The 72089-nt window shown below is 37.2% G+C and overlaps 4 protein-coding genes and 2 long non-coding RNA genes across 8 annotated transcripts; 2 read left to right on the plus strand and 4 right to left on the minus strand.

Annotated features, from left to right (window-relative positions):
• Nucleotides 1-29929: 29929 nt before the first annotated feature.
• On the minus strand, nucleotides 29930-30831 carry LOC149183745 (uncharacterized). Of its 2 annotated transcripts, none has more exons than XR_016257720.1 (3): nucleotides 30516-30831; nucleotides 30307-30388; nucleotides 29930-30224 (listed from the first exon to the last, which is right to left on the minus strand). It is a non-coding gene; the product is annotated as an uncharacterized LOC149183745 (long non-coding RNA). The 2 variants fall into 2 exon arrangements; XR_016257721.1 differs by having other exon boundaries at nucleotides 30557-30707.
• Nucleotides 30832-31461: 630 nt separating this feature from the next.
• LOC149183746 (uncharacterized) lies at nucleotides 31462-34454 on the plus strand. Its single transcript, XM_089415060.1, has 4 exons — nucleotides 31462-32845; nucleotides 33011-33470; nucleotides 33837-34304; nucleotides 34370-34454. The coding sequence occupies exons 1-4, from the start codon at nucleotides 31462-31464 to the stop codon at nucleotides 34452-34454; spliced, it is 2397 nt and encodes a 798-aa protein (XP_089271186.1).
• A 3500-nt stretch (nucleotides 34455-37954) lies between these two features.
• On the minus strand, nucleotides 37955-38615 carry LOC149183747 (uncharacterized). Of its 2 annotated transcripts, none has more exons than XR_016257723.1 (3): nucleotides 38500-38615; nucleotides 38247-38328; nucleotides 37955-38164 (listed from the first exon to the last, which is right to left on the minus strand). It is a non-coding gene; the product is annotated as an uncharacterized LOC149183747 (long non-coding RNA). The 2 variants fall into 2 exon arrangements; XR_016257722.1 differs by having other exon boundaries at nucleotides 37969-38054.
• Nucleotides 38616-39625: 1010 nt separating this feature from the next.
• On the minus strand, nucleotides 39626-40775 carry LOC149183748 (cysteine endopeptidase RepA-like). Its single transcript, XM_089415061.1, has 3 exons — nucleotides 40566-40775; nucleotides 39961-40092; nucleotides 39626-39856 (listed from the first exon to the last, which is right to left on the minus strand). Exons 1-3 carry the CDS (start codon nucleotides 40773-40775, stop codon nucleotides 39626-39628), a joined length of 573 nt encoding a protein of 190 aa, XP_089271187.1.
• A 349-nt stretch (nucleotides 40776-41124) lies between these two features.
• On the minus strand, nucleotides 41125-41532 carry LOC149183749 (thiol protease SEN102-like). Its single transcript, XM_089415062.1, has one exon. The coding sequence runs from the start codon at nucleotides 41530-41532 to the stop codon at nucleotides 41125-41127; it is 408 nt and encodes a 135-aa protein (XP_089271188.1).
• A 21897-nt stretch (nucleotides 41533-63429) lies between these two features.
• LOC149183750 (uncharacterized) lies at nucleotides 63430-64083 on the plus strand. Its single transcript, XM_089415064.1, has one exon. It carries the CDS (start codon nucleotides 63430-63432, stop codon nucleotides 64081-64083), a length of 654 nt encoding a protein of 217 aa, XP_089271190.1.
• The last annotated feature ends 8006 nt before the right edge of the window (nucleotides 64084-72089 follow it).

The raw sequence follows: 72089 nt of genomic DNA on the forward strand, positions 1-72089 counted from the left end.
ATATATCTAGATTTTATATATATATAAAATATAAAAATTTAATATTATATTAATGCAAAGTTATTAAATATAATAATAATAATAATAGGGTTAATAATGTTCTTTTGCATGGTATTATTAGTAATTTGGTCCATGGTATTTGGCCCATAGGCTTGTTATATAACAACCAACAAGAGGAATCAAATCTCTTGAGATGCAAAACCTTTTTTTGAGTGCAAAACTTGAGGAAAGGTTTTCACCTCGAGAGATTTTATCCCTCTAGATGCTTGATAGATCTGGAGTTAACATGAATCTAGGTTGGTTTCAGTCGTGTGAGGCCAAAGAAAATCTAACGAACAGATGATTGATTTTATCAATAATATGTAAAATCATCTAATATTAATATAATATTTTAAATATGCTAAATATGTCTCAGATTAATCTCGTCATTTTAATTTTAAATTTTCTTAGTTACCTTAGTTTGTTGAGATGATAAATATTGTGAATAACTTTAATGATGAAAAATGATGAAATTAAAATTTTGAATGTAAAGTGACAATGTAATAGCATTGAATGATAGAAAATGTGAATAATAAGAATATAGTAAATTACAAATAGGTGATTAATCTCAAACTATTTTCTTCTACTATTTTTATTGTCACCCTTGTTACCTTTGTCATCTTTTCATATTGATTATATGAAAAGGACAGGTTAAATCATAAACCATTTAAATCTTTAGCTCAAGATATTATAGTAAACATCATACCTTGTCTCTCTTTCTCTCGAATATTAATAGGTTGAATTACTATAACACAAAAATCAATGTACATCGTCAATAATATTTTATGCTTACACTGAAATCAATGCATCTAATGCAAGAAAATAAATAAGATTAGAAAACAACATTTACAGTGAATTCAATGCATGTAATACAAGCAATCAAATATGATTAGAAATCAACATTCACACTCAAATCAATGCATCTTGTGCAAGTCAAAAAATAGGTTTATAAACCAACATCTACACTAAAAAAATATGCATATAGTGCAAGTAACGAAATAGGATTATAAGTCAACATCTAGACTAAAATCAATGGATATAGTGAAAGCAATGAAATAGGGTTAGAAATCACCAGCTACACTAAAATCGATGGATTTAGTGCAAGCAATAAAATAGAAATAGAAATCGTCTACATTGAAATCAATGTATCTAGTGCAAGATATCAACATCTACATTGAAATCAATGCATCGAGTGTAAGCAATCAAATAGGATTAGAAATCATTTACATTGAAATCAATGCATCTAGTGCAAGCAATGAAATAGGACAAGAAATCACCATATAAATTAAAATCAATGCATGTAGTGCAATAAATATTCTTCCCTCTCTTCCTCCCCCCTCCTCTCTCTCTCTCTCTCTCTATATATATATATATATATATATATAGATATATTCCTCCATCTATCCTTCTTTGTCTCTCTATCTCAACCCCCCCAACACATGTGGTCTATCACTCGATATCTATCAATCACTTTGTCCCTCCCTCTCTCTCTCCATCTCTCTATGCTTCCCTCTCTTCACTTTCCATATATATCTCTATATCCCTTTGTCTCTCTATATCACCCCCAAAACATACATGCTCTTTCTCCAATCTATATATCTATCCCTCCCTCCTCCTCTCCCTCCCTCTCTCTCTCTTTCTCTTCCCCTTCTCTCCCTCTCCCCCACTTCTACCTCTCTTCCCTCTTGTTGTCCTCTCTCCCTTTCTATGCATTTTTCTTATCACTCCCTCTCTCTCTCTCCACCTTTATCTTTGTATTTCTTTATTCTTACCTCCCTCTCTCCCCCTCCAAATCCATCTCGCTCTCCCTCCCTCTCTCCACTCTCTCACATCCTCTCTCTCTCTCTCTATCTATCTCTTTCTCTCTCTTAACCCTTCAACTCTGTTACTATATCCTTCCCTCTCTCCTCTCTCCTCCTCTCCCCCATTCGCTCCACCTCTCCTTCTTTGTCTCTTTCTCTCACCTCCAAAGATACACACTATTTCTCCATCTCTCCCTTGTCACTCCCTCTCTCTCTCAACTTCTCACTCTCTATGTATTTCTTCTTCCCTCCCTCTCTCCTCCTCTCTCTCAAGTCCGCTCTCTCATACATCCTCTCTCTCCCTTTCTCTCCTACCTCCCTCTCTCTTCCCCCATCACTCTCTCTTTTCCCTCCAATCCTCTCTCTTCCCCCATGACTCTCCTCCTCTCTCAAGTCTTGTCTCTCATTATCTCTCTCTCTCTCTCTCTCTCTCCAATCCCCCCTCTCTCTCTTTCTTCCCTTGAATCTTATCTCTTCCCCCATCACTCTCTCTCTCTCTCTCTAACTATGTTACTATATCCATCCCTCTCTCCTTCTCTGCCCACCTTCTCTATATCTCTCTTTCTTTGTCTCTTTATCTCACCTCTAAGCATACTCTCTCTCTCTCCATCTCTCCCTTGTCACTCCCTCTCTCACCACTTCTCACTCTCTATGTATTTCTTCTTCCCTCCCTCTCTCCTCCTCTCTTGCAATTCCTCTCTCTAATCCTTCCTCTCTCTCCCTTTCTCTCCTACCTTCCTCTCTCTTCCCCCATCTCTCTCTCTCTCTCTCCACTCTTCAATCCTCTCACTATCTCCCTCCCTCTCTCCTTCTCTCTCTCCCCATCCATCTTTGTGTCTCCCTCTCTTACCCTTCTCTACATCTCCCTCTTGATTTCTCCTCTCCCATATCCTTTAGTTTATCTCCATCTCTCCCTTGTCACTCCCCCTATCTCTCCACCTCTATCACTCTATGTCTTTGTTCTTCCCTCCCATGTATATCTAGAGTTAATATATATCATGATATTTTAATATATATTATACTATAACAAATTTAATATTGCATTAATCCAAAGCTATTAAATTTAATAATATTACTATTATAATATAGTAATATGAATATTAAATTTAATAATAATATATATAATAGTAATATTAATATCAAGGTTAATAATGTTTTTTCATGAGCTCCATAGTGAAACAGGTGGTTGGGCAGTTCCTAAAACACCATGGATGAAAAGGATTGCCATCTCTTTGAGAATAGGAACATTAAGGATGAAAACCACTTCCTCTTAGAGTGCCCTGCATACAACCACATTAGATCTCAATTTCATAATCTTTGTCGCAATACTGACCTTCCTAGCCTTTTAGGATGTCAAAATTATAGTGAGCGTGGGAGGCTTCTCTCCAAGCTTTTTGAGCATAGGAATAAAATCTTAAATCAAACTAAATAATTTGTGTCTTTAGGTCCGATAGACCAAAGTTGGTCTCAATGGACGTTAACCATCATCATCATCATCATCATCAATAATAATTTGGCCCATGGTATTTGGCCATAGACGTCACCTCAATAAAACCTATTCTTTGATTGTTAGTAAGTATAAAGAGGTTTTATTTATTTACCATGCCTCTTGTTAATTTATTTTGTTATTTATTTATTATGCCTCTTTATACCATTTTTATATTTATTTATTTACCATACCTCTTTTATAAATATGGTATTTGGCCCATGGTATTAATAATTATTTGTCCCATGGTATTTGGCCCATAGGGTTCACCTAAATAAAACATATTTTTTGATTTTAGGCTTGATATATAATTAGACGTTGATTTCTAATCCTAATTGATATATTTATATTTATTTATCATACCTATTTATACCTCTTTTATATTTATTTATTTACCATACCTCTTTTATGAATATGGTATTTGGCCTATGGTATTAATAATTATTTGTTCCATGGTATTTGGCCAAAAGGCTTCACCTAAATAAAACATATTTTTTGAGTTTTTGTAAATATAAAATATAAAGGAGGTTTTATTTATTTACCATACCTCTAGTTTATTTATACTTTTATTTCTTTACCATACCTGTGGAGTAAATATATAAAAAAAAAAAAAGTTTTTTTAGAGTTCGTAAACCTCTTTATATTTTTAATTTATATTGTGTTTATACATACTAACAATTAGATTGATTTTTAAATAGGGGAGACATTAGATTACAAATGTTAAATGTTAAACATTACATTTACATCTACATTTACATTTACGTTTTTATGTGAGATCTACACCCATACTAGGCTTAGGGACAATTAGATGTTGATTTCTTATGCTATTTGATATATTTTTATGTATTTACCATACCTTTTTTTTTAGTGTTTGCAAACCTCTTCATATTTTAAATCTATATTTTGTTTGTAATAATAATAATTAGATTGATTTCTCAATAGGACCCAAATGTTAAATGTTAAACATTACATGTTGTTCAATTTACATTTACCTGAGATCTACCCTTATACTATAGAGCACCTCTAAGGGCAGTAGCAAGTTATTTGTCATAAAATTAGATATATATATATATATATACATATATACATATACATATACATATACATATACATATACATATACATATACATATATATATATATATATATATATATATATATACATACATATATATATATATATACATATATATATATATATATATATATATATATATAAAATAAAACAAAATAACAAAAAAATACATAAATGAAATATATAGCTAAATTAATTTGTTTTTGAACATAAATCTAAATTTAGAATTGACATAAATATTTTTCATCATTTTATTCTTTTCATACTTCCATTTAAAATTTACAAAAACACAACAAAATTTCTAATTAAAATTATTTTAATATATTACCAATAATGCAATACAATAATATAAGTGAAGTATTAAACTTCTACAAAATAAATTAAGAATTTATTTTACCTATGCTTAATAAAATAAAGGGTAAATTTTCACACTATTGTATAGTAATTTGCCAAACTTTTGTCAAGCCAATTGCTATCGTTATTCGATAATGTGATCAACATCTAATTCAATGTCAATGCATTAATTGTATAGGTATGTGCCCATCAAGGCAATACCACATTTTCCTCCTCGTGTGTAAATGCCTCATTTAATTCTCATGTATTCATTTTCTCCCCATGTGGTTCCCCAAGAGTTTTTTATTATCCAATATTTTTGTGAGAAACACAACTTTTTTTCCTCCCAATATTTTTGTGAGCAACACAACTTTTTTTCCTCTCAGCCTTGTAAGTGTAGTAAAATTCTTCAGTTATCCCTCGCCCTCTTTTTTTGATATAGTTGAAGGCATCGATAATGTTCCCTCCGTTGTGATCGTTTCCTTGGCCAATGCAGTCAAGCAATTGCTGCGGTGATAGGGTCAACAATTGTTTTGTAGGAGGACAAGAAGTTAGGTACATTGCAACAAAGTGCAAAGTTGATAGACAATGTATGTTTTTCTAAAAACTTCATTTGAGTAGGAAGGATGTACCTTTTAGTAATAAAATAAAAGTAAATACATTTATGAAATAATTCTAAAGCTTATTTATTTTTTTGGATTTAGAAATCAAATATAATGTATATTGATATTATATTTGAAATATGGAATATATCTTAATTTTAAAAGAAGTGGTTTTTGGTCAATAAAGTGTTTATTAATGAGATTTTAATATAAATAATGATACTTAAAAAAACCATGAATCTCACATCTAAAATGTCAAACTAATTAATTAAGGTGAATTTAATTAATTATTCAAACGAAAGCCATGAGTCACACATGATTCCTAAAATACAAATAATTTTATTAATTTAATTACATTAAAAATTAACATGAGCCACCCATGTTTGGTAAAAAACAATGTTCTCCATATCCTTGATAGTTATATGTGACTAAGGAAAAAAAATGCATTAAAGAAGGAATATAAATGCTAACATGAGTAGAGTATCCATGCAATTGTGTATATGGATGATAACATTATTACAAAACTATGAAATAACCCAATCATGCATATGCAAAATGAGTTGAGACACCTAAAACACACATTTTTGTGAATGAAAACATATTAATAAATAGAGAATAACAAATCTGATGCATGGCCAATATGAAAAACACAAATAATTTGTATTGATAATGTTGTTTTTCTCTGTCCCCATGATAGACACATATAAGTGATTCACATATAGGTGATTATTGATATATTCATATTTATGTAGGCTTACCTATATGTACGTGAAAATATAGATTTTATAGGTATTGAGTGTGTAGAAGTGAAGTAAGAATAATGGTAAGAAGGGAAACAATAGATAAAGTAGGCATAAAATAACTGTGTATGTGGGAAACATAAACGTTTTTGTGTAGGAAGACAAGAAGTTAGGCATATGACAACAAAGTGAAAAGTTGAGGAGCTACTAAGGAAGAAAACATGTAAAACCAATAAAAGAATATGATCGATTGTTATGTTAAGATCGTTGGAGGACTTAAAGTTGAACAAATTTTGAAAGTTGTGATGGTTAAAAGGGAAAAGGAGAAGGAATTTAGGTTAGCTCATGAGAGGAGAGTAAGAAATAATGGTGTTTGGTAGGCTCAAAGAAAGTAAAGATTAGCTTAAAGGAAGAGATATTTCTTTCAAAAGGGTGATTCCATAGGAAAAATATATAGAAGAAGTCCAAGAATTTGATCTTATGAAAAACAGAATGTCAGAATGATTCTATAAGAACATGATCTCAATAGCTAGGAAAGAGTTTCATGAGATTCAATGATATGTCTAAAGAGAAATCAATTTTTTTAATGAAACTAAGTTAATATGTTTATTATTAGTGCAATTTGTTGAAAATAGCAGCAAGAAATGCTAAATATAAAAGTGTTAAAAATAGCATTGCTATAAATAGCATTTCGGGATACATTCCAATTTTAGTTAGTTCGTGAACTAAAATTGTGAATTAAAATTCGAATTTGATCTTAGCAGTTGTTTGTAAAATAATTAATTAATTCATCTTGAGTTAATTAGTTGAGGAAAATCAAACACGAAGTCTATGTGAGGACATGCAACAGTTATTCCTTTGATTGAGGAATTTATCCCTTAGTTAAAGAGATAAGGATGAGTTGTAATCTTGAGTTGTAATTAGTTAGCTCAGCTAACTGATTTAAGTCCAATTAGATTAATTCCAATAGTTGGAGGAACTGATTGTGAGTTCAGTTAGTTAATGCATGCATGCATGTTAGTTCTATCAGAGACCCAGTTGAGATCAAATGGTGGGACAATGTACTATTAGTTGCAGGAATATTCCATTGTGAATATCTATTGCATGTAGAAGGAATTCATTCCTTAAGGATTGTGCAGTTATCTCTAAGTTCAGTGAGTTGTATGAGGCCAAACTTCACACGGGTGGAATCATTGAACCCCAAGAAAAAGTGTGCAAGGAAATAGGAGGCTTGGAGGATTGAGGGAATGCATATGTTGTGTCTATTCAGTCTGTAAGTTGTATTGAGGGATTGTACTGAGAGTTGGATAGCTTCGAAGCTAAGGCTTTATGTAATCCAGACTATTTTCACTTTTATGATAATGCAGAAATTGGGGTTTTTAGTCGAGGCTTTCCCAGAGTATTCTTCTGTGTTTCATGCGTATGATTTCTCATTCTCTGTTATATGTGTTCTATTTGATCTTGCTCAAATTGATTAAGCTTCCACAAAGTTTGTTGTAGAAGTAGATCTAGTGTTTTACTTTAGTATATTACATTATCAAGTGATCTACAGTGGTAATTTCTACATGGTATCGGAGCATAGGTGATCAAAGCAAAGAACAATATACAAGAAGGGAGAAGTTCTAAGTTTCAAGTTCCTGATTATAGAAATCGAGTTCTTATCACATCTCAATTTCACCAATGGTGTTCAACGGTTTGAGACTCGAGTATGCCCTTGATGGTAGCTCGAATTATATAGCCTGGAAGGATCGCATGGAAGTGGTATTAGAGGAAAACAATTTGAAGGAATTCATTGATCAAGAAGTCCCCAAGCCCACAATAGCTAATGCCCAAGAATTGGTGGAATAGAAGAAATGTGTGGCTAGAGCGAGGAGAATCCTCCTGGAGGGAGTTCGAGACCACATTGTCTCGAGCCTCCATGGGAAGGAGACACCGTATTCAATGTGGAAAACATTGAAGGATCTATATCAGAGGAACAATGATCAGAGGAAGCTGGTGCTGAAAGACAAGCCTCAGAAAATCAAGTGTGAAAAGGTAGACACGATCTCAACATACCTGACCAATATCACCACCTACAGGGATGAGCTTGGAAGTGTAGGGATCACGACAGGTGACAATGACATGGTGAGTCTTGCTCTCCTCGGTCTTCCTAAGAGCTGGCATAGTTACCAAGACTCAGTAAATGGAAGAGAGAAACTGCCAAATTGGGAACAACTTTTGTCGGATCTGATGCTGGAGGAGATAATAAGAAGCACCAGAGATGGATCTTCATCAAAACAAAATGATGAAGAAAATCTAGCTTTAGCGAGTAAAGCTAGGAAAGGGAAAGGGAAGGCATCCCATCCCAAATCGAGTTCTTCCCATGGTGGGAAGAAGTTTGACAAATAGAAAGTGCGATGCTTTCATTGTCATGAGGTGGGCCATTATGCTACAAATTGTCTAGAAAAGAAATCCAAAAAAGGATCCTCGAAGGGATCAAATGGTGAGGCACTGGCCTCATAGTTTGAGTTGGATTTCTCTCTCATCACATGCATGGTTTCATACATGGTGGGATGTGTTTGGTACCTGGACATTGGAGCTTCATTCCACATGTGAGGTGATAAGAATCTATTCAGTACCCCGGAGGAGAAGGATCTCCAGATGTCCATTGAGATTGGTGATGATGGAAAGTATTGTGTTTTAGGTGAAGGTATGGTTGTGTTTCAAAGGGAGAATGGAGCTCCTCTCACCCTCACTGGTGTAAAGTATGTATTGGATCTAAAGAAGAATCTTGTGTTCGTTGATATGCTAGAAGATAAAAGCTATGATGTAGTCTTTAAAAAGGAAAGGTATTCATGAGGCATATCGACACTGGACAGACCAAGCGAATTGGAATTCGAGTAAAGAATCTCTACAAGCTGGAGGTAAGTGACTGTGCTCCATTGAGTTCCAAAGCAGAGGTGGTGCAGAACCAATATGTTGGCGAGATATAGCATAGAAGATTGGGCCACTTGCACCACGGGGCCTTGAAGATCATGCAGAAAATTCCTACTGGACTACCCAAGGGAAAATTGGAGCGAGTGGATACATGGAAAGGTTGCACCTTGGGTAAGTATGTGAAATATTCCTTTTAGGATTGAGACAGTAGAGTTGGAGCAATCCTGGAGCGAGTTCACACAGATGTATGTGGACCATTCTCTATAGCCTCTACCACTAAAGAAAGGTATTATGTTATTTTTATTGATGATTTTTCTTGTAGATGTTGAATCTACTTTATGCAAAAGAAGGATCAGGCCTTCTTGAGGTTTTGTGAGTTCAAAGCCTTGGCAGAGAAAAAATCTGGAAAGAAATAAGAGCCTTGCGAAGCGATAAGGGTGGAGAGTATGTCTCCCAACAGTTTAAGGACTTCTGCATAACAGAAGGAATTAAATGGGAGTTGACGACACCCCATAACCCACAGCAGAATGGGGTGGCTGAAAGGAAGAACTGATCTATTGTGGGAGCAGCTCGAGCGATGTTGCATGACCAAAGCCTACCACTTCATTTATGGGTTGAGGCATGCAATAAAGCAGTATATTGCAGAATAGAAGTCTGCACCGTATACAGGGGATGAAGACACCAATGTAGGCCTTTTCTGGGAAGCGACCAGATGTGAGTCACTTCAAGATCTTTGTATCATTGGTTTATTGCCATGTGACCAAAGATGCCGGCAAGAAGCTAGATCCAACAGCTGAGTTGGGGATACTTGTGGGGTACACTGATACACCCCACAACTATCGGGTGTTCCTGCCTACCAGTCAGAAGACAGTGGTTCACAGAGATCTGAAGTTCAACGAGCAGAAATCCATGCGAGTATCACTTGAGAGGGAGCTCAAGTTGCATGCAGAGGAGGAATGTTTGGTTCCAAAGGAGGAGGAGCCTCATATTGATGCGAAGCAGTTGCATGTAGAGGATCCGGTAGTGGAGACATCCACTCATGCAGAGTCTTCCAGAGATGAGTGGAAATGCTCAAGGGAAGCTAACAGGTTGATGCTAGATGCACGAGAGAATGTGGCACAACCATCCTCTCAACACAGACAGAGGAGATCACCCGAGTGGTACACTGGTTACATGGCCCTGATTGGGGATTGTGTAGAGATTGAACCTTCTTATTTCAAGGAAGCAGTGCAGAAACCAGTTTGGATTGATGCTATGGTAGAGGAGTACGACTCTATCATTCAAAATAGTGTGTGGGATGTTGTCCCAAGACCAGCGAACAAGTCAGTGGTGAGTTCCCGATGGCTTTACAAGGTAAATCAGGCAAGTGATGGCAGTGTTGAGAAACATAAGGCAAGGTTTGTTGCCCGTGGTTTCTCACAGGTTGAGGGGATCAACTACGATGAGACATTTTCTCCTGTACCAAGGTACTCATCTATCAAATATATGTTGGCACTATCAGCTCAGATGGGTCGGAAGATCCATCAGATGGATGTGAAGACTGCATTCCTCAATGGGAAGATTGAGGAATATGTGTACATTGAGCAGCTCGAAGGATTTGAGACCTTCAATCGTGAGTCACATGTGTGCCGACTCAAGCGAGCATTGTATGGGCTTAAGAAAGCACCTCGTGCTTAGTACACTAGGATCGATAGCTATTTCATTGGGTTGGTCTTCAATAAGAGTGAAGCAGTTGCAAATCTTTACCACATCATGGTAGAAGGTAAGCCATTGATCATTGTACTTTATGTCGATGATTTGATTTTGACAGGTGATGATCAGTTGATCAAGTCTTGCAAGGAGGACCTTGCAAGAGAGTTTGACATGAAATACATGGGCCTCATGCACTACTTTCTAGGCATGGAAGTGTAGCAGAAGGATGGGGAAGTATTTGTGTCTCAAGGCAAGTATGCCAATGAGACACTCAGGTGATTCCATATGGAGAAGTGCAATCCCATGCAGACTCCTCTAACTGATAACAAGAGGAAGGAGGATGTTACTTCAGGTGAGGTAGCAGCTGCTACTCTATATAGATAGCTTGTGGGTTCACTAATGTATCTAATGAACACATGACCAGATTTGTGCTTTATGGTGAACTAGCCGAGTCAAGCTATGGTTCAACCTACCAAGTTGTTTTGGAAGGCAACAAAGCATGTGTTGAGATACCTCAAAGGCACATCTCAGTATGGATTGTGGTACAGACGAATAGAGGGAGTGAAGCTTCAGGGCTTCACGGATGTTGATTGGGCAAGGAGTACATCAGATCGGAAGAGCACTTCTAGAGGATTCTTCAACCTTGTTTCAGCTGCAGTTTCTTGGTACAGCAGGAAACAAAGATCAGTTGCACTTAGCTCAGCGGAGGCTGAATACATGGTTGCTAATCAAGCAACATGCGAGGCTATTTGGATGCAGAAGATTCTAGTGGGATTGTTTGGTCAAATGATGGATCTAACTGTGATCTATTGCGATATATGTATCAAACTCTCTGAGAATCCAGTGTTTCATGATAGGTCCAAGCGCATTGATATATGTTACTATCATCTTTGAGACTGTGTGGTGAAGAGGATCATGTTGTTGCTGTATGTTTCGACCGAGGAGCATGATGCAAATATTTTGACTAAGGCATTGCCAAAATGCAAGTTCGAGTTCCACAGAGACAGGATTGGGGTGACTGATAATCCCTTTCTTTTTGAGAAGGAGTGTTGAAAATAGAAACAAGAAATGCTAAATATAGAAGTGCTAAAAATGGCATTGCTATAAATAACATTTCAGGATACATTCCAATTTTAGTTGGTCCCTCAACTAAAATTGTGAATTAAAATTTGAATTTGATCTTAGCAACTGTTTGTAAAATAATTAATTAATTCATCTTGAGTTAATTAATTTAGGAAAATCAAACATGAAGTCTATGTGAGGACGTGCAATATTTATTCCTTTGATTAAAGAATTTATCCCTTAGCTAAAGAGATAAGGATGAGTTGTAATTTTGAGTTGTAATTAGTTAGCCCAATTAACTGAGTTAAGTCCAGTAAGATGTATTGAGGGATTTTATTGAGAGCTGGAGAGCTTCCGAGCTAAGGCTTTGTGTAATCTAGACTATTTTCACTTGTATGATAATACATATATCAAGGTTTTAGCTGAGGCTTTCCCTAGAGTATTCCCCTATGTTTCATGTGTATGATTTCTCATTCTCTATTATATGTGTTCTATTTGATCTCGCTAAAATTGATTAAGCTTCTGCAAAGTTTGTTGCAGAAGTAGATCTAGTATTTTGCTTTAGTATATTGTATTATCAGGCTATCTACAGTGGGAATTTCTACACAATTCCTTGCAACATTTATTAACGCTACTAATATATCCGTGGTAAGTAGATCACATCTGAATATTAAATAAATTTCACTATGTTTTTTTATTGAATCGAATTTAGCAAGTGGCTAAATGAATAACATCTATCCTACAAATAAAATGACAATTGAAGGTGATAGGGTTGTTTATTTTCCATATTTTGTAGTATCTATAATTTTATTAATTTCTATGTAATAAGCTTGGTGGAAATGACCTCGTCAATTAATATAATAGCAGTAAACTCCTAAAATTCACACACACAATGAGTGAGAGAGAGAGAGAGAGCGAGAGAGAGAATCATATATATGTGTGTGTGTGTGTGTGTGTGTGTGTGTGTGAGAGAAACAAAAATATACTACTCTAGTGGTCAATGCACTATTCAGAAAACATCATCTAGAGATAGATCATTTCTCTCTATAGATCTTGAATGATCCATATATATATATATATATATATAGAGAAACAAAAATATACTACTCTAGTGCTCAACGCACCATTCAGGAAACACCATCTAGAGATAGATCATTTTTCTCTATAGATCTTGAATGATCCATAACTTTCATAATATAAAGTAGTTATCAACCAAGTAGTTTAAAACAAATATTACACTTAACAATTCCATGTACTCAGAAAAACACAAGTTAGGAAAGAGCTCGTAAATTATCAAATGGAAATAGTGGTAAAGTCATAGTACTATCATCTTGTACTTATTCTATGAAACTGCAAGTCTTAGGTAGATGAAGTCCTTCCTTTGAGAGGTGATGAATTCCTCTCTCTCCCTTTCTCTCCCACCTCTCTCTCTCTCTCTCTCTCTCTCTCTTCACCTTCCAACTCCGTTACTATATGCTTATCTCTCTCTCTTCCCCCCCCCACTTCTCTCCATCTCTCCTTCTTTTCCTCTTTATCTCACCCCCAAACACGTACATTCTCTCCCCATATCTCACCCCCAAACACGTACATTCTCTCCACTTCTCACTCACTATGTATTTGTTCTACCACCCCTCTCTCCCCCTCCCACTTCATCTCTCTATCCCTCCCTCTCTCCTCCTCTCTCTGAAGTCCTCTCTCTCATCCTTCCTCTCTCTCTCTTTGTATCTTTCCTCCCTCTCTGTTCCCCCATCTCTCTCTCTCTATTTCTCTCTTTTAGTCTTTCCCCTACAATCCTCTCTCTTGCCCCATTACTCTCTCCCTCTCTCTGAAGTCCTCTATCTCGTCTTTCTCCTCTCTCCCTTTCTCTCTTGCCTCCATCAATCTGCACCCTACTCTCTCTCTCTCTCTCTCTCTCTATCCAACTATATTACTATATCCATTCCTTTCCCTTTCTCTCTTATTCTCTCCCCCCTTGTATCCATCTCTCCTTCTATTTCTCTTTATCTCAACCCTAAACATAGAAACTCTCTCTCCATCTCTCCCTTGTCACTCTTTCTCTCTCCACTTATCGCTCTTTATGTATTTCTTCTACCCTCCCTCTCTCCCCCTCGAAATCCATCTCTCTATCCCTCCCTCTCTCCTCCTCTCTCTGAAGTCCTCTCTCTCATCCTTCGTCTCTCTCCCTTTCTCTACTACCTCCCTCTCTCTTCCCCCATATCCCTCTTCCCTCTAATCCTCTCACTATCTCCCTCCCTCTCTCCTTCTCCCTCCCTCCTTCTCTCTCTCCCACCTCCATCTTTAAGTCTCCCTCTCCTTCTCTTACCCTTCTCTACCTCTCTCACTCCTCTCCCCCTTGTTGGAAATAATACTGAGAGGGGGGGGTGAATCAGTATTATCTAGCAGTTTAACAAATCTTCCTTATTTAATCTTTTGAATTATTCTTGCATATCAGTACCATAAAATAATGAGCATGAACAAAGAAAATAGACAGTCACACCAAAGAACACAAGATGTAAGGTGGAAACCCAATGTGGGAGAAAACCACCTGCTGCAATATGTCTCTATCTTCTTTCAATTTAGAAATTCTTTTTACAATGGTTTTGTACTGGTGCAGTCCTTTACCAGTACGCAGGCTGCAACCTGCAGAGAGCTACAACTCTCTCTCGTTTTCCAGTTTCTCCTGGAAGGGAGCTACAACCCCCTACTTCTTTTCATACAAGGACCACTTTTCATAAATCCATAAGCATCAATTGATCATCAAGTGTAAGAGTATCACCCAATCAACTGTAGTAACCAGAACAATGATAAACAAAGATTTTAAGAGAAGGAAGCACCCTGCTCAACTGCCAACCTGAGTCCGGACTCACCCTGCTCAACTGCTAGCCTGAGTCCCTGGACTCACCCTGCTCAACTGCTGACCTGAGTCCCTGGACGCACCCTGTTCAACTGCTAGCCTGCGTCCCGGACGCACCCTGCTCACCTGCGTCCCTCGCACTGAGTCTATTGAACTGCCTGCGTCCCGACGCACCTGAACCCTTACTGCACCTGCGTCCGACGCACCTGAAATGCTTCGCTCCTGCGTCTCGGACGCATCTGAACCCTTACTGCACCTGCGTCCTTCCGGGCAAAGAGAATTTCAAGACTTTAGAAATAACCCAGACAGTCAGATCACAGATCCGAGCAAGAGTCGAAGAGATCTCGGTCCATCAGATTCGCCTTGTTTAAATCTAGACCAGATCTTACCCTCATAAGATGTTCAACCAAAAACATACTCAATCCAAATGATCTCCTTTGCTTTATATAGGCAAGCTTCTCCTCAATTCATGGAACAATACCACGAGCCGACACCATAGAAACACAAAACCGTCGGCTAGATACCACACAAGAAACCCCCACGTGCTTTTCTCTATCTTGAAATGTGTGCACTGGGTGGACGCACCCCCTGAATGGCTAGCTTGCGTCCTTGGACGCGGGTTCTGCATGGTATACCTGCGGGGACGCACTTTCTGAACAGATTACCTGCGTCCTTCTTAAAAATAGAGAGCTGATCATCAAGAATAGTGATCTACCACCTGAATGGGTTGCCATCAAGGACAACACCTGAATCATAATGCCAACAATCTCCCCCTTTGGACTTGATGGCAACCTCATGATCTTCAGCTTCATTCTCCCCCTTTGACATCAAGGGCAAAGGGTATGCTCCCCCTACGCTCATGCTCCACCAGATCTGCAAATAACCAGAAATCCACCATGAAAGAGATAGAGACATATTGCAGCTATTTCCAAGATCTCCTTCTTCATAATGCCAACAATGCATTATGTGCTCCCCCTGAGCCTATACCACCAATAAGAAGATGTTCAGCAATAAGATGATGCATCAACAACCCCCAGCTTTTGCCTGAGGTATTCAAAAGTGTCCCTGGGCAACGGTTTGGTGAAAATATCAGCAACTTGTTCCTTAGAAGGAACATACTCCAACTTGACCTTCTGTTCAAGTACTTGTTCCCAGAGAAAATGGTACTTGATTGGTATGTGCTTGGTTTTTGAATGCATAACCGGATTCTTTGAGATGTTGATTGCACTTGTGTTGTCACATAAAATAGGGATTGGAGGTGTACAAGTGATTTGATAATCCTGCAAAGTCTGCATCATCCAAAGGAGTTGGGTGCAACAAGATGCAGCAGCAACATATTCCGCTTCAGCTGTAGACAAGGCAATTGAACTATGTTTCTTGCTGAACCAAGATACCAGTCTGGAACCCATAAAGAACGCACCACCACTTGTGCTTTTCCTGTCATCCACGCTTCCGGCCCAATCTGCATCTGTATAAGCATGAAGAGTGAGATCTGTATCTCTAGGATACCATAAGCCATAATTTTGAGTCCCTTGAAGATATTTGAAAATTCTCTTCACTGCCTGGAGATGAGTCTCCTTCGGATTTGCCTGAAATCTTCCAACTATTCCAACTGCATGCATGATGTCCGGTCGGGTACCTTTCAAATATAGTAAACTGCCAATCATAGATCTGTAGGTTGGTTGATGTACTGCTGCAGATTCATCATTTGCACTGAGACTACATCCTGTGACCATGGGTGTACATACTGGTTTTGCATCTTCCATGCCATATTTCTTCAAAATCTGCTTGAGATACTTGGTTTGAGATAAAAGGATTCCTCCTTCCTTTTGTTGGATTTGCAAACCAAGGAAGTATGTTAGTTCTCCTAGCAAGGACATTTCAAATTCTTTCTGCATGACCGAGGCAAAGCTTTGACTCATAGCTTCTTCATTGCTGCCAAAAATAATGTCATCTACATACACAACAAGTATTAGCAATTTGTCATTTTCAACTTTTATATACAGATTGCTATCTGCTGAACCTTTTGAAAAACCTTGTTGATGAAGATATTTGTCCAACCGGTAGTACCAAGCCCTTGGAGCTTGTTTGAGACCATAGATAGCCTTTTTTAATCGGCATACAAGATTTGGATCATTTCCAAGAATGAACCCATCTGGTTGTTCAATGTATACTTCTTCATCCAAGTCTCCATTTAGAAATGCTGATTTCACATCCATTTGAAATACTTTGAAGTTCTGAGAACTTGAGAGAGCAAGGAACATTCGGATGGCCTCAAGTCTTGCAACAGGGGCAAAAGTTTCTTCAAAGTCTATTCCTTCTTGCTGCGCATACCCTCTACAAACAAGTCTGGCTTTGTTTCTAATTACTTCTCCATTTTCATTCAATTTATTTTTGAAGACCCATTTTGTTCCGATAACATTCTTATCCTTTGGTCTAGGAACCAGCTCCCAAGTGTTGTTCTTTTCGATTTGCTCAAGTTCTTCATCCATTGCTTTCACCCAACATTCATCTTTGCATGCTTCTTTCACATTTTGTGGTTCAGTAGAGGAGAGTAATGCCAAATAGCTTGAAGCTTCTGCAACTGTTCTTCTAGTTTGTATACCTGCTTCTTTTTGTCCCATGATCTGAGATTCTGGATGGTTCTTCTGAACATATCTGGATGGAGTCTTTTCTTCTATTCTTGTTCGTTCTTCTGCTTCTTCGTGAGGTTCTTCTTGAGATTCTTCTTGAGGTTCTTCTTGAGGTTCTTCTTCTTCATCATTCTGTCTTTGAGGGTAGCTTTCATCTTCTTCGATGTCTTCACGATGTATTTGCCTAGGAATGTATCCCTTCTCATCAACCACTACATCAATGCTGTCAACAATTCTGCCAAGTCTTTTATTGTAGCATTTGTATGCTTTGCTATGTGGAGAATAGCCAAGAAGAATGCCTTCATCTGCTCTAGGATCAAGTTTGCCAAGCTGCTCCTCAGTATTCTTGATATAGCATTTGCTCCCAAAGATTTTGAAGTGCTTTACCGAAGGAGTTTTACCACTCCAGAGCTCATGAGGAGTTTGAGTGCTGTTCACCCGGACATTTGTCTTGTTGAGAATAATAACCGCAGCATGTGCAGCTTCACCCCAGAAAGTTGCGGGAGTTCCTGATTCATCAAGCATAGCACGAGCCATTTGTTGGATTGTTCTGTTCATTCTTTCAACAACTCCATTTTGCTGAGGAGTTCTAGCTGTAGAGAATTCTCTCCTTATCCCATGTTCATCACAGAAATCGAAAAATTCATTTGAAGTAAATTCCCCACCTCTGTCGGATCTGAGGCACTTAATTTTGTGACCTGATTCATTTTCAACCAAGGCTTTGAAGGATTTGAATTTTTCGAATGCTTCATCTTTGTGCTTCATAAGTCCTAACCAAACAAACCTAGAGAAATCGTCAATAAATAATATCAAGTATTCCTCTCCTCTAGGTGTTCTTTTCCTGAATGGTCCACATACATCTGTATGTACTAGCTCAAGAGGCATGCTAGCTGATCCTTCTTTCTCTGGAAAGTTAGTCCTGGTTTGTTTTCCAAACTGACATGATCTGCATATGGTGTTGTCAGGAATTTTGATATCTGGAAGATCGCGAACTGCCTGATATTTGCATGCTTTCCTTATTTGTGAGAAGCTTAGATGTCCCAACCTTCGATGCCATAACCAGTGCTCTTCATCCTTGCTTAGATAGCATTGTTGTTGTCCTTCTTCAAATATGTATAGATTATTTGGAGTTCTTTTCCCTTTGAGAACTGTTTTACCTGTATCAAGATCACGAACAAAACATCCATTTGATCTGAATATAACCTCGGTTCTTTGATCACACATCTGGCTGACACTTAGTAGATTATGCTTCAATCCATCAACATACAAAACATTTCCAGCCTTAACATCTTCTTTTAAAGGAGCAATACCTTTTCCTTTTATAGTTGCAGGAGTATCATTTCCAAAAGAGACTTTCTTTCCCTTTTCTAAAATAGAATAAGACTCAAATTTTTCTTTATCACCTGTCATATGCTTCGAACATCCACTGTCAATGTACCATAGATTTTCTTGTCCTTCTGCATAAAATGCTATCCCACATCTTTCTGTTTGAGGTTCCTTTATTCTCCATGTTTTGGTGCCTGAGGCTTGTTCCTTTTTCCGCTCTTGTTCCTTTCTTTCCTGAAACCTGCTTCTGCATTCAAAGTCTTCATGACCAAAATTATTGCAAATAGAACATTCAACTTCATTTTCAAGAGCCGAAAAGTTGTTATAGGTTCTTTTTGTAATCCCTGTCATACTTCTTTGTTTTTGAGCTTCCCTAGTCATGATTGTTTTATACGCAACACATTGAGCTGCTTTGTGACCAAAGTTATGGCAAGAAAAGCATTGTCCATTGAAGAAGCTTCTGCAGTTATTGAATCTACCAGCCAACTGATTGTAATTTCTATTTTCATCTATTCTTGAACCAAACTGGGAAGATTTTACCTGTGGCTGGTTGTGGCTTTTGTTCACCCTTAAGCTGGATTGCCCCTGATAGTTTCTGTTTGAAGTTTGTCCCTGCTTTACCTGATGATCTTCATTGTGCTTTTGCTCATTTCTTCTTGCTGCATCAAGATAACTTTTTGAAGTGGATGCTTGAGAAGTTTCTCCATTATAGCCCAGACCTGTCTTATTTAGTGGAGACCGCTGCACACTGATAATCTCATCCAAAGTTTCAGATCCTTTGACAAACTTGAGATTAATAGCTTTTGTTTTCTCAATTTCTTTTCTAAGACCAACAATTTCACCTTCTAATTTTTCAAGATGTTTTTCCTTTTCATCAATTTGAAATTGTAGAGTATCAATGATCATGTTCTTTTCTTCTATACATCTCTTGAGTCTAGTAATTTCATCATAAAGGTTATCCACATCTACAGCATCCTCATAATCATCATCTTCAAATGCCATTAACAACCTATATTTATTACCTTGTTCATCTTCATCACTGTTTGATAAGCCATCACTATCTTCATGGGTGTAGTAGCTTTTCTTATTTGCACTTTGTTTCTTGTTCCATCTAGCTGGTTCCTTTCCTTTATCCTTATAAGGACATTTTGCAGCATAATGACCTACTCTTCCACAAGCAAAGCATTTGAAAGGTAGCTTACCTCTGAACCTTCCAGAACTCCTTTGAAGATTTCTGACAAAATTTGATTCTTCTTCCTCTTCTTCTGGAACATGGCTTGCTTCATAGTGATCTTCTTTGCCTGATGCCTTAAAAGCAGCCTCCCTTCTGTCTGATGGACCTCCCTTTCTCATTTCATAAGCAGTTAGAATTCCATGTAGCTGAGACATAGTGAGAACACGGAGATTTTCTTTTTCTTCTATTGCAGATACTTTAGATTCAAACTTGGGGGATAATGATCTTAGAATCTTTTGAACTAGTATAGACTCTTTTATTTCTTCACCCAAATTTTTCATACAATTAACAATCTCATCTACCCGAAGAAAATAATTAGCCACACTTTCATCATTATACATCTTGAGAGTCTCATATTGAATCCTGAGAGTTTGAAGTTTAGCTTGTTTTACCTGTTCATCTCCTTCATAGCTTGTGATCATTTTGTCCCATATTTCTTTTGCTGATTTGAAGCGCATTACCTTCATGAATTCTGTTTGGGATATACTTCCTAATAGAGTACTGACTGCTTTTGCATTTGTTTCATACTTCTTTTTCTCAGCTGGATCTGTAGGAGTAGCTGAAGGAAAAGCATAGCCTGTTTCTACAATGTCCCAAACTTCTGTACCAAGAGATTGAAGATATGCAGTAACTCTTACCTTCCAATAATTGAAGTTTGTCCCATCAAAAACCGGTGGCCTGATTGATGCTTCTCTCTCGTAGTTGCTCATGATGAACGATCTACCTTCAAGCGATCAAGCTTTTCTGAAGGACCTGCTCTGATACCAATTGTTGGAAATAATACTGAGAGGGGGGGGTGAATCAGTGTTATCTAGCAGTTTAACAAATCTTCCTTATTTAATCTTTTGAATTATTCTTGCATATCAGTACCATAAAATAATGAGCATGAACAAAGAAAATAGACAGTCACACCAAAGAACACAAGATGTAAGGTGGAAACCCAATGTGGGAGAAAACCACCTGCTGCAATATGTCTCTATCTTCTTTCAATTTAGAAATTCTTTTTACAATGGTTTTGCACTGGTGCAGTCCTTTACCAGTACGCAGGCTGCAACCTGCTGAGAGCTACAACTCTCTCTCGTTTTCCAGTTTCTCCTGGAAGGGAGCTACAACCCCCTACTTCTTTTCATACAAGGACCACTTTTCATAAATCCATAAGCATCAATTTATCATCAAGTGTAAGAGTATCACCCAATCAACTGTAGTAACCAGAACAATGATAAACAAAGATTTTAAGAGAAGGAAGCACCCTGCTCAACTGCCAACCTAAGTCCGGACTCACCCTGCTCAACTGCTAGCCTGAGTCCCTGGACTCACCCTGCTCAACTGCTGACCTGAGTCCCTGGACGCACCCTGTTCAACTGCTAGCCTGCGTCCCTCGCACTGAGTCTATTGAACTGCCTGCGTCCCGGCGCACCTGAACCCTTACTGCACCTGCGTCCGACGCACCTGAAATGCTTCGCTCCTGCGTCTCGGACGCATCTGAACCCTTACTGCACCTGCGTCCTTCCGGGCAAAGAGAATTTCAAGACTTTAGAAATAACCCAGACAGTCAGATCACAGATCCGAGCAAGAGTCGAAGAGATCTCGGTCCATCAGATTCGCCTTGTTTAGATCTAGACCAGATCTTACCCTCATAAGATGTTCAACCAAAAACATGCTCAATCCAAATGATCTCCTTTGCTTTATATAGGCAAGCTTCTCCTCAATTCATGGAACAATACCACGAGCCGACACCATAGAAACACAAAACCGTCGGCTAGATACCACACAAGAAACCCCCACGTGCTTTTCTCTGTCTTGAAATGTGTGCACTGGGTGGACGCACCCCCTGAACGGCTAGCTTGCGTCCTTGGACGCGGGTTCTGCATGGTATACCTGCGGGGACGCACTTTCTGAACAGATTACCTGCGTCCTTCTTAAAAATAGAGAGCTGATCATCAAGAATAGTGATCTACCACCTGAATGGGTTGCCATCAAGGACAACACCTGAATCATAATGCCAACACCCCTCTCTCTGTTTCTTCATTCCTTTTCTCCCCTCTCCTTCAATTTATCTCCATCTCTCCCTTGTGAGTCACCATATTTCTCGACCTCTATCACAATATGTATTTGTTCTTACCTCCCATATATATATATATATATATATATATATATATATGAATATATATTATAATATAACAAATTTAATATTGTATTAATGCAAAGTTATTAAATTTAATAATAATAATAATAATATTAGGGTTAATAATGTTCTTTTGCATGGTATTAATAATAATTTGGTCCATGGTATTTGGCCCATAGGCTTGTTATATAACAAGCAATGAGAGGAATCAAATCTCTTGAGGTGCAAAACTCGTTTTTGAGTGCAAAACTTGAGGAAAGGTTTTCACCTCGAGAGATTTTATCCCTCTTGGCACTTGATAGATCTGGAGTTAACATGGATCTAAGCTGGTTTCAGTCGTGTGAGGCCAAATAAAATCTAATGAACAGATGATTGATTTTATCAATAATATGTAAAATCATCTAATATTAATATAATATTTTAAATATGACAAATATGTCTCAGATTAATCTAGTCATTTTAATTTTAAATTTTCTTAGTTACCTTAGGTTGTTGAGATAATAAATATTTTGATTAACTTTAATGATGAAATTAAAATTTTGAATGTAGTGTTGAATGATAGAAAATGTGAATAATAAGAATACAGTAAATTACAAATAGGTGATTAATCTCAAACTAATTTCTTCTACTAATTTTATTGTCACCCTTGTTACTTTTGTCGTCTTTCCATATCGATTATATGAAAAGGACAGGTTAAATCATAAACCATTTAAATATTTAGCTCGAGATATTATAGTAAACATCATACCTTGTTCCTCTTTCTCTCGAATATTAATAGGTTGAATTACTATAACACAAAAATCAATGTACATTGTCAATAATATTTTATGCTTACATTGAAATCAATGCACAATATTAATCCAATCAGCTTAAAGTTAATGTACCATCATACATCCAATTACATCAAATCAGAAATCAACATCTACACTAAAATCAATGCATCTAATGCAAGAAAGGAAATAAGATTAGAAAACAACATTTACACTGAAGTCAATGCAAGTAATACAAACAATCAAATATGATTAGAAATCAACATTTACACTCAAATCAATGCATCTTGTGCAAGTCAAAAAATAGGTTTATAAACCAACATCTACACTGAAATAAATGCATCTAGTACAAGTAACGAAATATGATTATAAGTCAACATCTAGGCTGAAATCAAAGCATATAGTGAAAGCAATGAAATAGGATTAGAAATCACCATCTCCACTAAAATCAATGAATTTAGTGCAAGCAATAAAATAGGAATAGAAATAGTCTACATTTAAATCAATGTATTTGGTGCAAGCAATCAAATATTATTAGAAATCAACATCTACATTGAAATCAATGCATCAAGTGTAAGCAATCAAATAGGATTAGAAATCACCATCTACACTGAAATCAATGCATTTAGTCAAAGCAATCAAATAGGATTATAAATCATCTACATTCAAATCAATGCATCTAGTGCAAGAAATCAAATATCATTATAAATCAACATCTACATTAAAATCAATGCATCTAGTGCAAGCAATGAAATAGCATTAGAAATCACCATATAAATTAAAATCAATGCATGTAGTGCAATAAATATTCTTTCCTCTCTTCCACCTCCATATATATATCTTCCTCCATCTCTCCTTATTTGTCTCTCTATCTCAACTCCCCCCAACACACGTGGTCTCTCACTCGATATCTATCAATCACTTTGTCCCTCCCTCTCTCTCTCTCTCTCCATCTCTCTCTGCTTCCCTCTCTTCACTTTCCATATATATCTCTATATGCCTTTGTCTCTTTATATCACCCCCAAAACATACATGCTCTTTCTCCAATCTATCTATCTATCTCTCCCTCCTCCTCTCCCTCCCTGCCTCTCTCTCTTCCCATTTTCTCCCCCTCCCCCACTTCTACCTCTCTTCCCTCTTGTTGTCCTCTCTCCCTTTCTATGCATTTTTCTTATCACTCCCTCTCTCTCTCTTTCCACCTTTCTCTTTGTATTTCTTTATTCTTACCTCCCTCTCCCCCCCTCCAAATCCATCTCTCTCTCCCTCCCTCTCTCCATTCTCTCACATCCTCTCTCTCTTTATCTCTTTCTCTCTCTTCACCCTTCAAATATGTTACTATATCCTTCCCTCTCTCCTCTCTCCTTCTCTCCCCCATTCGCTCCATCTCTCCTTATTTTCTCTTTCTCTCACCTCCAAACATACACACTATTTCTCCATCTCTCCCTTGTCACTCCCTTTCTCTCTCCACTTCTCACTCTCTATGTATTTCTTCTTCCCTCCCTTTCTCCTCCTCTCTCTCAAGTCCACTCTCTCATACATCCTCTCTCTCCCTTTCTCTCCTACCTCCCTCTCTCTTCCCCCATCACTCTATCTCTTTTCCCTCCAATCCTCTCTCTTCCCCCATGACTCTCCTCCTCTCTCTCAATTCTTTTCTCTCATTATATCTCTCTCTCTCTCTCTCTCTCTCTCTCTCTCTCTCTTTTCCCTCCAATCCTCCCTCTCTCTCTCTCTCTCCAACTATGTTACTATATCCATCCCTCTCTCCTTCTCTGCCCCCCTTCTCTATATCTCTCTTTCTTTGTCTCTTTATCTCACCCATAAGCATACTCTCTCTCTCTCTATATCTCTCCCTTGTCGCTCCCTCTCCCACCACTTCTCACTCTTTATGTATTTCTTCTTCCCTCCCTCTCTCCTCCTCTCTTGCAATTCCTCTCTCTAATCCGTCCTCTCTCTCCCTTTCTCTCCTACCTTCCTCTCTCTCTTACCCCATCTCTCTCTCTCTCTCTCTCTCTCTCTCTCTCTCCACTCTTCAATCATCTCACTATCTCCCTCACTCTCTCCTTCTCTCTCCCCCTCCATCTTTATGTCTCCCTCTCTTACCCTTATCTACATCTCTCACTCATCTCCCTCTTGATTTCTCCTCTCCCTTATCCTTAAGTTTATCTCCATCTCTCCCTTGTCACTCGCCCTATCTCTCCACCTGTATCACTCTGTGTCTTTGTTCTTCCTTCCCATATATATCTAGAGTTAATATATATCATGATATTTTAATATATATTATATTATAACAAATTTAATATTGCATTAATCCAAAGCTATTAAATTTAATAATATTAATATTATAATATATTAATATGAATATTAGATTTAATAATAATATATTTAATATTGGTATTAATATCAGGGTTAATAATTTTTTTTCTGTATGGTATTAATAATAATTTGGCCCATGGTATTTGGCCATAGAGGTCACCTCAATAAAACCTATTAGTAAGTATAAAGAGGTTTTATTTATTTACCATGCCTCTAGTTAATTTATTTTGTTATTTATTTATTATGCCTCTTTATACCTTTTTTATAAATATGGTATTTGGCCCATGGTATTAATAATTATTTGACCCATGGTATTTGGCCCATAGGGTTCACCTAAATAAAACATATTTTTTGAGTTTAGGCTTGATATATAATTAGTTGTTGATTTCTAATCCTAATTGATTTATTTTGTTATTTTTTTATTATGCCGCTTTATTCCTTTTCTATAAATATGGTATTTGGCCCATAGTATTAATAATTATTTGACCCATGGTATTTGGCCCATAGGGTTCACCTAAATAAAACATATTTTTTGAGTTTAGGCTTTATATATAATTAGCTGTTGATTTCTAATCCTAATTGATATATTTTTATTTATTTATCATACCTCTTTATACCTCTTTTATATTTATTTATTTACCATACCTCTTTTATAAATATGGTATTTGGCCCAAAGGCTTACCTAAATAAAACATATATTTTGAATTTTTGTAAATATAAAGGGATGTTTTATTTATTTACCATACCTCTAGTTTATTTATATTTTATTTATTTACCATAGATCTTTTTTGAGTGTTCGTAAACCTCTTTATATTTTTAATTTATATTGTGTTTGTACATACTAATAATTAGACTGATTTTTAAATAGAGGAGACATTAGATTACAAATGCTAAATGTTAAACATTACATCTACATCTACATCTACATTTACATTTACATTTACATTTACATTTTTATGTGAGATCTACACCCATACTAGGTTGTTGAGCCGCTCTAGGGGCAATTAGATGTTGATTTCTTATCCTATTTGATATATTTTTATGTATTTACCATATTACCTCTTTTTTGAGTGTTTGCAAACCTCTTCATATTTTAAATTTATATTTTGTTTATACATAATAATAATTAGATTGATTTCTCAATAGGACCCAAATGTTAAATGTTAAACATTACATTGTAACATTCCCCGGTAACCTCACATGTAAAAGCAGGGAGTTAGATTTTTTTTTTATACAATTTACCCTCAAGTAATTATCCAAATCACAACTCCACATTCCTCATTATCCATTAGATATAATGTTTATTAGTACATAAAGTAATTTTCAATAGAGGACAATAAGTTGCATAACCATTGTCAACCTCTGTTGTAGTACAATAACATTCTCTATTGTAGTACAATAACATAAATTAGCTGAACCTTGCATCCATTACATGATTTCCTTAACCATAATAATTAATCACATACTCGGCATTATGACTATCACATTAATAAGGAATCAACATCATCAAGAATTTAACACCATCAATCTAACAAAAAAGGCAATCACATCATTGAACACCGATATACCCTGGAAACCCCGTAGCGTGAAAACCAAGAAACGTTTAATCTTATTATTAAACACCTGTGAAGGTTTTCACCCCTCACTCAATGGATTATAAGAGATTCCATCCCTTATCCATTGTTATAAAATATTACAATGAAATATCATTAAAATGTCTCATAATTAGCTAAAGGCTATTACAATTTCCATGAAACCCTTTAACTACATATCGCGACATGCTACATCCTTATGGCATGATTGTTCCATCAATGTACAATCCCGCAACTCGTACTCATCTGCATGGACCATTAATTCTATACCCGCCACAATGTTAAATATAATCTTTTCCTGCCAACATTGATATCATGATTACAATTATAAATAATCATATTAACTAATATTTCCCTTCGCATAAGCACATATTCTTAGACGGAAAAACAGTAAGGCATTCCTTTGAAGGGATTAACTACAACATCAGTTATAATCTCCTTACATGGAAATTTACATAAACTTTATCAAAAGAGCTAGTTCTTTAGCTATTACTTTTGATGCCTACAAACATGTAAAGCAAACTAACATAACTTGTTGTCTCTTCCTACATGTGTATGTATACCCTTTCTAATGAAAGCTAACACAAATCTCGTGTACTTACACATTTTATTCAACAAGAAACTAAGATAATAGTTACGTTAGCATAAAGTAATCACATATCATTTTCCTAAAGAAATATGGCTCAATAGTTCTATCCATACAAAGAACATACCTCTATAACACAATGGCTACTCCTTAGTGCATCCCATAACTTATCATAATAGCGCTTATTTGATGTATGCTATATTCTCTTCTGTAGAATACTACCTTCATTTCATGTAACAAATTACATACTTCTTTCTTAAAGGAAATCATTATAACCTCATTTCTCTATCTTACTATATGTAAGTTTCTCATGCTTCTCTTTCAAGAAATTACTATAGATATCCATCTTTACGCTTAAAAATCAAAATCAATAACAATGTTATCTTAACCCTTTATGCACTAAAATCAGGAAATCAATCCAACTCATCTAGCAAGACACTCTTTTCAAGAGATTAATATTTCCAAGAAAGTTAACATCGTTTATTATTATTTACAAGAAAGTCAACATAATACTTCCTCTACGTACACACCAAATCATATTTCCTATGTCACAATAGCTACCCTTATGTGCATGCAACATGTGTTTTTCCTAACACAAATTAATTTTACTTCAATGCACATAATCTTTTCATGAAACAAGTATGGATTCTTGTTCTTGTATGAACACTATTCATATGTGTCTTTTAAGGAAAGAATCTCTATTTTTATTTTCAAGAGATCTCTCATAAAAGCCATCATTTTCATACATGAAGTATGCACACTTTTTCTAAAAAGAAACTATATTTATGTGTATATAAAACATACGTTTTTCTTCCATAAAGTTAGAAATGAATATCTATGTGCCTAGAAGCACATCATTATTTCACAAGAAACTTAGAAATTAACTAGTTTCACAATGCAATTAAGCACATATCCATTTTCAAGAAAATGACAAGTGACTTGACATTTAACACACAAGATTTACATGTAATCATTCTAAGAGAAAAACTACATATTTTCTTTACAAGAAAAACTACATATTTACGTCCACACATTTTCCACATTCTTCTTTGCATACTATTATGCATATATTATTTACCCCTATATAGAGCACCTCTAAAGGCAATAGCAAGTCATTTGTCATAAAATTATAAATATATTTTTAAATGAATTGAAAATAAAACAAAATAACAAAAAAATACATAAATGAAATATTGTAACACCCCTTGTGAAAAGTAAATGCTGGTAACTAGTGAAGTAATTATGATACAAAGACTTTATTTAAAATGTGTAATTGTGTTGTTAATGTTTTTGATTAATAAAAAGACATTTGTGTTGATATCATGTGGAATTGAGTTATGATTAACCCTAGTTAGTAACTGGGAAGTCAGTTACCCTAACTACCTGGAGGTAGTTGAAACCCTAAGGAAAAGGGGAAAGATGCCAAGTCTGGTGGGGATCAGATGGCAGGAAAGGAAAAAGAGAGCTATGCTGGTAAGGATCAGATAGCAGAAATGGAAAAACAAATATTTTCCTGTGCACGCTACGTCTGGTGAGGACCAGATAGCGTTGACTGGCAAAGTCCAGTGACATTGCGGTCGAGTAGGACCTGCAAGTGCTTGGGGGTGGAAGCAGAGAAGACTTCCTACGGACGGGAGGATTGACAAGCATTATAAGAGGTTTGGCACAGAAGCAGGTAAGGCTTCATGCTTATGTAACTATGAAAAGTTGAACTGTTTACTGTTAATGCTGTACAGAAAAGCAGTGTAAATATGCTGAACGATAACTGTATTTTATTATGGAATATTGTCAGAAAATAATTTAGATGTTTTATGACATTACGGGTATCAACTCTAGCCTTAGAGAGTAGACCCGGATTACTGTGTAAGTGAGATAGGTAGAGGCTGCGAGTACAATACTCTCTTGAAACCCTTATCAGTATTCCTTTAAAGATTGTATTTACTGTGTAAGATTTCTCTGGATCAGTACTCTGTTTAGACGAATATGAATGATATTCCAAGAAACTGGAACCGTCAACATATACAGACATGAGTATGTATGGTATTATAATTAAATCCCTGTGTATATGAAACAGAATGGAGGAAAATGCGAGTAAACCTATTCAAGATGGGAGTAGTGTTACATGCAGTCAGAGAAACTTTAACTAAATAATGAAAACAGTGAAGCATACAAGTCATGATAGTTTTAACAGGGTAAAACCCTGGAATATAGTTCTACAAATTATAGTCGGTCGAAAGACTCAGACATTCTGTAAGAAATTACACGGAAACAAACCCCGAGGACTCATGTATGCCCAGCATCATTACAAGAGAGGTCGTGGCCGAATATGAGACAAAGATAATAACTGGCTGTATAACAAAAGCTAATACGGAAATTACATTATTTCTTGGAGATAGTATAATCATCTGAAAAATGACATTATTATGTTCGCTAGAATATCTGAAAGGAAACGAATTCAAGAAATGCTAATATATTCATACATTGCCAATGCTCATTCTTCTTGTTTACAAATATTAAATATATCGATGAAAGGAAAAAAAAATGAAGCTGAGGCCGGCCATGGAAATCATGAACAACATGTAAACCTTAAGCCGGTGAACCATAGATACCGCGGCGATGAGACCCCTCATGCCGAGCCATGGCTCACGCTTGACTGGCTGAGGCATCGAGCCGGGTATCATAAAACTCATATCATTTAACAAGCAAAGACAATAAACCGTAGCAAGGAAACCCGTATAAAATACGCAAATGCGTTCAACTTGAAATACCCATCAAATTAAATATGTGGAAGAGCGAAGGCTCTCAGTAGTGCAAAATACAGTATAGCTCAGAAAGACTGAAATCATTTATCAGTACATTTATACAAAGTGAAACCATCGAGTCAAACCCTCACGGGTTAAGAGCCATAAAATAGCATCAGACCAGAGCTGCGTTCTGTAGAACCAGCAAATACCTCATTAAAGTTAACGGAAAAAGTCTATAGGTTAATGAAATAAATCCTATAGCTAGCAGGCCTCAGGCAGAGTTGAGCAAACCCGCCGTCCCTGTCAAAGAGAATGATCTCTTAGCACAGATCCGAGGTGCAAGAAGTAATCGGTAGCCAGAGCTAAGCCTCAAGGTTCTTACCGTAATCGTCGTTTAGCGGCAGAGGTAGCTTCGACTCCGTGAGGAGTATCCTCACCGGTCCAGTCGAAGGGGTAGATTCCACCTGTGCAACAACACACAAACCCTGTTAACATATACAGAGAAGCATGGAGTAGTGGAACCGAGATTGAAATACAGCTGTAAAAATCTCAGAGAACCGTAATGGGGCCAAAACGAACATTCATCAATACCTGAGCATACAAATAGAGTAGATGCAGATCAGAACTCATACCTTCACGTCTGAGGGAGGCCGAAGACCTGTGAAACCATGGAAGAACATTCAAGAGCCGCGCTCTGTCCATACACTGAAAATTATGGAAATGAAGTTTAACAAACGCCAAAGACGGAAATCTTTATATATATCAAGCCTGTGGTTACCGTCTCGTGGCGCCCTGGAAGCCGTTGATCTGGAAGAGGACGTCTTCACCGTCAGATAGCCGGTGACCTTCCATGTGGCTCTGGGGTTGAGCGGTCTAGCCAGGCAACATACTGTAAAGTACCGTGTGTCACATGGGCTGGTGACATCTGATCGTTGATCAAAACACATGGCCAAAGATGCATCAACCTCGCCAGAATCCGGACAGGAAACAGCAAGTTCGAGGTCTCTCGGGAGTGGAGACTTTAAGCGAGTAATGAATGCCGAGTGAGCTGACCCTTATACTTAGAGCGTGACGTGGTTAACAATCAGTGGGTTTCATTAACTTGTAGCGTGCCGTGTGTGTAACTTGTGAACATGAATATATTCAATACCATTATCCTTGTGGGTTGCGCAACCAGATGAAGATATGTATGGATATGTGGTACAGACAACCGTAAACACATTATGTAGGTGTTCAGTATAATATTTAAAGGATGCATAATCAAATGTATTATTGCGTAAGATACTTTGTGATCATTTGTATTATTGCTTAATATATTCTGTGATGTAGGTAAAAGTAAAAGGACATGGTTAATAGTTGTTTAACAATAATAATAAAAAAAAAAATTCTTTATGACAAGTTGGAGTGTGACAAATTGGTATCAGAGCTCAAGGTTCACAACTCTGTGACCTTTGGGAATTTTTTGTTAGAAATATAATCAGTTTATGGTAAACTAAAATTGTATAATGAGTTGTGCAGAAGCAGAAGCAAAAGCAAAATGAGGAGAGCAAGCAGTGCTCCTTATGGGAATCCGGAACCTCCGGATAATGTGGAACAACCTCAAGGCAATTCTGAGTTTTGGGTGCAGCTGGGAGCAGCAGGACGCACCACCGATTCCACACTACTGAGAACATTGCAGGAACTAAAAGAGGAAATGGCCCAGCTGCGTGAAGATAACGCCAGATTGAACGTGGAACAGGAGAGGATCCTGAAAAGCTTGTCTGACAAACAACATCCGCAACAATCACATCCAAGGCCGGAACAAGCACCCATAGCAGATGAACAAAGTTATCATACTGAACAGGAGGAAGCAGAAGACAGAGGAGAAAAGTCTGTTAACGCCTCTGAATACCAGACCCCAAAAAGACCCCGGAAGGAATTACATGGGGAATTCCGGAAGATTAAACCACCTCATTTTGACGGAGAGTCTGAGGAAGCTGCTGAAGCCTGGCTGATTAACATGAATAAGTACTTCCAAGTGTACGAATACGACCATCATCTTAAGGCAAGATTGGCTATATTCCAGTTGCAATCCAAAGCCACGCTGTGGTGGGAAGAAGTCAAAATGGTGCGGGGAATAAGTGAACAGGATGTGACATGGGAAAGGTTTCAGGGGTATTTTAAAGAAAAATACCTGACAGAGCGATTTTATGATGAAAAAGCGCGAGAATTTCACGATTTACGACTGGGACAGCAAACTATTGATGAGTTTGTAACCAAGTTTACCTCCCTGCTCCGCTATGTGCCCTATATTCGTGAAGAAAAGGCTAAAGTGCAAAGATTTGTTAGTAGTCTACCCTTTACAATGCGGGAAAGGATAGAATTCGACAATCCAAAAACTATGGATGAAGCTATTCGAAAGGCAAGACTGTGTTATCAGCAAAATAAATCCAAAGGAGAAAATCCCGGAAGGCGTTGGACAGACAAACGAAGCAGCAGAATACCTACGGGCAGTAAAGGAGCACGCAGTAATTTTCAGAAAGGATTTTCAAAAAATGCCGGTGCTAAAAATTCAACCAGAACTCAAAGCAGACTCAAACCTCCTGCAGATTCTAAATTCAGTGAGCAGCAAGTTAGATTGGATCCTGAAGGTGCTGCCCGACCACCTGTTCAGTGTTGGGGCTGTGGAGGACCCCATTATATCAGAAACTGCCCTCATCGAAAGGACAGCGATCAGCTATCTCAAATTTACGAAGCTTCCACGGTGGGAGATGTGGCCCGATCCATGCCCAGAATAAATGCAGCACTGGAAGATCGGCAAGCTGACTACCAACCAACTATGATTGAGTTTGAAGGTAAGATCTTTGACCGAGCTGTTTCTGTTTTAGTAGACCCAGGAGCTACTTTAAGCTATATAAGTCCTAAAGTGGTAGAGAGCTGTGGTTTGCAAACCACTAAATTTAAAAGTCCTTGGCTAGTACAACTGGCCACTGGTACCAAAAGAAGAGTTTTAACCAAAGTCAGCAATTGTCCATTAAAGTTAGCTGGCCAAATCATAACAACTGAGTTAAATGTACTCCCTCTTGGTTCCTATGACGTGCTGATAGGAATGGACTGGTTGGAAAGACGATGGTCTATCATTAATTGCAAAACAAAAACCGTTTCGTATAGAGATGAGCTGGGTATGGGAAAGGAAATCCAAGGCATTCAGAAACCAGTTCAGATTCGTCCTATTACAGCCTCTCAGCTGGTGAAATGTATCCGGAGCAAGTGCCAGATTTATGCAGTGCAAGTGGGGTTTGCAGATTCAATGGATAAGGCTGCAACTGTTAAGGATATACCTGTAGTGCAGGAATTTGCAGATGTATTTCCTGAGGAAATTCCGGGGCTGCCACCCAGAAGGGATTTGGATTTCACTATTGAGCTGATACCCGGAGCAGCCCCAATATCCCGAGCACCCTACCGGATGAGTGTGCCAGAATTGACTGAGTTGAAAATGCAGCTGCAAGAGCTGCTAGAGAAGAAATATATCCGTCCCAGTGTCTCTCCTTGGGGAGCACCTGTGCTGTTTGTGAGGAAGAAGGATGGGACTCTACGAATGTGCATAGATTACAGACAGCTGAATAAACTAACAGTTAAAAACAAATATCCCTTACCCCGCATTGATGAGCTGTTTGACCAAGTGAATGGGGCGACCATTTTCTCAAAAATCGATTTGAGGTCGGGATACCACCAAATCAGGATAAAGGACGAGGACATAGCCAAAACTGCTTTTCGTACTCGTTACGGACATTACGAGTTTGTGGTACTACCTTTTGGGTTGACTAATGCGCCTGCAACATTTATGTGTTTAATGAACAGTGTATTCCATCAATACTTGGATAAATTCGTATTAATCTTTATTGATGACATACTTATTTATTCCCGGAATAGGAAAGAGCATGAGGAACATTTGAGGATAGTGTTACAGACATTACGGGAGCACCAGCTGTATGGAAAATTCAGCAAATGTGATTTCTATAAAGAGCAGATCCAGTATTTGGGTCACATTATTACAAAAGAAGGTATAGTGGTGGACCCCGAAAAGATTAAAACTATAATGGAGTGGCCTACACCCAAGGATGTAGCAGACATTCGATCTTTTATGGGTTTGGCTGGGTACTACCGGCGGTTTGTAGAGGGTTTTTCGAGAGTTGCCTACCCTATTACCTCCTTGCAAAAGAAGGGAAAAGCATTTAGGTGGACAGCAGACTGTCAACGGAGCTTTGAACAGCTCAAGCATCTACTTACTACAGCTCCTGTATTGTGTGTGGCGGATCCCGAAAAGGAATATGTCGTTTGTACGGATGCCAGCAAAGAGGGCGTGGGTGGAGTACTAATGCAGGAAGGCAAGGTGATTGCGTATGAATCCAGAAAATTGAAAGAACATGAGCAGAAATATTCTGCCTATGATCTGGAATTAACAGCTGTGATCCATGCCTTGAAGATGTGGCGGCATTACTTAATAGGGAGGAAATTCTTGCTGATGACAGATCACCACAGTTTGACTAATTACTTTAGTCAACCCACCTTAAACGCAAGACAGGCAAGATGGGTGGACTTTCTAGGAAATTTCGATTTCGAAATTAAGCACCTAAAGGGTAAAGAGAACAGAGTTGCTGATGCACTTAGTCGAAAAGTGCATTGCATTTATGAGATTGGCATTAGCCAAGGATGGTCCACTCTTAACCAAGAAATTGAGGAGGCTGCGACACAAGATCAGATCTATATGCAAAAGAGACACTTGGTGCAAAATTCAGATGCCCACTCAGTACAAGATGGTCCACTCTTAACCAAGAAATTGAGGAGGCTGCGACACAAGATCAGATCTATATGCAAAAGAGACACTTGGTGCAAAATTCAGATGCCCATTCAGTACAACAAGGTTATACCTTGAACGCAGCCGGTATGTTATGCTATCAGAAGAAAATTTACATACCCAATCAGAGCGTTATCAAGGAAAAGATTCTGGATGAAAATCATAGAAGCCCCTATGCAGGGCATCCTGGGTACCAGAAATTAATCACCTCACTAAGAAAGGAGTATTACTGGCCAGGCATGAAGAAAGATGTGATAGAATATCTGGCGCGCTGTTTGGAATGTCAGCAAGTGAAAGCTGAGCATCAGCATCCTGCGGGACTGCTACAACCAATACCCATACCAGAATGGAAATGGGAGACCATAACCATGGACTTTATCACCGGATTGCCGAAAACAAAAAAAGGTAATGACTCAATAATGGTAGTGGTGGACAAACTCAGCAAGTCAGCCCACTTTATACCAGTTCAATCAACTTATCGCGCAGCTCAAATCGCAAACATTTTCATGCAAAATATATTTAAACTTCATGGGTTGCCAAAGGTAATAATATCCGACCGGGATGTTAAGTTTACCTCAGCTTTCTGGAGAACCTTATTTGAAGGATTAGGAACTCAATTGAGTTTTAGCACCGCATACCATCCGCAAACCGACGGACAGACGGAGCGGGTAAATCAAGTACTGGAGGACATGTTGAGGTCTTATGTGATGCAACAACCTGCACGGTGGGAGGAATATCTACACTTAGTAGAATTCGCTTATAATAACGGCTACCACTCATCTTTGAAGATGAGCCCATTCGAAGTTTTGTATGGCCGGAAGTGCCGTACACCCTCCAGTTGGGGTGGACCGGAGGACAAACTCCTGCTTGGACCTGAAATGCTGGAAGAAATGGAGGTCATGGTAAAAAGGGTCCGAGCTAATCTAAAAATGGCACAGGATAGGCAGAAAAACTTTGCAGACCGGAAGAGAACATTTAAAGAATATCAAGTTGGTGAGCATGTATACATCAGAATTCGAGCTAGGAAGAGTACTCTTCAATGGAGTGCATGTGCCAAATTGGCACCACGCTTTTGTGGACCATTCCAAATTCTGGCGCGAGTAGGGCCAGTAGCTTATCAGCTCGCCCTACCCAGCCATATACGGGTTCACAATGTCTTCCATGTATCTGTTTTAAAGAAATATGTGTACGACCCTAAGCATATTATAAGTTGGCAGGACATTCAGGTAAAGAAAGTCTGTCATCAAATGTAAACTGAAACGAAAGACTAAGGAAAACAACTGATTTAATTGTTATTTGTTTCAGGTGGAACCGGAAGGAGAGTTCCTGGTCGAACCAGTGAACATATTAGATCAGAGAAGGGTAGAGCTGCGGAGAAAGGTCATCAGCCAGGTTAAAGTGCAGTGGCAGCACTTTGGGCCTGAAGAGGCCACCTGGGAAGATGAACAATTAATGAGGGATACTTATCCCAGACTGTTTTTAAATGAGCAGCAACATCGGGACGATGTCGACTTTCAGGGGGGAAGATGTAACACCCCTTGTGAAAAGTAAATGCTGGTAACTAGTGAAGTAATTATGATACAAAGACTTTATTTAAAATGTGTAATTGTGTTGTTAATGTTTTTGATTAATAAAAAAGACATTTGTGTTGATATCATGTGGAATTGAGTTATGATTAACCCTAGTTAGTAACTGGGAAGTCAGTTACCCTAACTACCTGGAGGTAGTCGAAACCCTAAGGAAAAGGGGAAAGATGCCAAGTCTAGTGGGGATCAGATGGCAGGAAAGGAAAAAGAGAGCTATGCTGGTAAGGATCAGATAGCAGAAATGGAAAAACAAATATTTTCCTGTGCACGCTATGTCTGGTGAGGACCAGATAGCGTTGACTGGCAAAGTCCAGTGACATTGCGGTCGAGTAGGACCTGCAACATTGCGGTCGAGTAGGACCTGCAAGTGCTTGGGGGTGGAAGCAGAGAAGACTTCCTACGGACGGGAGGATTGACAAGCATTATAAGAGGTTTGGCACAGAAGCAGGTAAGGCTTCATGCTTATGTAACTATGAAAAGTTGAACTGTTTACTGTTAATACTGTACAGAAAAGCAGAGTAAATATGCTGAACGATAATTGTATTTTATTATGGAATATTGTCAGAAAATAATTTAGATGTTTTATGACATTACGGGTATCAACTCTAGCCTTAGAGAGTAGACCCGAATTACTGAGTAAGTGAGATAGGTAGAGTCTGCGAGTACAATACTCTCTTGAAACCCTTATCAGTATTCCTTTAAAGATTGTATTTACTGTGTAAGATTTCTCTGGAACAGTACTCTGTTTAGACGAATATGAATGATATTCCAAGAAACTGGAACCGTCAACATATACAGACATGAGTATGTATGGTATTATAATTAAATCCCTGTGTATATGAAACAGAATGGAGGAAATGCGAGTAAACCTATTCAAGAAGGGAGTAGTGTCACATGCAGTCAGAGAAACTTTAACTAAATAACGAAAACAGTGAAGCATACAAGTCATGATAATTTTAACAGGGTAAAACCCTGGAATATAGTTCTACAAATTATAGTCGGCCGAAAGACTCAGATATTCTGTAAGAAATTACAAGGAAACAAACCCCGAGGACTCATGTATGCCCAGCATCATTACAAGAGAGGCCGTGGCCGAATATGAGACAGAGATAACAACTGACTGTATAACAAAAGCTAATACAGAAATTACATTATTTCTTGGAGATAGTATAATCATCTGAAAAATGACATTATTATGTTCACTAGAATATCTGAAAGGAAACGAATTCCAGAAATGTTAATATATTCATACATTGCCAATGCTCATTCTTGTTGTTTACAAATATTAAATATATCGATGAAAGGAAAGAATGAAGCTGAGGCCGGCCATGGAAATCATGAACAACATGTAAACCTTAAGCCGGTGAACCATAGATACCCGCGGCGATGAGACCCCTCATGCCGAGCCATGGCTCACGCTTGACTGGCTGAGGCATCGAGCCGGGTATCATAAAACTCATATCATTTAACAAGCAAAGACAATAAATCGTAGCAAGGAAACCCGTATAAAATACGCAGATGCGTTCAACTTGAAATACCCATCAAATTAAATATGTGGAAGAGCGAAGGCTCTCAGTAGTGCAAAATATAGTATAGCTCAAGAAAGACTGAAATCATTTATCACAGTACATTTATACAAAGTGAAACCATCGAGTCAAACCCTTACGGGTTAAGAGCCATATAATTGCAACAGACCAGAGCTGCGTTCTGTAGAACCAGCAAATACCTCATTAAAGATAAAGGAAAAAGTCTATAGGGTAATGAAATAAATTCTATAGCTAGCAGGCCTCAGGCAGAGTTGAGCAAACCCGCCGTCCCTGTCAAGAGAATAATCTCTTAGCACAGATCCGAGGTGCAAAGAAGTAAACGGCAACCAGAGCTAAGCCTCAAGGTTCTTACCGTAGTTGTTGTTTAGCTGCAGAGGAAGCCTCGATTCCGTGAGGAGTATCCCCGCCGGTCCAGGCGAAGGGGTAGATCCCACCTGTGCAACAAATACACAAACCCTGTTAACATATGCAGAGAAGCATAGAATAGTGGAACTGAGATTGAAATAACAACTGTAGAAATCTCAGAGAACCGTAACGGGGTCAAAAGGAACAATCATCAATACCTGAGCATGCGAATAAGAGAATATGCAGATTAGAACTATTACCTTCACGTCTGAGGGAGGCCGAAGACCTGTGAAACCATGGAAGAACATTCAAGAGCCACGCTCTGGCCATACACTGAATATTATGGAAATGAAGTTTAACAAACGCCAAAGACGGAAAACTTTATATATATCAAGCCTGTGGTTACCGTTTCGTGGCGCCATGGAAGCCATTGATCTGGAAGAGGACGTCTCCACCGTCAGATAGCCGGTGACTTTCCAAGTGGCTCTGGGGTTGAGCGGTCTAGCCAGGCAACATGCTGTAAAGTACCGTGTGTCACATGGGCTGGTGACATCCGACCGTTGATCAAAACACATGGCCGAAGATGCATCAACCACGCCAGAATCCGGACAGCGAACTGCAAGTTCGAGGTCTCTCGGGAGTGGAGACTTTAAGCGAGTAATGAATGACAGAGTGAGCTGACCCTTATACTTAGAGCGTGACGTGGTTAACAATCAGTGGGTTTCATTAACTTGTAGCGTGCCGTGTGTGTAACTTGTAAACATGAATATATTCAATACCATTATCCCTGTGGGTTGCGCAACCAGATGAAGATATGTATGGATATGTGGTACAGACAACCGTAAACACATTATGTAGGTGTTTAGTATAATATTTAAAGGATGCATAATCAAATGTATTATTGCGTAAGATACTTTGTGATCATTTGTACTATTGCTTAATATATTCTGTGATGTAGGTAAAAGTAAAAGGTCATGATTATTAGATGTTTAACAATAATAATAAAAAAAAAATTTCTTTATGACAAGTTGGAGTGTGACAAATATACAGTTAAATTAATTTGTTTTTGAAAATAAATCTAAATTTAGAACTGACATGAATAGTTTTCATCATTTTATTCTTTTCATACTTCTATTTAAAGTTTACAAAAACACAACAAAATTTCTAATTAAAATTATTTTAATATATTACAAATAATGCAATACAATAATATAAGTGAAGTATTAAACTTCTACAAAGTAAATTAAGAATTTATTTTACCTATGCTTAATAAAATAAAAAGTAAATTTTCACACTATTGTATAATAATTTGTCAAACTTTTATCAAACCAATTGCTATCATTATTTGATAATGTGATCAACACCTAATTCAATGCCAATGCATTATTAGTATGGGTAGACGCCCCTATAAGCAATACCGCATTGTCCTTCTAGTGTGGAAACCCCTCGTTTAATTCTCATGTATCCCTTTTCTCCCCAATAGCGTCCCCAAGAGTTTTTTATTATCCAATATTTGTTTATCCGACTGTAACACCCAATTATTTCTGTTTCCTCTCCATATCCAATCACTACAGCTGCATGGTCAAAATCTTGGCTGCATGCACCATCATATACTCCCTACGCAACAAACAAACAAAATTTTGTTAGTTACACTTGCTAGATTATTCGTCTCTTTCTTATTTTTCTGGAAAAAAACAATATAAAGAATCATAACCACTTACCCCACGATAATTTTTGATATCTCTAACTAGAAACTTTACCGCTACACCTACAGGTCTCGTAAGTACTTGTCGTCGGAGATTGTTTTCACCATAGACCACTCCAAAACCCCTAATAGTTGCTCCGAGAGGAAGCTATATCAAAACAAAACAAAACAATGATTTAATTGTCTTACAAATTAGATGAATTTATTATTATAAATAATATATTGTTATTTATAAAAACTAATAATTTTTTAACAAAATTTCTAAAATATTTTATTTACCTAAAATCGATACAATTTAATATTTTAAATATGGTTAGTGGTGAAAAGTTAAAACCTCTCATAAAAGAAATAACAGGAAATGATTCTAATAATTCCAAAACCCCTTCAAAATTTAAAATAATTAGAAATTATAAAACCAATCCAAATCCTAACTCATTTAAACTCCATCTCAACGGAATCTAATTATACAAATCCTAACCCGTTTAAACTCCATCTCAACAAGATCTAACTAATAATAGAATTTAGGCTTCTGTGATCCATATTAAATTAAAAAAATATTTCGACGAAAATCACATGAAAATATTAATTAAATGGTAGCTAATTATCTAACCATCTTAGTACCACTGCGTCATCGCACTGTTGCTGCTCATCCTTGTAACGATAGTATACTTCTTCGGCTATTCCATTCCGTCTCGTTCGGACATAGTTGAAGGCAGCGGGAAAGTCCCCTGCCTCGCAACCGTTTCCATTGCCAGTGCAATCAACAATATTCCCGTATTCAACCTGTGGAGACTCTCTATAGCAGCTGCACTTGCAAAGGCCCAACAACATGCTGCGAGGCCAAAAAAATGGACAATATATGAGTTGTGAAGAATATCGGCAGGCAATTTAGAAAAGAATATTGATATTGATCTGGTCTGTCTTTCTATACAAATTTTCGCTGGCTAAAAAACATAAGATTTTCCAGTACTTCTATGTTCTGTACAAATTTGGCTTCCTCAAAAACATAAGATTTTTCAGTACTTCTATGGTCTGTCAATTGTATCTAAATGGAACCTGATCGCTGATCCTTAGCTACCATCTACCTAATGTTTCTATCTATTAATAGTAATATCTTAATTGAAATTATTTCTCTCATCATACATACCGCAATAATACCCTTGATCCCTCACTGGAGTTACTACTCCCCCCATCTCCAATCCCAAGCTAGTGGCAAGTTCTGGTACATGGATGATCCATTCTTCACTCTACTCATGTCCCCACTGAATAATCCGAAATTGTTAACGCATCCCATGGCCGAAGCGAATTCTTGCTCAGTCATATCTGAAAACTGATTCAATCCAAGATGGTACGTAAGATTCTTCCTATTCACAGAGTCGATGTATTTCACATTTTCTACAAATATTTTGAATCGCTCATCCGATGTATTTCTGGTTGAGCCATGCTGAAGCACCCACTTATGATAAAGGAGTCGCAGACTTTCTTCAGACTGCAGGTCTTTGTCTGTGAATCCAGCAGGAGAGGCATTCACCGATAAAGCCCACAAGGCTGCCACGAACAGAAATAGAAACAGGGTCGCTCGTGCCATAACTAAAGCGATATAATTCACATAAATAATATGAATTGGTGGAGATAAAGCAGAAGGGGATCGTGTTATATAGCAGAAGGGGAGTTTAACGGGCATGGAATACAGTAACAGAAAACATTCATCTCACGGCAGAAATGGTGAAATATTATTCAGGGTAGAAGGAAGCGTGAATAATTTCAGTATCAAATTTGTTTCAATGCGGATCACACAAACGCTTTGAAAGAGAAATTTGGTAGTGCCATTATGCGACTTTTGTCTCAGTATGTTTCAATGCGGATCACACAAACGCTTTGAAAGACAAATTTGGTAGTGCCATTATGCGACTTTAATGGGTCCCACTTGTAAGTAGATAGAAAATAGTATATTTTTTTAAACCTTCTTTTCATGACTTTAGGAAGGATGTAATATCTATGAGTTTATTTATTTTTATTTAAGTATATTTTTATTTTATATTTGAAATATAGAATATAATTTAATTCTTTTAAAAGTGGTTGTTAGTGGAGTTAATAAGACTTTAATACAAATAATAATACTTAATAAAACTATGAATCTCACATTCAAAAAGATTCCATTAAATTAGTTTAATTAATTAGTATGACTTTAATTAACTATTGAAGCATCATGAGGTGACTCATGATTATAAAATAGAATTAATTAAGGACTCCATTAAACTATTTTAATTAATTAATATGACTTTAATTAACTATTGAAGCACCATGAGTCACACATGATTATAAAACAGAATTAATTAAGGACTTCATTAATTAATTAATATGACTTTAATTAACTATTGAAGACCATGAGTCACACATGATTATAAAATAGAGTTAATTTAATTAATATTCTTAATTAGAAAAATTAACAAGAAGGGCACATGTTCAGTAATAACCAATGTGCTAATATAAGTAGAGTATGCATGCAAGTGTGTAAACATATGATAACACTATTACAAAACTAGGAAATAACATAATCATATATATGCAAAATGAATTGAGAATGTTGTTTTTCTCTAGTGATAGACATATATAAAAATCATATAAGTGATGCACATAAATGTGATTAAGGAGATGACCTATAAAAAGCACATATAAGTGATTCACATATAGGTGATTAGGGATGTATTAATATTTATGAAGGATTATCTACATGTATGTGAAAAGTAGATGTTATAGGTAATTCGTGTCTAGAAGTGAAGTAGGAATAGAGGTAAGAAGAGAAATAATAGATAAAGTGGGGATAAATAAGTGTGTATGTGTGAAATAGAAAAGTTTTTGTGTAGGAGGACAAGAAGTTAGGCACATTGCAACAATAGTGCAAAGTTGATTTTAATGGGTCCCACTTGAAGGTAGATAGACAATGTATGTTTTTCTAAAAACTTCCTTTTCTAAGTAGGAAGGATGTATCTTTTAGTAATAAAATAAAAGTAAATACATTTATGAAATAATTCTAAAGCTTATTTATTTTTTTGGATTTAGAAATCAAATGTAATGTATAATGATATTATATTTGAAATATGGAATATATGTTGATTTTAAAAGAAGTGGTTTTTGGTCAATAAAGTTGTTTAATAATGAGATTTTAATATAAATAATGATACTTAAAAAAACCATGAATCTCACATCTAAAATGTCAAACTAATTAATTAAGGTGAATTTAATTAATTATTCAAATGAAAGCCATAAGTCACACATGATTCCTAAAATACAAATAATTTTGTTAATTTAATTACATTAAAAATTAACATGAGCCACCCATGTTTGGTAAAAACCAATGTTCTCCATATCCTTGATAGTTCTATGTGACTAAGGAAAAAAAAATGCATTAAAGAAGGAATATAAATGCTAACATGAGTAGAGTATCCATGCAATTGTGTATATGGATGATAACATTATTACAAAACTATGAAATAACCCAATCATGCATATGAAAAATGAGTTGAGACACGTAAAACACACATTTTTGTGAATGAAAACATATTAATAAAGACACAATAACAAATCTGATGCATGCCCAATAGGAAGAACACAAATAAGTTGTATTGATAATGTTGTTTTTCTCTGTCCCCATGATAGACACATATAAGTGATTCACATATGGGTGATTATTGACATATTCATATTTATGTACGATTACCTATATGTACATGAAAATATAGATTTTATAGGTATTGAGTGTGTAGAAGTGAAGTAGGAATAATGGTAAGAAGGGAAAGAATAGATAAAGTAGGCATAAAATAACTCTGTATGGGGGAAACATAAACGTTTTTGTGTAGGAAGACAAGAAGTTAGGCATATGACAACAAAGTGAAAAGTTGCGGAGCTACTGAGGAAGAAAACATGTAAAACCAATAAAAGAATATGATCGATTGTTATGTTAAGATCATTGGGGGACTGAAAGTTGAACAAATTTCGAAAGTTGTGATGGTTAAAAGGGAAAAGGAGAAGGAATTTAGGTTAGTTCATGAGAGGAGAGTAAGAAATAATGGTGTTTGGTAGGCTCAAACAAAGTAAAGATTAGCTTAAAGGAAGATATATTTCTTTCAAAAGGGTGATTCCATAGGAAAAATACATATAAGAAGTCCAAGAATTTGATGTTATGAAAAACAAAATGTCAGAATGATTCTATAAGAACATGATCTCAATACCTAGGAAAAAGGTTCATGGGATTAAATGATATGTGTTAAGAGAAATCAATTTTTTTAATGAAACTAAGTCAATATGTTTATTGTTAGTGCAATTTGTTGAAAATAGCAACAAGAAATGCTAAATATAAAAGTGTTAAAAATAGCATTGCTATAAATAGCATTTCAGGATACATTCCAATTTTAGTTAATCCGTGAACTAAAATTGTGAATTAAAATTTGAATTTGATCTTAGGAGTTGTTTGTAAAATAATTAATTAATTCATATTGAGTTAATTAGTTGAGGAAAACCAAACACGAAGTCTGTGTGAGGACATGCAACAGTTATTCCTTTGATTGAGGAATTTATCCCTTAGTTAAAGAGATAAGGATGAGTTGTAATCTTAAGTTGTAATTAGTTAGCTCAGTTAACTGAGCTAAGTCCAGTTAGATTAGTTCCAACAGTTGGAGGAACTAATTATGAGTTCAATTAGTTAATGCATGCATGCATGTCAGTTCTGTCAGAGACCCAGTTGAGATCAAATGGTGGGACAGTGTACTATCAGTTGCAGGAAGATTCCATTGTGAATATCTATTGCATGCAGAAGGAATTCATTCCTTAAGGATTGTGTAGTTATTTTTGAGTTCAATGAGTTGTATGAGGCCAGACTTCACACGGGTGGCATCATTGAATCCCAAGAAAAACTGTGCAAGGAAATAGGAGGCTTGGAGCATATGTTGTGTCTATTCAGTCTGTGAGCTGTATTGAGGTTTTGTACTGAGAGTTGGATAGCTTTGGAGCTAAGGCTTTGTGTAATCTAGACTATTTTCACTTTTATGATAATGCAGAAATTGGGGTTTTTAGTCGAGGCTTTCCCAGAGTATTCTTCTGTGTTTCATGCGTATGATTTCTCATTCTCTGTTATATGTGTTCTATTTGATCTTTCTCAAATTGATTAAGCTTCCACAAAGTTTGTTGTAGAAGTAGATCTAGTATTTTGCTTTAGTATATTGCATTATCAGGTGATCTACAGTGGGAATTTCTACATGGTATCAGAGCATAGGTGATCAAAGCAAAGAACAATATACAAGAAGGGAGAAGTTCTAAGTTTCAAGTTCCTGATTATAGAAATCAAGTTCTTATCACATCTCAATTTCACCAATGGCGTTCAGCAGTTTGAGACTCGAGTATGCCCTTGATGGTAGCTCGAATTATATAGCCTGAAAGGATCGCATGGAAGTGGTATTAGAGGAAAATAGTTTGAAGGAATTCATTGATCAAGAAGTCCCCAAGCCCGAAGCAGCTAATGCCCAAGAATTGGTAGAATGGAAGAAATATGTGGCTAGAGCGAGGAGAATCCTCCTGGAGGGAGTTCGAGACAACATTGTCTCGAGCCTCCATGGGAAGGAGACACCGTATTCAATGTGGAAAACATTGAAGGATCTATATCAGAACAACAACGATAAAAGGAAGCTGGCGCTGAAAGACAAGCTTCAGAAAATCAAGTGTGAAAAGGGAGACACGATCTCAACATACCTGACCAATCTCACCACCTGCAGGGATGAGCTTGGAAGTGTAGGGATCACGACTGCTAACAATGACATGGTGAGTCTTGCTCTCCTCGGTCTTCCTAAGAGCTAGCATAGCTACCAAGACTCGGTAAATGGAAGAGAGAAACTACCAGATTGGGAACTACTTTGGTTGGATCTGATGCAGAAGGAGATAAGAAGAAGCACCAGAGATGGATCTTCATCAAAACAAGATGATAAAGAAAATCTAGCTTTAGCGAGTAAAGCTAAGAGAGGAAAAGGGAAGGCGTCCCATCCCAAATCGAGTTCTTCGCATGGTGGGAAGAAGTTTGACAAATCGAAAGTGCGATGCTTTCATTGTCATGAGGTGGGCCATTATGCTATGAATTGTCCACTAAAGAAATCCAAGAAAGGATCCTCGAAGGGATCATATGGTGAGGCACTGGCCTCATAGTTTGAGTTGGATTTCTCTCTCATCGCATGAATGGTTTCATCCATGGTGGGATGTGTTTGGTACCTGGATAATGGAGCTTCATTCCACATGTCAGGTGACAAGAATCTATTTAGTACCCTAGAGGAGAAGGATCTCCATATGCGCATCGAGATGGGCAATGATGGAAAGTACCATGTTTCAGGTGAAGGTACAGTTGTGTTTCAGAGGGAGCATGGAGCTCCTCTCTCTCTCACTGATATAAAGTATGCACCGGGTTTGAAGAAGAATATTGTGTCTGTTGCTATGCTAGAAGATAAAGGCTATGATGTAGTCTTTAGTAAAGGAAAGGAATTCCTGAGGCATATCAGCACTGGACAGACCAAGTGAATTGGGATTCTAGTAAAGAATCTCTACAAGCTAGATGTAAATGACTGTGCTACATTGAGTTCCAAAGCAGAGGTGGTGCAGAGCCAATATGTTGGCAAGATATGGCATAGAATATTGGGCCACTTGCACCACGGGGCCTTGAAGATCATGCAACAAATTTCTACTGGACTACCCAAGGGAAAACTAGAGCGAGTGGATACATGCAAAGGTTGCACCTTGGGTAAGTATGCGAAATATTCCTTTCAAGATTGAGACAGTAGAGCTGGAGCAATCCTAGAGCAAGTTCACACAGATGTATGTGGCCCATTCTCTATAGCCTCCACCACTAAAGAAAGGTACTATGTTATTTTTATTGATGATTTTTCTCGTAGATGTTGGATCTACTTTATGCAAAAGAAGGATCAGACCTTCTTGAGGTTTTGTGAGTTCAAACCCTTGGCAGAGAAAGAATCTGGAAAGAAATAAGAGCCTTGCAAAGTGATAAGGGTGGAGAGTATGTCTCCTAGCAGTTTAAGGACCTCTGCGTAACAGAAGGAATTAAACAGGAGTTTACGTCACCCCATAACCCATAGCAGAATGGGGTGGCTGAAAGGAAGAACTGATCGATTGTGGGAGCAGCTCGAGCGATGTTGCATGACCAAAGCCTACCACTTCATTTGTGGGATGAGGCATGCAATACAACAGTATATTGTAGAATAGAAGTCTGCACCATATACTGGGGATGAAGACACCAATGTAGGCCTTTTCTGGGAAGCAACTAGATGTGAGTCACTTCAGGATCTTTGGATCATTGGTTTATTGCCATGTGACCAAAGATACCGACAAGAAGCTATATCCAACAGCTGAGTTAGGGATACTTGTGGGCTACACTAATACACCCCACAACTATCAGGTGTTCTTGCCTACCAGTCAAAAGACAATGGTGCGCAGAGATTTGAAGTTCGACGAGCAGAAATCCATGCGAGTATCACTTGAGAGGGAGCTCAAGTTGCATGCAGAGGAGGAACGTTTGGTTCCAAAGGAGGAGGAGCCTCATAATGATGCGGAGTAGCTGCATGTAGAGGATCTGGTAGTGGAGACATCCACTCATGCAGAGTCTTCTAGAGATGGGCGGAAATGCTCAAGGGAAGCTCACAGGTTGATGCTAGATGCACGAGAGAATGTGGCACAACCATCCTCTCAGCGCAGACATAAGATATCAACCAAGCGGTACACTGGTTACATGGCCCTGATTGGGGAGTGTGTAGCGATCGAACCTTCTTCTTTCGAGGAAGCAATGCAGCAACCAGTCTGGGTTGATGTTATGGTAGAGGAGTACGACCCTATCATTCAGAACAGTGTGTGGGATGTTGTCCCAAGACCAGTGGACAAGTCAGTGGTGAGTTCCCAATGGCTTTACAAGGTAAAGCAGGTAGGTGATGGCAGTGTTGAGAAACATAAGGCAAGGTTTGTTGCCCATGGTTTCTCACAGGTCAAGGGGATCAACTACAATGAGACATTTTCTCCTGTACCAAGGTACTCATCTATCAGATCGATGTTGGCACTATCAGCTCAGATGGGTTGGAAGATCCATCATATGGATGTGAAGACTGCATTCCTCAATGGGAAGATTGAGGAAGAGGTGTACATTGAGCAGCCCGAAGGATTTGAGACCTTCGATCATGAGTCGCATGTGTGCCGACTCAAGCGAGCATTGTATGGGCTTAAGTAAGAACCTTGTGCTTAGTACACTAGGATCGATAGTTGTTTCACTGGGTTGGGCTTCAATAAGAGTGAAGCAGATGCGAACCTTTACCACATCATGGTAGAAGGTAAGCCATTAATCATTGTAATTTATGTTGATGATCTGATTTTGACAGGTGATGATCAGTTGATCAAGTCTTGCAAGGAGGACCTTGCAAGAGAGTTTGAGATGAAAGACATGGGCCTCATGCACTACTTTCTAGGCATGGAAGTGTAGCAAAAGGATGGGGAAGTATTTGTGTCTCAAGGCAAGTATGCCGATGAGATACTCAGGCGTTTCCACATGGAGAATTGCAAGCCCATGCAGACTCCTCTAGCTAGTAACTGGAGGAAGGAGGATGCTACTTCAGGTGAGGTAGCAGCTGCTACTCTTTATCGACAGCTTGTGGGTTCACTAATGTATCTAGTGAACACACGACGAGATTTGTGCTTTGCGGTGAACCAGCTGAGTCAAGCTATGGTTCAACCTACCAAGCTGTTTTGGAAGGTAGCGAAGCATGTGCTGAGATACCTCAGAGGCACATCTCAGTATGGATTGTGGTACAGATGGATAGAGGGAGTGAAGCTTCAGGGCTTCACGGATGCTGATTGGGCAGGGAGTACATCAGACCAGAAGAGCATTTCTAGAGGAATCTTCAACCTTGGTTCAACTGCAATTTCTTGGTACAGTAGGAAACAAAGGTCAGTTGCACTTAGCTCAGCAGAGGCTGAATACATCATTGTCATTCAAGCAGCATGTGAGGCCATTTGGATGCAAAAGATTCTAGTGGGATTGCGATAATTGTATTAAACTCTCTGAGAATCCAGTTTTTCATGACAGGTCCAAGCACATTGAGATCTATTACTATCATCTTCGAGACTGTGTGGTGAAGAGGATCATGTTGTTGCTATATGTTTCGACTGAGGAGCGGGATGCAGATATTTTGACTAAGACATTGCCAAAATGCAAGTTCAAGTTCCACAGAGACAAGATTGGGGTGACTGATAATCCCTTTCTTATTGAGAGGGAGTGTTGAAAATAGCAACAAGAAATGCTAAATATAGAAGTGCTAAAAATAGCATTGCTATAAATAGCATTTTGGGATACATTGCAATTTTAGTTGGTCCCTCAACTAAAATTGTGAATTAAAATTTGAATTTGATCTTAGCAGCTGTTTGTAAAATAATTAATTAATTCATCTTGAGTTAATTAGTTGAGGAAAATCAAACATGAAGTCTATGTGAGGATGTGCAATAGTTATTCCTTTGATTGAGGAATTTATCCCTTAGCTAAAGAGATAAGGATGAGTTGTAATTTTGAGTTGTAATTAGTTAGCTCAGTTAACTGAGTTAAGTCCAATTAGATTAGTTCCAACAGTTGGAGGAATTGATTGTGAGTTTAGTTAGTTAATGCATGCATGCATGTAAGTACTGCACTTCATATAACTGGATATTCTCTCATAAATAACTCATGCATGTCAGTTCTGTCAGAGACCCAGTTGAGATCAGATGGTGGGACAGTGTACTATCAGTTGCAGGAATATTCCATTGTGAATATCTCTTGCATGCAGAAGGAATTCATTCCTTAAGGATTGTGCAGTTATTTCTGAGTTCAGTGAGTTGTATGAGGCCAGACTTCACACAGGTGGCAACATTGGACCACAAGAAAAACTGCGCAAGGAAATAGGAGGCTTGGAGGATTGAGGGAAGGCATATGTTGTGTCTATTCAGTCTGTGAGATGTATTGAGGGATTTTACTTAGAGTTGGAGAGCTTCCGAGCTAAGACTTTGTGTAATCCAGACTATTTTCACTTGTATGATAATATAGAGATCAAGGTTTTTAGCTAAGGCTTTCCCCAGAGTATTCCTCTGTGTTTCATGTGTATGATTTCTCATTCTCTGTTATATGTGTTCTATTTGATCTTACTCAAATTGATTAAGCTTCTACAAAGTTTGTTGTAGAAGTAGATCTAGTATTTTGCTTTAGTATATTGCATTATCAGGTTATCTACAATGGGAATTTCTACACAATTCCTTGCAACATTTATTAATGCTAGTAATGTATCTGTGGTAAGTAGATCACATCTGAATATTAAATAAATTTCACTATGTTTGTTGATTCAATCGAATTTAGCAAGTGGCTAAATGAATAACATATCTCCTACAAATAAAATGATAATTGAAGGTGATAGGGTTGTTTATTTTCCATATTTTGTAGTATCTATAATTTTATTATTTTTTATGTAATAAGCTTGGTGGAAATGACCCCGTTAATTAATATAATAGCATTAAACTCCTAAAATGCACACACACAATGAGTGAGAGAGAGAGAGAGAATCATATATATATATATATATATATGAGAGAAACAAAAATATACTACTCTAGTGCTCAATGCACTATTCAGAAAACATCTGTCAGGCCAGCGTAACTCCAGAATAGGCAGAAGAAAACTGATATTCTAATTCATTAGCTAACTATCATTTATATACAAAAATAGGATGGATCAGTTCATCTTCTTGATGACTGATCGCGTTCCAGTTCACCCATCCGTTGAGGATTAGGTGTCAACATTCCCCCCCTTAATCTGAAGGGATGTTGGTGAGTCCAAGCATCGTTCTGAATCTTTCAAGCTTTTCTCTTCCAAGCGCTTTGGTGAAGATGTCTGCAATTTTCTCGTTTGTGGAACAATGACGGAGATGGATTGTTTTGGCCTCAACATGATGTTGGATCAGATGATATTTAGTATTGATGTGCTTAGTACGATCATGGAACTTTGGGTTCTTGGCCAACTTTATTGCAAAGGTGTTATCAATCATGAGTGGAGTTGATTGTATTTGTTTTACCTGCAAATCTTCAAGAATTTTCCTGAGCCACACAATTTCTTTCGTTGCTTCAGCTGCTGCCACATATTCTGCTTCTGTTGTGGAATCTGCTGGTACTGATTGTTTGTGTGATCTCCAGGAGACAGCTCCTGATCCAAGACTCATAACATATCCTGAAGTAGATACCCCAGTTTCTTTGTCTCCATCGAAGTCTGAATCAGAGTATCCAATCAAGTTGAAGTCGTCCACCTGTGTATACTTGATTCCAAGGTCTTGAGTTCCCTTCAGGTACCTTAGAACTCTTTTTGCAGCAAACCAATGTCCCTCACAAGACTTTTGCATAAACCTGGAGAGGATTCCAACAGCAAATCAAATGTCTGGTCTGGTAGTAGTGAGGTAGATGAGACTTCCTACAAGCTGTCTATACTTTGTTGCATCCTCAAATTCCTTTCCTTCAATAGATGTGAGCTTCAAGTTTTGTTCCATTGGAGTAGAAAGAGGATTGCACTCTGTCATGCCAAATCTGTTTAACAAATCTCCAATGTATTTCTTTTGAGAAAGAAATATGGATTTTGGATGTTGGGTTACTTCAATGCCAATATAGTAATGAACATAGCCCAAATCAGTCATTTCAAAAAAATTTCCTAATTCTTTCTTTATGGATGCAATATAGCTGTCATTGTTCCCTGTCATTAAAAGATCATCTACATATACCACAAGATATATAACTATTTTGCCAACTTTCTTGACAAATAAAGTTGCATCATCAAGATCAAAATTATTGAAGTTGAGTTTCAGAAGATGCTCAGTTAGTTTTTCATACCAGGCTCGTGGTGCTTGTTTGAGGCCATACAAGGACTTCACAAGTTTGCATACTTTATGTTCATGTCCTTTCACAGCAAATCCTTCAGGCTGGGACATAAAAACATTCTCTTTTAGATCTCCATTCAAGAATGCAGTTTTTACATCCATTTGATGGACTTTCCAACCGTTCTGAGCAGCTAGTGCAAAGAGTGTCCGGATGGTGGCCCATTTTGCTGTGGGGGCAAAAGTTTCCTCATAATCGACCCCTTCCTTCTGTGTAAAACCTTTTGCCACAAGCCTAGCTTTGTGCTTGTCAAGTGAGCCATCAGCTTTGTATTTGTTCTTGTAGACCCACTTGCAGCCAATTGGTTTGGTTCCAAATGGAGGGTCAACCAACTTCCAAGTGCCATTCTTTATGAGGGCATCATACTCCTTCTGCATCGCTTCTTTCCATTCATCATGATAAGTAGCTTCTTTGAAGGATGTTGGTTCAAAATCTGTAGACAAGTTCAATTCACAATCATAAGTAACATCCATATCAACAGGTGAATTAGAGCTATCTACATCACCTCCATCTTGTCGGTTTGTATTTCTGGTTCCTGTTTTTCCAATTTCATCAGGATGAACACTTTCAAGTGTCTTTGTCAGCCATTTTGGGGGACCTTTCTGAGATGGTCCAGGCTGCTCTGTTGATTGAGTTGGGTCTGAATCAAGATTGAGTCTCCCAATTCTATCAATTACGTCACTTAAAGCATCATTCGTTGTTGGAGTGTCATGCAGGGGAGATTGTTCTTCAGAAGAAGATTCCACATGTTGATCTAGTATAGGAATCCCCCCTTCAAGATGTGGAATCTGATTATCAAACTCTTGAAATGATTTTGGTTTTGTGAATCTATCCAAGCGATCAAGTTGCCGCTCAACAACACTGTCAGATTTGGATGATTCAAGAAAAATGACATCTCTAGATACAACAAACTTTTTATTTACTTCATCATAGAGACGGTATGCTTTAGATGTATTTGAATACCCCAGGAAGATACACTTACGACTTCTAGCACCAAGTTTGTTTCTATGTACCTTTGGTATTAAAGCATAACAGGTGGAACCAAAGATCCTGCGATCTTTTACCGAAGGAACATGTCCATACCACAATTCATAAGGAGTTTTGTTTCTTATAGCACTAGATGGACATCTATTCTTTATATATGCAGCACATAGAATAGCATCAGCCCAAAACATTATCTTTACATTTTTGAAGAAAAGCATGGATCGTACCATATTCAAAATTGTTCTGTTCATTCTTTCAGCTACACCATTCTGTTGAGGATTATAAGGCACAGTTGTTTGATGTTTAATCCCACGTTGGCAAAGATAGTGTTCAAAATCATTTGATGCATATTCTTTTCCATTATCAGTGCGAATAGACCCAATATGAGATTGTGCATCATTTTCAATCCACTTATGAAAATTCTTGAATGTTTGAAAAGCATCAGATTTGTTCTTCAATAAATAAACCCAACACATTCTGGTGTAATCATCAATAAATGTCATGATATATTTATTTCCATTTGCAGAAGAAACAGGCATTGGACCACATAAATCTGAATGAATGAGTTCAAGCTTCCTATGTGCTCTTGAATGTGAATCATGAAAAGACTATTTGCTATGCTTTCCTAGAATGCAAGCATCACATTGCTTATGTTTTCTAGGAATTGTAGGCAAACCAGCAACACCATTTTTCTTCAACAAGCGGAGACTATCATAGTTTAAATGTCCAAATCTAGCATTCCATAATAAACTTGACGGAAGTGTACCTTCTTCATGATGAGAAATATATGAGAAATGTTGTGCATGAGCAGAGGTTCCTTGCAGTTTAAGAAGTATTTCTTCTTCTATACCCCTCATGACAAGTGAGTGGTCAGATGCCTTTCTTACCTCAAGCTTTCCATCAAACATGTGAATGGAGTGACCTTGCTGGCGGATCTGGACTAGGGACAGCAAGTTTCTCTTGAGCTGTGGGAGATATAGAACATGATCCAGAAGAAAGTCTGGAAGACCAGGCAATTTAAGCCTGATTGTGCCAAGCCCTGATGGCTTGATTTTTTACTGATCTGCAAAGTATACTACTCCATCAACATTATCAGTGAAATCTTCAAAAAAATCTTTCCTATGACACATATGACAGGTTGCTCCTGAATCAAGCAACCAGTCATTTTTCGAAGAAGCAAGTGAAGCATTAAACAAATCTTCATTTACTCCAATGTTACATTGTGCCTCAATATAGTGAGCGGATTCAAGTGCTTTACCTTTGTTTGTGTCATCAATTTTACCTTTCTGCTGATTTCTTCTCTGCTCAATTTTGTCCCATGGTAGCTTGCATGTACAAGCATCATGTGATCCATTTCGTTTGCAGCGAATGCAATGCAGATCTGCTTTTTCTGCTTGAGAATGTCTGCCCCCCTGCCTCTGAAGTATCTTCCTCTTCCTCTTCGTCCACCTCTTCCTCTTGTAGAATCTTGAGCAGGATGATTTTCTTTATGAGCAAGGAAAACAGTCTCTTCAGAAGATTCAGGGACTGTTTTCTTTCCAAAGGCTTTCTCTCTTTCAGCAAACTTTTTCACAAGAGACTCAAAGGTTATGTCTTTAAGATTTCCATTTGCTTGTAAAGACTCAAGATAATTGGAGTAGGTGGGATAGAGTGCTTTGAGAAAGGCAATAAGAGAGATATCCAGCTCAACCTTAGTGGATTTAATATCATGCATTATAGACTTTATTTCATATGCAAGAGCAAGGGGATCATTATTTTTTAGTTCAAGAGTGAAGAGTTTAATCATGAGCTGAACAACTTCAAGTGCAGAATGAGAATCATAGAGTTCTTTCAGCTTTTGTAAAGCTTCAAAGGCAGTGGAATAGGATGAAATGTGACGACTTACTTCTTCATTTATAGATGTTGCGATCAATGCATAGGCTTTGTTGTTCTTGTTTTCCCAAATGACAAGTTCTTTATCTGATGTAGGCTGCACAGGGTCTTTGTCTTCTTCTCCGACACACACTCCTTTCCACAACTCATTGTAGATGAGGGTGTGTTTTACCATCCGAGACCATTCAGAATAGTTCTCCTTGCCAGTGAGAACTATTCCGACCATAGAGATGATTGAGTGCATTCTGTAAAAAAAAAATACTTCTGCTGATAAAAAAAAACTTTATGTTACAGCCTTCAAATCCTTCTGATATTTGCTAAAAGCATCAGCATTTCATTGTACATATCACTGCAATACTACTATGTTTTGGAAAATGCACAATGGATCACTTCAATATATCACTTCATTCTATAATATATCACTTCAATATCTCAATATGCTATGCAAATGCGCAAGGGATCACTTCACTTCATCAATATATCACTTCAATAATCCATATATTATGCAACACTACAAATGTTTTGATATATATAAAACACCCTGACTGATATAACTTGAATGCTTTGAAAATTGCCTTGAATGATATATATGAACACTTTGAAAAAAAAACAGCGCAGTGCTTTGAAACACTGTTTATATAGATGGCCCAATACTACGGCATTATCATTCAAATGATAAAGAACTGTGCAATATTACTATTCTCCTCCACAAAAACAAGACTGAGCAATACAATCAAACCGATATTACTATTTTGTTGCCCTTGATTTATGCATAGCACTTGTGGATTGTGATGATGGCCGCCATACTGAAGTTAAAATTGTCATATGTCGGCATTCTCACAGATTACAGAGCGACTTCAATACATCAGGAGGACCATGCCTTGTGCTAGCACAATGGCCTCTGATACTGGAGCTCTACCCACATTTAAAATGAGCGAGTCCACCTTCATTGCCAGCTTGATGCCGAAGCAGGAGATCGGTGCACAGAAATTTCTCAAGACACACCCTACTTATGATGGGAGAAAGAACGAAAGAAAAAAATTTCGGAAGCCACACTGGAGGCTTTAAGTAAGCTCGCGGTATTTGATCAGAAACACCCTAAACCGGGCAGTAGCACATTAAAAAAGAGCGTGAAGATCTTCAAAACAACGTTGATTATCTTTAGAAACAAGCGGATTGCTATGAAGACAAGGGCTCAGTAATAGATGATGTTGTATGGTATGACGACAGTGTATGGAGAGCAGCACTTGACACACAAGACCTTGAGGAGGATCCGTTCGAAGATGCTGCGTCCGATTCAACATAAAACTCTGCAATAATCTCTCTCGTGGGGCGTGATGGCATCAAAAGATGCAGAGACGAGGATGTAAGTCTACAGGAGAGGGCTCCACCAACAATAAGAGATTCGAAATCAAGAAGTGGAATGCCAGTCAAACGTTCATAAAACAATGCGCAAATCTCTGTATAGTTTTACAAAAAAAATGGGACAGAAGAATATCAAATAACGCAGGCGTTCAGGCAAACGTTCATAAAAACAATGCGCAGTCTCTGGCAGTCAGAGAGCGCATAGAATCATAGGAGCAACTGTACTGTAGAGCAGTGATTTCTGATCAAAATAATCTCGAAGCAAAAGTTCTGAAATTCAATGAAGAAATTGGAGCCGGGCATTCAAAACGAATGCGTAGAGAATGTCAGGCCACGTTTAATTATGGAATACGGACAAGCTAGTCAAGACAGAGGTAGCGCTGGTGCGCCAGAGAACATTATGGACAGATGCGTTGGCAGTGCTCAGGGCAGAGGACAACAGCAGAAATGAAGGAGTTACGGCTATTTTAAGAACCTGGGACCTGTGCTCTGATACCATGTCAGGCCAGGGTAACTCTAGAATAGGCAGAAGAAAACTGATATTATAATTCATTAGCTAACTATCATTTATATACAGAAATATGATGGATCAATTCATCTTCTTGATGACTGATCGCGTTCCAGTTCACCCATCCGTTGAGGATTAGGTGTCAACAACATCATCTAAAGATAGATCATTTCTCTCTATAGATCTTGAATGATCCATAACTTTCATAATATCAAGTAGTTATCAACCAAGTAGTTGAAAATAAATATTACACTTAACAATTCCATGTACTCAGAAAAACACAAGTTAGAAAAGAGCTCGTAAATTATCAAATGGAAACAGTGGTAAAGTCATAGTACTATCATCTTGTACTTATTCTATGAAACTGTAAGTCATAGGTAGATGAAGTCCTTCCTTTGAGAGATGATGAAGTCCTCGCTCTCCCTTTCTCTCCCACCTCTCTCTCTCTCTCTCTCTCTCTCTCTCTCTCTCTTCACCTTCCAACTCTGTTACTATATGCCTATCTCACTCTCTTTCCCCCCTTCTCTCCATCTCTCCTTCTTTTCCTCTTTATCTCACCCCCAAACATGTACATTCTCTCCCCATATCTCCCTTTTCACTCCATCTCTCTCTCCACTTCTCACTCACTATGTATTTGTTCTACCATCCCTCTCTCCCCCTCCCACTTCATCTCTCTATCTCTCCCTCTCTCCTCCTCTCTCTCAAGTCCTCTCTCTCGTCCTTCCTCTCTCTCTCTTTCTCTCTTGCCTCCCTCTCTGTTCCCCATCTCTCTCTATTTATATCTCTTTGTCTTTCCCCTACAATCCTCTCTCTTGCCCCATTACTCTCTCCCTCTCTCTCAAGTCCTTTATCTCACCTTTCCTCTCTCTCCCTTTCTCTCTTGCCTCCATCAATCTGCCCCCTGCTCTCTCTCTCTCTCTCTCTCTCTCTCTATCCAACTATATTACTATATACCTTTCTTTCCCTTTCCCTCTCCCTCTCTCCCCCCTTGCATCCATCTCTCCTTCTATTTCTCTTTATCTCAACCTTAAACATAGACACTCTCTCTCCATCTCTCCCTTGTCACTCCTTCTCTCTCCACTTATCACTCCTTATGTATTTCTTCTACCATCCCTCTCTCCCCCTCAAAATCCATCTCTCTATCCCTCCCTCTCTGCTCCTCTCTCTGAAGTCCTCTCTCTCATCCTTCATCTTTCTCCCTTTCTCTACTACCTCCCTCTCTCTTCGCCCATATCCCTCTTCCCTCTAATCCTCTCACTATCTCCCTCCCTCTCTCCTTCTCACTCCCTCCTTCTCTCTCTCCCACCTCCATCTTTAAGTCTCCCTCTCCCTCTCTTACCCTTCTCTACCTTTCTCACTCCTCTCCCCCTCTCTCTCTTCATTCCCTTTCTCCCCTCTCCTTCAATTTTTCTCCATCTCTCCCTTGTGAGTCACCCTATTTCTCCACCGCTATCACAATATGTATTTGTTCTTACCTCGCATATATATATATATATATATATATATATATATTTTTTCCTCTGGAAAAATCAGTATATTTCATTGATTATCAGTAATTACATGAGAGTCAGTTTATCATGATGTTCAGTCTATATATATATATATATATATATATATCATAATATATGAATATATATTATAATATAACAAATTTAATATTTTATTATTGCAAAGTTATTAAATTTAATAATAATAATATTAGGGTTAATAATGTTCTTTTGCATGGTATTAATAATAATTTGGTCCATGGTATTTGACCCATAGGCTTGTTATATAACAAGCGATGAGAGGAATCAAATCTCTTGAGGTGCAAAACTCTTTTTTGAGTGCAAAACTTGAGGAAAGGTTTTCACCTCGAAAGATTTTATCCCTCTTGGTGCTTGATAGATCCGGAGTTAACATGGATCTAGGCTGGTTTTAGTCGTGTGAGGCCAAATAAAATCTAATGAACAGATGATTGATTTTATCAGTAATATGTAAATTCATCTAATATTAATATAATATTTTAAATATGATAAATATGTCTCAGATTAATCTAGTCATTTTAATTTTAAATTTTCTTAGTTACCTTAGTTTGTTGAGATGATAAATATTGTGAATAACTTTAATGATGAAAAATGATGAAATTATAATTTTGAATGTAGTGTTGAATGATAGAAAATGTGAATAATAAGAATATAGTAAATTACAAATAGGTGATTAATCTCAAACTATTTTCTTCTACTATTTTTATTGTCACCCTTGTTACTTTTGTCGTTTTTTCATATCGATTATATGAGAAAGGACAGGTTAAATCATAAACCATTTAAATCTTTAGCTCAAGATATTATAGTAAACATCATACCTTGTCCCTCTTTCTCTCGAATATTAATAGGTTGAATTACTATAACACAAAAATCAATGTACATTGTCAATAATATTTTATGCTTACACTGAAATCAATGCACAATATTAATCCAATCAGTTTAGAGTTAATGTACCATCATACATCCAATTACATCAAATCAAAAATCAACATCTACACTGAAATCAATGCATCTAATGCAAGAAAAGAAATAAGATTAGAAAACAAAATTTACACTGAAGTCAATGCCTGTAATACAAGCAATCAAATATGATTAGCAATCAACATTTACACTCAAATCAATGCATCTTGTGCAAGTTAGAAAATAGGTTTATAAACCAACATCTACACTGAAATAAATGCATCTAGTGCAAGTAACAAAATATGACTATAAATCAACATCTAGACTGAAATCAATGCATATAGTGAAAGCAATGGAATAGGATTAGAAATCACCATCTACACTAAAATCAATGAATTTAGTGCAAGCAATAAAATAGGAATAGAAATCGTCTACATTTAAATCAATGTATCTTGTGCAAGCAATCAAATATTATTAGAAATCAACATCTACATTGAAATCAATGCATCAAGTGTAAGCAATCAAATAGGATTAGAAATCACCATCTACACTGAAATCAATGTCTTTCGTCAAAACAATCAAAGAGGATTACAAATCATCTACATTCAAATCAATGCATCTAGTGCAAGAAATCAAATACCATTAGAAATTAGAATCTACATCAAAATCAATGCATGTAGTGCAATAAATATTCTTCCCTCTCTTCCCCCTCCATATATATATATATATCTTCCTCCATCTCTCCTTCTTTGTCTCTCTATCTCAACCCCCCCAACACACGTGGTCTCTCACTCAATGTCTATCAATCACTTTGTCCCTCCCTCTCTCTCTCCATCTCTCTTTGCTTCCCTCTCTTCACTTTCCATATATATCTCTATATCCCTTTGTCTCTCTATATCACCCCGAAAACATACATGCTCTTTCTCCAATCTATCTATCTATCCCTCGCTCCTCCTCACCCTCCCTCTCTCTCTCTCTCTCTTCCCCTTCTCTCCCTCTCCCTCGCATCTACCTCTCTTCCCTCTTGTTGTCCTCTCTCCCTTTCTATGCATTTTTCTTATCAGTCCCTCTCTCTCTCTCTCTCTCCTCCTTTCTCTTTGTATTTCTTTATTCTTACTTCCCTCTCTCCCCCCCAAATCCATCTCTCTCTCTCCCTCCCTCTCTCCATTCTCTCACATCCTCTCTCTCTCTATCTCTCTCTCTCTTCACCCTTCAACTATATATATATATATATATATATATATATATATATCTTCCTCCATCTCTCCTTCTTTGTCTCTCTATCTCAACCCCCCCAACACACGTGGTCTCTCACTCAATGTCTATCAATCACTTTGTCCCTCCCTCTCTCTCTCCATCTCTCTTTGCTTCCCTCTCTTCACTTTCCATATATATCTCTATATCCCTTTGTCTCTCTATATCACCCCGAAAACATACATGCTCTTTCTCCAATCTATCTATCTATCCCTCGCTCCTCCTCACCCTCCCTCTCTCTCTCTCTCTCTTCCCCTTCTCTCCCTCTCCCTCGCATCTACCTCTCTTCCCTCTTGTTGTCCTCTCTCCCTTTCTATGCATTTTTCTTATCACTCCCCTCTCTCTCTCTCCTCCTTTCTCTTTGTATTTCTTTATTCTTACTTCCCTCTCTCCCCCCCAAATCCATCTCTCTCTCTATCTCTCTCTCTCTTCACCCTTCAACTATATATATATATATATATATATATATATATATATATATATATATATATATCTTCCTCCATCTCTCCTTCTTTGTCTCTCTATCTCAACCCCCCCAACACACGTGGTCTCTCACTCAATGTCTATCAATCACTTTGTCCCTCCCTCTCTCTCTCCATCTCTCTTTGCTTCCCTCTCTTCACTTTCCATATATATCTCTATATCCCTTTGTCTCTCTATATCACCCCGAAAACATACATGCTCTTTCTCCAATCTATCTATCTATCCCTCGCTCCTCCTCACCCTCCCTCTCTCTCTCTCTCTCTTCCCCTTCTCTCCCTCTCCCTCGCATCTACCTCTCTTCCCTCTTGTTGTCCTCTCTCCCTTTCTATGCATTTTTCTTATCACTCCCTCTCTCTCTCTCTCCTCCTTTCTCTTTGTATTTCTTTATTCTTACTTCCCTCTCTCCCCCCCAAATCCATCTCTCTCTCTCCCTCCCTCTCTCCATTCTCTCACATCCTCTCTCTCTCTATCTCTCTCTCTCTTCACCCTTCAACTCTGTTACTATATCCTTCCCTCTCTCCACTCTCCTTCTCCCCCATTCGCTCCACCTCACCTTCTTTATCTCTTTCTCTCACCTCCAAACATACACACTATTTCTCCATCTCTCCCTTGTCACTCCCTCTCGCTCTCCACTTCTCACTCTCTATGTATTTCTTCTTCCCTCCCTCTCTCCTCCTCTCTCTCAAGTCCACTCTCTCATACATCCTCTCTCTCCCTTTCTCTCCTACCTCCCTCTCTCTTCCCCCATCACTCTCTCTCTCTCCAACTATGTTACTATATCCATCCCTCTCTCCTTCTCTGCCCCCCTTCTCTATATCTCTCTTTCTTTTTCTCTTTATCTCACCCCTAAGCATACTCTCTCTCTCTCTCTATCTCTCCCTTGTCACTCCCTCTCTCAGCACTTCTCACTCTCTATGTATTTCTTCTTCCCTCCCTCTCTCCTCCTCTCTTGCAATTCCTCTCTCTAATCCTTCCTCTCTCTCCCTTTTTCTCCTACCTTCCTCTCTCTTCCCCTATCTCTCTCTCTCTACTCTTCAATCCTCTCACTGTCTCCCTCCCTCTCTCCTTCTCTCTCTCCCCCTCCATCTTTGTGTCTCCCTCTCTTACCTTTCTCTACATCTCTCACTCATCTCCCTCCTGATTTCTCCTCTCCCCTATCCTTAAGTTTATCTCCGTCACTCCCTTGTCACTCCCCCTATCTCTCCACCTCTATCACTCTATGTCTTTGTTCTTCCCTCCCATATATATCTAGAGTTAATATATATCTTGATATTTTAATATATATTATACTATAACAAATTTAAGATTGCATTAATCCAAAGCTATTAAATTTAATTATATTAATATGAATATTAGATTTAATAATATATATATATATATATATATATATATATATATATATATATATATATATATATATATTAATATTAATATCAGGGTTAATAATGTTTTTTTTATATGATATTAATAATAATTTGGCCCATGGTATTTGGTGATAGACGTCACCTCAATAAAACCTATTCTTTGATCGTTAGTAAGTATAAAGAGGTTTTATTTATTTACCATGCCTATGGTTAATTTATTTTGTTGTTATGTATTATGCTTCTTTATACCTTTTTTATATTTATTTATTTACCATACCTCTTTTATAAATATGGTATTTGGCCCATGGTATTAATAATTATTTGTCCCGTGGTATTTGGCCCATAGGGTTCACCTAAAGAAAGCATATTTTTTGAGTTTAGGCTTGATATATAATTAGGTGTTGATTTCTAATCCTAATTGATATATTTTTATTTATTTAGTATACCTCTTTATACCTCTTTTATATTTATTTATTTACCATACTTCTTTTATAAATATGGTATTTGGCTTATGGTATTAATAATTATTTGTTACATGGTATTTGGCGCAATGGCTTCACCTAAATAAAACATATTTTTTGAGTTTTTGTAAATATAAAATATAAAACGAAGTTTTATTTATTTACCATACCTCTAATTTATTTATACTTTTATTTATTTACCATATGTGTGGAGTAAATATAAGAAAAAGGTTTTATTTATTTACCATACCTCTAGTTGATTTATATTTTATTTATTTACCATACATGTTTTTTGAGTGTTCGTAAACCTCTTTATATTTTTAATTTATATTTTGTTTATACATACTAATAATTAGATTGATTTTTAAATAGGGGAGACATTAGATTACAAATGTTAAATGTTAAACATTACATTTACATTTACGTTTTTATGTGAGATCTACCCCATATTGGGTTGTTTACATTTACATGTTTACATGTTTATGTAAGATCTACACCCATACTAGGTTGTAGAGCCCCTCTATGGGCAATTAGATGTTGATTTCTTATCCTATTTGATATATTTTTATGTATTTACCATACCTCTTTTTTGAGTGTTTGCAAACCTCTTCATATTTTAAATTTATATTTTGTTTATACATAATAATAATCAGATTGATTTCTTAATAGGACCCAAATGTTAAAGGTTAAACATTACATGTTGTTAAAATTACATTTAATGTACCTTCAGTTGCGCTGCTGCAACCCTAGCCGCGCCCGGCTGATCAGTCCCTTCTTTGTGCGATCTTCTCATATATGGAGCTCAGAGGTGGCCCTGAGGCCCCTCCTCCCTCGCCTCCGGAGCTCGAAGCCTTCAGATCCCTAATAGTAGCTGTTGGGAAACGTCAGACCTCTAGCTCACAGAAAAATTTTGTTAAAAAATTGGACATCATTCCCACGACGACCTTGCCTGTGGAGGAAACCTGCAGAACAGTGTTGAACCTAGCAGAAAGAGGCCTCATTGGCCAGTTTATAGGGCTATGGCCATCCCCGAAAGCAGTAGAAAAATGGGTTAAACGAAACTGGATACCACTGGTTAATGAAGGAATAAAAAGTCACTTTGTAGGCAAAGGGTTCTTCGTTTTCATGTTTGATAACGTAAACGACAGAAGCCTGATCTTCAGAAATGGGCCATACTTCATGGGTCCCCAACGCCTCTACTTGAACAAATGGTCCCCAGACTATGATCCAGCACAAGATGTGCCCACAGCTGTACCTGTTTGGGTGCGTCTCCCGCACCTTCCCCTTCATTGCTGGAGTCAGAACTCGCTACAATCCATTGGCAATGCCCTAGGAAGATACATAGATCAGGCACCGAGGAAGGATCAATACTCTTGCGCCCGCATCTGTGTAGAGGTCGATCTGGAAGTCGGGCTACCTGAAGCAATCAAACTCTCGGTGGCGGACTAGACACACATCCAAGAGCTCGACTATGAACAGCTACCCTTCAAGTGTCGACACTATCACGAATACGGGCACTTCGCAAGATACTGCAAAAAAAAAAAATGAGGAGGTATCAGAGAAAGAGAAAGGTGAAAAATGGAAACAACCAAACAAAACAACAAGTAACAGGAAGAACAACAAAAATAAAGCTAAAGAGATAGAGAATAAAGTAGGGCAAGAAAGTGCAAGCAATCAAAACATTGGAAGCAGGGAAACCATTAGCATCGTGGAGGACAAAAATCCCTTTGAATCTCTCAAGCCATCTCTAGATCCTCCAGAGACAGAGCGAGAAGATCTTCCTTAGTTGAACAATACCGACACTTTAGAGCCAGGTAATAATCCAAACCTAACCCCAAGTAATACTTCCTCTCCTTCTTATGCTGATATAATCAAACAAAAGAAGAAAAACACAGAAAACACAGGTTCATCAGACGATGAGACCTTTGAAAGGCCAACAAAAAAAGTTGGAAGAAGATCAAACAAGGAAACCAGGGAAGAAGAGTCAGAAAGACAAAAAACCCTTGGCAATCAAGCTACCATTGAGATGACACTCGGGAGGAATACCAGACCTAGGGTCCCCAAGGGAGGAGGGCCTACCCCAATAGGTGGTAAATGATGCAGCTGGTCTCTTGGAACTGCAGGGGTTTGGGGAATCCCACTAAGGCAGAGGCCATTAAAGATCTATTGAAAATGGAACCCACAGACATCCTCATGCTCCAAGAGACAAAGGTAGAAGGGGAGATCCTTCTAAATACCAGTAACACAAAATGGAAATTTGATTCTGGAAAGGTTGTCAATGCTAGAGGCACGGCTGGAGGAATAGGTACATTCTGGTCAAAAAAATCCTTTTCTTTATAGAGATCCTTTGAGACCCAGCATTAGATATATACTGATTTGCACCACACAGCAAGAAATCTCAGCCTAGCTTTGTTTAATATGTATGTTCCTGTACACTATGAGGAAAAGAAAGAGTGCTGGAAGACACTCTCGGACTTTCTAGACCGTATTAATCCTATGAACATAGTTATAGGAGGTGACCTGAACATAATTCTAGATTCTAAAGAGAAGAGAGGAGGGACCTACTCAAGAGACCCTTTTCTCACCACAGTGGAGAATCTGATTCTACAGTGGGACCTAGTAGACTTCAAGCCAGTTAAAGGAGAATACACTTGGACCAACAACAAAACAGGAGAAAACCACATAGCGGCAAGGCTAGACAGATTCCTCATCAGTAGCTCTATAATGATGGAAAAAAGAATAGTCACCAACAAGATTCTTCCAAAACTCACCTCGGACCACAAACCAATTCTCCTCTACCTGAAAGATGAAGAATACCTAGGTCCCCTCCCCTTTCGCTTCAGTCCTCTCTGGGCAGAAAGAGAAGGGTTCTTTGAAACAGTTCAAACATCCTGGAGAATAGATGTTTTAGACTCCCCAAGCTCATTAGATCGGTTCTCTCGGCACTGCCAACGTTCCAGGCCTCCTTAATGATGGCCCCAAATCAAATCTCAGACCAAATCTCCAGTCTCATGCGTAATTTCATGTGGAATGGAGGGCGCGGAAATGGCAACAGATTTCATTTAATAAAATGGGAAACAGTGAAAAGACCATTAGAGGAAGGCGGCCTTCAAATCCGAGATCCCCTACAAGCAAACTTAGCATTGGGTTGTAAATTACTGTGGCAATTTCTTGCTGAGCCCAATCACCTAGTCAGCCAGATATTAAAATTTAAATACCTCAAAAACCAGTCAATTAAATCTTTCATCCCGGAGAAAGCCCCAAAAGGAACACAGGCTTGGAAGCTATGTAGCAAAGGCATCGATTTTTTCAGATCTCACCTGTATAGAATCCCCGAGAATGGCAAAAACACTCTGTTATGGAAAGACAGAGTTATGGGTCATCCCCCTCTGACAGAAAATAATGAAATATCAGAGCTAAGAATTTGGTTACAAACAAAAGGAATTCGGAAAATTGAAGACATCTCAGGCTGGGACAAAAAGGAAATTGGCAGCGCTGGAACTTTCCTAAAGCACTAGCGCATCTAACCCCCCAGCTAAACGCCCTTATAGAGGAAATTTCAGACTTTGCTCCAGTACATAAATATGATGAAGATACCTGGGGATGGGGAAAGACGGGGGTGTACACAGCGAGACAAGGATATTTACAGATGCAAAGCAAAAAGGATTCGCCATATCCAAAATCAGTGTGGAAGCAGGTCTGGGACAGCTTTAGCATCCCCAAGATCAATTTCTTCTTTTGGACACTGTTCCATAACAAAATCCTGACTGGAGAAAACCTGTGTAGAAGGAACATAGCAGGTCCCCATCGATGTGCTCTCTGCAAAAACACATTGGAAACCTCAGATCATATGTTTATCAGTTGTGAGTATGCGAAGAAGGCCTGGTCTATCTTCCTGACCGGACTGAATGTGAGACCCCCAGCACATTGTTCGATTGCAGATATGTTCTCCACTTGGAAAGCTAGTTATCCTCACAATATCGCTAGAAAATCTCTATGGTACAAGGTGTGAATTGCTGCCCCAAAATATGTATGCTGGAAGCTATGGCTAGCTCGGAAGGAAATCATCTTCAACCAAAATGAAATCCCTGCAGAAAAAGTGGCAGAACAGGCAAAGAAACTCCTTTTAGAAACTCTGAACTATTCTTTAGTCAAAGATGATAATTCCCTCCGAATAGAGGAAAGGGCATGGCTGGATGAATTCTCTTGCAAGACCAGACCTTCAGCAATCACTCAACCAACTCATAAGGAAAGATGGTAGATTCGAGAACCCGTGGACAGATTTCAGCAGTGGTGGAAATCCCAGGGCAAGTGCACTATCTTCTTCGATGGTGCCTCAAAAGGCAATCCAGGTAGGTCAGGAGCAGGAGGGGTAATCTTCTATCCGAACGGGGAAAAAGATGATTTCAGTTGGGGACTCGGACTGAAAACCAACAATCAGGCTGAAGCACTTAGTCTTTTAAAAGCTTGCCAATTAGCCAGAAAAGAAAGCCCAAGTGAAATCCTAATCTTTGGAGATTCAGAATTGTTGATAAAGTCTTTAATAAGCAAGAAACGGCTCAAGGATTCAGCGTTAAACAAACAACTCTCAAGAGTGAGCAGAACCCTGAAGGACTTCTCCTCGGTTCAAATTTTCCACATACTCAGAGAACTAAACAAGGAAGCGGACAGATTGGCAAACATAGGATGCACTCTACAAAATGGAATGATCAGCATAAATGTAGGTGCTTTGAAAATGGAAATTATTCCCTAACCGGGAAAGGAACTCATGTAAAATCTGCGAATTGTAATGGTTGATTACGCTTCGCCCAACCTGAATTTATCAATAAATCACAACCGTTTCAGTTAAAAAAAAAATACATTTACCTGAAATCTACCCCTATACTATAGAGCACCTCTAAGGGCAATAGCAAGTTATTTGTCATAAAACTATATATATTTTTAAATGAATTGAAAATAAAACAAAATAACAAAAAATACATAAATGAAATATAGAGCTAAATTAATTTTTTTTTGTAGTGACATAAATATTTTTCATCATTTTATTCTTTTCATACTTCCATTTAAAATTTACAAAAACACAACAAAATTTCTAATTAAAATTATTTTAATATATTACCAATAATGCAATACAATAATATAAGTGAAGTATTAAACTTCTACAAAATAAATTAAGAATTTATTTTACCTATGCTTAATAAAATAAAGGGTAAATTTTCACACTATTGTATAGTAATTCGCCAAACTTTTGTTAATCCAATTGCTATCATTATTTGATAATGTGATCAACATATAATTCAATGCCAATGCATTAATTGTATGGGTATGTGCCCATCAAGGCAATACCGCATTTTCCTCCTAATGTGTTAACGTCTTGTTTAATTCTCATGTATCCATTTTCTCCCCATTTGGTTCCCCAAGAGTTTTTTATTATCCAATATTTTTGTGAGAACAAAAAACTTTTTTTCCTTTCCATATCCAACAACTACAACTGAATGGTCAAAATCTTTGCTGCATTTACCATTATATACTCCCTGCTCAACAAACAAACAAAATTTTGTTAGTTACACTTGCTAAATTATTCATCTCTTTCTTATTTTTTCTCAAAAAAGACAATATAAAGAATCTTAACCACTTACACTCCGATAACTTTGGATATCTCTAATATTTTTAAACTTTACTGCTACAGCTATAGGTTGAGTGGATACTGCTTGTTTGAGAGCGTCTTCAGTACCAGGAGAGACAAGTCTAACACCCCTAATAGTTGGTCCCGAGGAAGCTATATCAAAACAAAACAAAACAATGATTTAATTGTCTTACAAATTAGATGACGTTATTAGTATAAATAATATATTGTTATTTATAAAAACTAATTACTTTTTAGTAATTTTTTAACAAAATTTCCAAAATATTTTGTTTGTCTAATTATATAGAGTCTATACAATTTAATACCCTGAGTATCAAATATGGTTAGTTGTGAAGACCTCTCATATAAACCATGAACAAAATGACATGAAATGATTCTAATAATTCCAAAACCACTTCAAAGTTTAAAATAATTAGAAATTATAAAACCAATCCAAATCCTAACCCATTTAAACTCTATCTCAACGGAATCTAACTATACAAATCCTAACCCATTTAAATGCACAAATCCAATCGTTCTTGGCACGGGCGCTTGTCAGCCTTGTAGTAAAATTCTTCAGTTATCCCTCGTCCTCTTTTTTTGACATAGTTGAAGGCATCGATAATGTTCCCTCCATTGCAATCGTTTCCTTGGTCAGTGCAGTCAAGCAATTGCTGCGGCGATAGGGTCAAGGAGTATAAGAAGTTAGGTACATTGCAACAAAAAGCAAAGTTGATTTTAATGGGTCTCACTTGAAGGTAGATAGACAATGTATGTTTTTCTAAAAACTTCCATTTATGAGTAGGAAGGATGTATCTTTTAGTAATAAAATAAAAGTAAATACATTTATGCAATAATTCTAAAGCTTATTTATTTTTTTGGATTTAGAAATCAAATATAATGTATATTGATATTATATTTGAAATATGGAATATATCTTAATTTTAAAAGAAGTGGTTTTTGGTCAATAAAGTTGTTAATTAATGAGATTTTAATATAAATAATGATACTTAAAAAAACCATGAATCTCACATCTAAAATGTCAAACTAATTAATTAAGGTGAATTTAATTAAGTATTCAAACAAAAGCCATGAGTCACACATGATTCCTAAAATACAAATAATTCTATTAATTTAATTACATTAAAAATTAACATGAGCCATCCATGTTTGGTAAAAACCAATGTTCTCCATATCCTTGATAGTTATATGTGACTAAGGAATAAAAAATGCATTAAAGAAGGAATATAAATGCTACCATGAGTACAGTATCCATGCAATTGTGTATATGGATGATAACATTATTACGAAAATATGAAATAACCAATCATGCATACGCAAAATGAGTTGAGACACGTAAAACACACATTTTTTTGAATGAAAACATATTAATAAACACACAATAACAAATTTGATGCATGGCCAAAGGAAAAACACAAATAAGTTGTACTGATAATGTTGTTTTTCTCTGTCCCCATGATAGACATATATAAAACACATATAAGTGATTCACATATAGGTGATTATTTATATATTCTAATTTATGTTGGATTACCTATATGTACATGAAAATATAGATTTTATAGGTATTGAGTGTGTAGAAGTGAAGTAGGAATAATGGTAAGAAGGGAAAGAATAGATAAAGTAGGCATAAATAAGTGTGTATGTGGGGAACATATACGTTTTTGTGTAGGAAGACAAGAAGTTAGGCATATGACAACAAAGTGAAAAGTTGAGGAGCTACTGAGGAAGAAAACATGTAAAGCCAATAAAAGAATATGATCGATTGTTATGTTAAGATCGTTGGAGGACTGAAAGTTGAACAAATTTCGAAAGTTGTGATGGTTAAAAGGGAAAAGGAGAAGGAATTTAGGTTAGTTCATGAGAGGAGAGTAAGAAATAATGGTGTTTGTTAGGCTCAAAGAAAGTAAAGATTAGCTTAAAGGAAGATATATTTATTTCAAAAGGGTGATTCCATAGGAAAAATATATAGAAGAAGTCCAAGAATTTGATCTTATGAAAAACATAATGTCAGAATGATTCTATAAGAACATGATCTCAATACCTAGGAAAAAGGTTCATGAGATTAAATGATATGTCTAAAGAGAAATCAATTTTTTTAATGAAACTAAGTTAATATGTTTATTATTAGTGAAATTCCTTAAAACATTTATTAACGTTAGTAATGTATCTGTGGTAAGTAGATCACATCTGAATATTAAATAAATTTCACTATGTTTGTTGATTCAATCGAATTTAGCAACTCGCTAAATGAATAACATATCTCCTACAAATAAAATGACAATTGAAGGTGATAGGGTTGTTTATTTTCCATATTTTGTAGTATCTATGATTTTATTATTTTTTATGTAATAAGCTTGGTGGACATGACCCTGTCAATTAATATAATAGCATTAAACTCCTAAAATGCATACACACAATGTGTGTCTGTGTGTGTGTGTGTGTGAGAGAGAGAGAGAGAGAGAGAATCATATATATATATATATATATATATATATATATATATATATATATATATATATATATATATATATATATATATATATATATATATATGAGAGAAACAAAAATATACTACTCCAGTTCTCAATGCACTATTCGAAAAACATCATCCAGAGATAGATCATTTCTCCCTATAGATCTTGAATGATCCATAACTTTCATAATATCAAGTAGATTATCAACCAATTAGTTGAAAACAAATATTACACTTAACAGTTCCATGCTCAGAAAAACACAAGTTAGAAAAGAGCTCATAAATTATCAAATCAAAATCGTGGTAAAGTCATAGTACTATCATCTTGTACTTATTCTATGAAACTATAAGTCTTAGGTAGATGAAGTCCTTTTGAGAGATGATATGCAATCTTGTTGTGCTCTCTATAAATATGAGTATACTTGACCTAAATGATGTAATTGGATATTTCCTTTAATTATTCTGCTAGTGGAATAAAATATTCATTTTTTGCTTAGAGGATTCCCTTCAAACAATTAATTACTATAAGTGAATCATCAATGAACTCAAGCTTATCAATCCTTTTGTCCAAAAAATATTTTCGTAAGTAGTATAAGGCATTGAATTCCTCTTTATGATTTGTTCCTCTTCCTATGTTACATTTGAATAGAGGTATATATCTATGAAATATAGAAAGAAGAAAATCCAATGAATAAAACCCAATACCTTACAAACGAAAGAAGCTTTGCAAGTGTACGAAGAGTTCTTTCTATAACAAGACTCATTTATCCAAGTTTGAAAGTCTTTTGTCAAAAGTAGGGTGTAAAAAGCGTGGTATTCTATTTTTTATTTCTTTTATTTCTATTATAGTTTTGTCCAAATAGATGGACAATGTCTCTTTCTTAAAAACTTCCTATAATGAGTTTAGTAAGAATGTATTATGTAGTAATAAAATAAAATTAAGGATATCTATTACACAATTCTAAAGACTATTTCATTTTTGGGCCGAAAATATGAAATCTAATGTATATTCTAATTCTATAGTTGAAATACTCATTATAATTTAATTTTAAAAGATGGTCTTGGAATACCTAATTGTCATTAGTTTTCGTCCAATTGAATTATTCCTTAATTACATTTTAATACAAATGAATTAAACAATAAATCCCACATCCCAAAGGACTTCATCAAACTAATTATGCGTGAACAAATTATGCATGCAAGTGTGTATATGAATGATAGAATTATTACAAAACTAAGAAATAACCAAATCATGCATTTGCAAAATGAGTTGAGATATGTAAAACACACATTTTTGAAAGAAAACATATTAATAAACACACAACCACAGAT

Source organism: Pinus tabuliformis, chromosome 3_2 (assembly GCF_031772625.1).
Source record: "Pinus tabuliformis cultivar Carrire ecotype Pingquan chromosome 3_2, CPIR1, whole genome shotgun sequence".
Classification (NCBI taxonomy): domain Eukaryota; kingdom Viridiplantae; phylum Streptophyta; class Pinopsida; order Pinales; family Pinaceae; genus Pinus; species Pinus tabuliformis.

Bases quoted from the DNA above. Each gene is read 5' to 3' on its own strand.
- LOC149183746 (XM_089415060.1), top strand. From the start codon at position 31,462: ATGAGGAGAGCAAGCAGTGCTCCTTATGGGAATCCGGAACCTCCGGAT. The intron at 33,471-33,836 runs GTTTGTGAGGAA...TTCCCGGAATAG, and splicing joins CCTTGGGGAGCACCTGTGCT to GAAAGAGCATGAGGAACATT. The intron at 34,305-34,369 runs GTATGAATCCAG...TGGAATTAACAG, and splicing joins CAGGAAGGCAAGGTGATTGC to CTGTGATCCATGCCTTGAAG.
- LOC149183748 (XM_089415061.1), bottom strand. From the start codon at position 40,775: ATGTTGTTGGGCCTTTGCAAGTGCAGCTGCTATAGAGAGTCTCCACAG. The intron at 40,093-40,565 runs GTACTAAGATGG...GTTTTGATATAG, and splicing joins AACAGTGCGATGACGCAGTG to CTTCCTCTCGGAGCAACTAT. The intron at 39,857-39,960 runs GTAAGTGGTTAT...TTTGTTGCGTAG, and splicing joins ATATCAAAAATTATCGTGGG to GGAGTATATGATGGTGCATG.
- LOC149183749 (XM_089415062.1), bottom strand. From the start codon at position 41,532: ATGGCACGAGCGACCCTGTTTCTATTTCTGTTCGTGGCAGCCTTGTGG.
- LOC149183750 (XM_089415064.1), top strand. From the start codon at position 63,430: ATGGAGCTCAGAGGTGGCCCTGAGGCCCCTCCTCCCTCGCCTCCGGAG.